Raw genomic sequence first — 67505 nt, 5'->3', positions numbered from 1 at the left:
TCCGCCGGGAGCCGCGGGAGTGCGGCAGAAGAAGCGCCGTGTCCCGCTGAAGGGAAGGCTTTTCTCTGACCTACAGAGCGCAGTGAAGGATGTGCCCGAGCGCACCCATCCGCGGAACACTCGCGCAGCAGCAGCTCCCCGCCCCGCTCGGCCGCAGGTGGCCGGGAGCAGCATCCGCTCTCTCGGTGCAGGGTGAGCAGCGCGGGAAGGGGCACGGTGGGGAAGGATGCTCCGGCAGCAGCCCTCTGGCTCTGCCTGGCGCAGACACAAGTTATTCCTGTGCACTATAAGGCGGGGGGGGGGGAGGGTATTTTTTTTTTCCACCAGCGTATCATTCTGGTAGATAACCTGCTCACTGCCTTCCACTTTTTCCCATCTTGGTGGGGCCATAAGGACTAATTACGAATAATTCTCTTCATTACTTGTTGGCAAAGACGTGGTTGCATCTACGAGTAAACACAACCTTGGAGGTCTGTATAGCAGCTAGTGCAAACGGTGGGACTGGAAAATGAAATCAGTATTATAAGGGTTTGAAGAGAAATGGACTCTACATCTGCCCCAGTATCTTTTGAGGGCGATTCCCAAGACGCAGGATACTTGTGAACGAAGGTAATAGTTAGCTCTGCTATCGATCAGGCTGCTCCAAGTGAAATTGTGATCCACGACAGAAAATCAGAATTAATAGTCAATAAAGAATGTCGCTTTCTGTAGCCACAGATTATTGCACATTGGCTTCACGATTTCATAAGCGGGTTATTTGTCCTGAAAAGCTGCAAATGTACAAAAATCAGACGACCGACACTATATAAACATATTACCTGCTAGGTAATATAAAGTTTTGTCTCATACCTTAAAGTTGTAATGCTGAAGGTACTTCAGCTGCCTTTCTAAAGTTTAGAAAAGTGAAGAAAAGTTTAGAAAAGAGAGACGTTTGAATTTTTTAAAACTCCTGTCTGTGTTTGCTCAGCTGAAAAAAGAGGGGCTAACTTACACAATATCATGGTCTAAAATGAGCTACGTGTTTCCAAGAGTATTTAGTGCGGGGAAAAAATATCTTTAAGCAAACAAATTAAACAGGTGGTGTGCTATTCTTTACAAATAAAGGAGACAAATAAAATCAGATTGGTGAGAAGGTCGTTTGCCACAGAAAATATTTTGGGAAATTATCACCATGTGTACTTGAGAAGGGAACAGCTGTTAAACACATTTCTTTATACTTATTTCTGTTCCTAAGTTAAATAAAAAATAAACAAATGGTGATTAATTACTTCCAGAGGTTTAAAAAAAAAAAAAAGCAGATGTGTCGATTACAGATAAATTGATTTATCTGTCTAATTAAGTCTAATGTTTGGATAAGGAACAACAAAACACACTCTGAGTGCCACCAAGACTTGCTGTTACACTTCGTTGCTTGATATTAAGTCTGTTCGCATGGTTAATAATAATAATGAGGAATAAACACCACGCAAATGCGGTCTACGGAAATGTCACCGGTTCTCGCAAAAGTACTGAAGACGGAAAATCATTTATGGAAATGACGTAGTTGTGAGACTTCATTGCCTACTGCTGGGGTGCTCATTAGGAGGAAACCTGTATCCTTCAGCGGGTGGTGTTAGTAATGACTGCGTTACCGCACACGTCAGCTTAAAAAATAAACCGGAGACCAGGGGAATAGGCAACAGTTACCTAAATGAATAATGTGCCTTCGCTTTCTGGTGGGTGTTCTTTAATCTCAGACTTTGATTCACTCGGAAATACGCCCGGAACGTGGCGGGGGAGCATCATTTTCCCCAAGACGGGGAAGGGCGAAGTTGCTCCTGGGATTTTTGGGGGATGAGGCGTGCCGAGGGCGTGGGTTTTCCCGGCTCGGTCTCGTCCCCGCGAGTGCGAGGCAACAGGTGACTCAGCTCCGGGAGCTGCCGAGTGACCCCCGCAGGACCCCCCAGCTGGAAGGGCGCTGGGTGGCCGATCCAGGATCGGGCTCTCTGCCCCTCGACGGCTCATGCCGCGCTGTGCCCCGGCTGGCCAAGCTGAGGATGTTCCGCTACGGCTTAAAACTGCCCGACGCCCATTCAAAGGTGAGATCTTCCCGTGCCTCGGCGCGGCGGCTTCCCCAGCGGTTCGGGAGGCCCCCGGGACAGCCCGCCGGGGATGCGGGTCACCCGGGCTGCAGCCGGACCGCCCCGAACGCCCCCCGCACCGGTCGGCGGGGCGCTGGGTCGCCCCATCTGCCTCTGGAGGGTCTGCTCCTCCTGCCACACGCCCGGCAAATTGTTCAAGGCGTTGAGGAGATATTCATAGGGTTACAGAAATTAGGGGTTTTAATCCCGTATTTGCACGACTCAGCTCATTTGGTGGGAAGAGCAACGCGCAAACTCTCCCACGGATCGGAGTTGGACGTGCTGCGTTTTTAAAAGCCAGGAGTTTGAACCTGGAAAGGTTAGTGGGAGTGAATGGGATGTAGGCAACTGAAGTGCTCTCTCGAAAAGAGTACACTGAGTGAAGATTCTCCAACTCCACGTATAGCCTCTACTAAGATTAATTTGGATCCTTGAATAGTTTATTTTTCAAATTTAAGTTGGGCTGTGCCATTACCTGATTTTAGCAAAAACTCTATCACAGAGACCGTAGGAATGGCGAGCTCTCTCTTTTTTCTCCCTGAGCTTAGGCTCGGGGCTGCAGGGACTCACGACGTTCTAGGGTCCCCTCTCCGGATTTTCGGTGGCGAGTTTAGTTTGCAAGACCTTACTATAGAGTAAATTATTTCTGTGAGGCGAAGACAGAAACGTCGAGGCACTTCAGACGCGCTAGAAAGAGGACTTCTCTTTTTTCTTCACCCAAGAGGACGACGCTGGCATTTGAACAGATATTTATAACAACTCTAATCGTGTAAACGGTACAGCTTTGGCTAGTGGGGATTGGTGCATCACCATTACAATCGGAAAGGCTGAATAAAAATTTTAAGAGATAAATAAACAGGAAAATGGCAAAACATGTCAGGCTGACTTGCAGGATGGGACCAGGAAATATTAGCTGGTAGGGCTGAGCCCTTTTCACCACGCGCATATGGTTACACCTCTGGTTTCCTGCGGAACCGTCAGCGCCTGTGCAGTGCCATTAAAAAAAAAATATTTTTGGGACGTTCCAAAACTGAAAGCCGGAGCTTAATTTATTCTGGGGACTTGAAAGGAGCGAGGTCTTCCTTTGTGTCTGATGCTCCGGGGGAGGGTGTGTGTTGGCTTGGCGCTGAACGCTGCCCGCATCTACATATGTAAACCCAGCAGCGCTTCTCCCCCCCGCGCCGGTCGGATTGCAGCTCTCAACAAAGCTACCACACAATGCGAAATGCGCGGAGCCTGCGCGGCTGCGGCTGAAAGCCAGTATTTAGGTCTTGATGTGGAAGGACCAAATCTGCGCGGAGCCCAGCGGAGCCCGCAGCGCGCCCCGAGGCCGTCCCGTCCTCCTGCACCGTTATTGTCCCTGGCTGCTGTGGTTAGAGGGGTGGGGACCGGCAGCAGCCAGACGACCGTATCCCGGTTTGCAGAAGAAGGTGTAACGAGAGGCGCTGGCAGCAGCAAAGGCTGCAAATCGCTGTCGTGTGGTTGCTATTAGCAACAAATCAGCTGAACAGCCTGCAAACCCCGAGCACCTAGGGCGGAGGTGGCAGGGAGAGCGCCGGGGCTGGGAAGGTTGGGGTTGATGGGCGCTTTCCCGAGGGGACCTCCGGTGCCGCCCCGGGCTGCCTCCCTGCAGGACGGCCGAGGAGGGGCAGGGCAAGGGGAGATGCTGCCACCGCCGCGCACTGAGCTCCAGGAGAGGGGAAAGCCAACCCTCTTAAAAGAGACAAAATGGCAGCCCATGGCTTGTAGGCATCCTTCCCGGCGCTGAGCCCCTGTCTCGCCTCCGCCGATCCGCCCTGCTGCCTGCTCCTCCGTGCCCGGGGGCTCTCCCCGCCTGCCCGGCAGCACAGCCCCAGCCCAGGGAGCAGCAGCGCGGTGTCCCGCGAGGCTCCAGCCGCAGCCCTTCGCAGCCAGCCTACCCAACCTAGAAATCGAAGTGCCATGCCTTCGGAAGGGACACGTCCCGACCGGCTCCATCGAAGCACCCGTCGGTCGGGCGGAGCTGCCGTTCCCCGCACGGCGCACCCCAGCTAGGCTCGAGAACCTGCGGAGTGTGTGCGCAAGCTCCGCAGCCCGCGCAGTGAGAGCTGCCTCGCAGAGGCATCGCTCACTTAGCATCCCTGCACCTTGGCCATGCCTTCCTTCCAAGCACCCTGTTAGCATAGCCTTTTGGTTATCTTGATTTCAGTCGTTTGGGCTTTCTTCTGGTTTTTATTTTGTTGTTTGTTTTGTTGGAGGGTTTTTCCCCTCATTTCCCCTTCAAAATTTTAGGATTGTGTATGTGGAGTTTTTCGGGGGTTCATTGGTGGAGTGTGGGGATTTTGTTATTTTGTTAGGGTTTTTTTTCTGATTTTTGTGTTTGAGTTTTGAGGGAACGTTTTTGTTTGGTTTGTTTTTGGTTAGGGTTTTGTGGTTTTTTTTTTTTTTTTTTTTTTTTGTAGACTCAGTCCACCTTGGAGGCCTCCATGAGCTGCACGATGTTGTCTCACAGATTAGAAAATGCCTTGTTGAGAAGGCAACTCTCGAGCATCCTCAGCACATGGAGAAGGAGGAGTAAGAAATGTCACCGCTGGCAGCAGTGCCTGGAATCTCTGCGCTCAGCGGAGGCCCCAGGATGCGAGGCGGCTCCTCCCGGCCTCGGCCTCGGCCTCCGCCACCGGGGATGCGGCGGCCGAGAGGCAGCGGGGCCGCGGAGCCCGGCGGCGGGCGCTGAGGGGGAAGGGCTGCTGGCTCCCTCTGCTATTGGAAAGTGCCTCCCTGCCACGGCGGAGTTCTCACCCGGCCGCTCCCGGAAAGTGTACCTTCTCCACACCGTTGAGAGCATCGGCGTTCGGAACGGGGAAGGCATCTGCCTGTCCCCGGCGATAGGAACATACAGCCCCCTTTGTCTCTCTAGCCGAGGTGCTATATTCAGCTGCGGGCCATGAAAATAGATACGCCAAATGGCTACGGCGACCCCCTCCTATCCCTCGGGGAGGTGGGCTCGCCCCGAGGCCCCACGGTGCCCCGGGAAGGGCTGGTGCCGGCCAGCCTCAGCGGGAGGCCGTGTGCTTGCGGCAGGGCGGATGGGGATACAGGACAGAGGCGCCCCGCAGCCAGAAAACCCGGAATGCTCCCGTCCCGCTGCGCACATTCCCGAATGCCCGGGCTGGCTGGAGCACCCTAAAGGCCAGGAGGCGGGGGAAGGCAGACCGGACGCAGGACGGTGCGGAGCCTGCGGCGGCACCGCTGCACCTCAGCGGAGGGCGGCTGCGGCCGGGGGTGTTGCCTGCCAGGCGTGCCCGCCGCACCCCGGTCGGACCCGGCACGGCCCGAGAGCTGCCAAAGGCGCGACGGTGCACCCGCAGCGGCCGTCGGCGGAGGCCGATGGGGCGGCGCTGGCGGGGCCCGGGCGCGGCGCGGAGCGGCCAGCGGGTCCCCCGCGGATCCCGCTCCGCGCAGCCCCGTTCGAATCTGGCGGCGCGGGGGAAGTTCCGCGGGCGCGAGAGGTGCGCAGGCGCAAGATGGCCTCTGCCGGGCGCGGGGGGCGCGGAGCGGGGCGGCCCGCCCGTGAGGGGCAGCCGGCGGGGGCCCGGCCGCGCCCGCGGTACCGGCGGCGCCGAGCGCCACGTTTCCAGGCCGGACCGAGAAGCCGCGTTCCCGCCGGCGGAGGCGACGCGGAGACAAACGCAGCCGAACCGCAGCTCCCGGCTGGGCTCCCGGGGCGAGCAGCGGCCGCCCGCCCGGCGGCGGAAAGGCCCGGGGGCTCCTCGCACCCCGGGGCAGCGCCCGCCTCCGGCACCGCCACTCGCGGCCTTTCCGTGACTGCCGCTGTCTTGCCCGTCGCGGCCGCGGCTTCGCGGCAGTAAGCGGGAATGGAAGTCCCTCTCCCTGCCCAGCCCCGGCAGGAAAACCTCCTTTGCCGTGGGTGTTACGTGTCCTTCGTGCTCTACCCGTTGCTGACATTAATTTTTTTTTTCTTTAACCCACATCATCACTGTTAAATAAATACAAATATCCCATCCCCAAAGACGGCGGGACCGAAAATTGCCTGGTCCACACCGGGCTTTACAAGTGTTTCTGTTCTCCTGGCGGGACTCCTCTGTCGGTCGCGGGGAAAGCAAGTGAAGGAGCCTGAGTTGGAAAAAATCCTCGCTGCCAGAATCCTTGCCATCCTCGAGTTAATAAAACACAAATCAACCGTGGGTCGGAGCTCCCGGAACGGGGCAACGACATTGAGCTGCAGAAAGCGGAGATCCGCAGCCCTTGGGAGGTGAGGGCAGGTTCTTCTCCAGGCGTCCTCCGGGTAAGAGACGGGCACAAAAGATGAAAAATAAACTGTTTATAGTAAAATAAAGGAAATCCGTTTCAAGTACCCAGAGTAGGAGCAAGAACGTTAAAAATTAACAGCGGAAACAGGAAACACTTATCTGAGTAAACACTGTCTCAGAATTTCACCGTTTTAAAATTGGGAGGGCGCGAGGTGCTCGGCGGGGCCGCCGCAACCCTGCTCCCGCTGCGGTGCCTGCGGCGGGGGCCGCCGCCGACCGCCCGTTCCGGGGCCAGAAATCGGAGCCCGGCACGACGAGACAGCCCGATCCTCGTCAGCCAGTTTGGTGGCAAAGATCGGAACTGCAGGAGTTCCTGCGTGGTAAGAGATGAACAGTCCAAAAGTGATGTTTGGAAGGCAGGAGCAGTCTGCCGCCGGGGCTGAGGAACCGGCGGTTCGGGGCCGCGGCGAAGGAAAAGAGGCGCAGGGTTCCGGCGGCGGAAGGAAGGAGAGTTCGCCTCGGTACTGGCCATGGGAAGACTTGCTTTGGGCGCGCTTTGAAAATCCCCAGCGACTCCTGGGGCAGCGGTGCGGCGGCGGAGGAGACGGCGGTAGCCCGGCGGCCCCGGCCAGAGGACCAAAGGTATCGCCTGGTCGGGAAGGGCGCCCGTCGCTGCCGCTGCCTCCGCCGTCGGGTTTCTATGCCCCCTCATCATTCAAAAATGGGGGAGCATCGCTTTCTCACGGCGTTTCCTGGAGCTCCCTCGGTGCTGCCCGGGTCACCGGCGCCGCGGCGGTGCCGCCCGCCGCTTCCCTCTCCTGCCCACGGGACGCTGCCGGTGTCGGAAATCTGTTAGCGGTACCCGCCCGCCAGCGTCGGTTTTCTGGAAGTCATGGGCACAGGTTGTTGACAGAAATGGTCAGTGCTGGGGGACAACCGTCTCGGCTCAGCAAGCTCGTCATGCTGCTCTTTCTCTCCCGGCACATTTCTGCATTCCGTCTCCCTGTTTCTGTCCGTCTTCTCCAGAAGCGTATGGAGCTTTTCATGCTTCCTCTCTGTTGCTTTCCCCGGGGCTGGATCCCATTCGTGCCGGACACAAAAGCGCTGCTTGGAGCTTCAGGCAGCTGAACCAGGGCGGAAAATTTGGTCGGATGAAGGCAGAAAAACATCCTTTTCCAGCCGGCACAGACCACTCCTGCCTCTGTCCTTGATCAGATTGCTTGTTGAACAAGCTCAGGAAAACGCAGTAGACTTCGCCTTTATCCCAACATCTGTACAAGCGCAACGCTGGATAATGAAAAGATTCCTCTTACATGCACCGAGCGGAGATTTCTTTCCTTTCAGGGAGAATTTAGGTACATGTGAAAGGAAAACCTGTCACTATGTATATGCAAAGGAAAATATTGTGAAACCGGGAAAGCTGACATAGCAGCTTCACAAGTAGAACACCAAGATGCTATCTTTGATCGTCCTCCCAGTTGTGCTTAGCAGTATATAAGCATCGCAGTGCCATCTGCGCAGGGCCAGCAGCAAAACAAAAGTTTCACATGGCAGCACAAACATCCTCGGCGGCTTTTGCAGCTCGGCAAGAGAGCTACTCGAGCGTTTGTTCTTGTTCAGACAGGAGATGTCAAATTGGGAGAGGTCGAAAATACTCTTAGAGCTTAGTAAACTTCGAAGGGAAATATCCAACTCCTGTTTCACTGCCGAGTGCTTCAAGGGCACTCCACAAAGACCGAGATTAGCTCCGTATTGATGCTAGAAGTAGTGATTAACTGCTTTTTCAAGTAAAATTAAGCACATTTTGATCAGTGTGCTAACGTACAAGCCTCTGCTGCAGGTTCAGTGCTGGGTTTTGGGCGAAATAATTCAACCAGTACAGTGTGATTCACTCATGTAGCTGAGGGAATTGTGCCAAGATAGACATTCGGTCACATTGAGAAGTATCTTTCTATTAAAACGTATTTAGTTCCACTGAGGCTTTAAAAGTAATCTAGGGTAGCACAGGCAGAACATTGCACTCGCCATCAGAAAAATCAAGTTCTTCCCTTCCCGGACAGTGCAGTTTAACAGGGGCTAAGTTTTAACAGAGAGGAGGTAAAACCTGTAGCTGACTGGCATGTGAGGATGAACCATTTGCTTATTTTCAATAATAAATCGGGGTCAAATAAAGAACAGCAAATGTTTTCAAGACAGGCAACCAAAACAAATCACAATTTCTAGGTGGTTTTTTTCCTCCCTTTGTTATTTCAGTGTGCTATACTGTCCTGTTCACTAAGATCTTTGGTACACCCAGAAATACTTCCCACGAGAACAAGATGTTTGTCCTTTAACACCACATTATCAACAGAGGTAATTTGCTACTTTTCAATGAATTATCCCTTTTATTTGTTTATTTCTTTGATCAGCTATAAATGAAAGTTATTCGTGTATATAAAACTGAAGTTTTTACTGTTGAAATTGAACTGTACATGTTTACTACAGGAAAAAATATCAACTCTTGTTTAACAAGACATATACATCAATAAGCAATAACCTTGTGGAGGATTTGCAATCACCTGGTCTATAAAAACAAGCAGGACAAGTAACAGCAATTTATATGCAAAAGTAATGATTTAATGACTATAAGCAAGACAAAGCAATAAGAATTGTGCTTCTTTTGCAGACTGGAGACAATGAAATGTTTAACTACAATTTTTCCGTACAAACATGAAACAATATCCATATAGAATAAACACCCTCACAAATGTATAACTGATGGGTGATGAACACACACAAAGTTCGACCAAAGCAAAGCACAAACTGAAAAGTGTTCCGGGCTGTTCATATTTTACGGTGGAAAAGTTCCTCCTATTGAAAAAACCCCACCCATAGAAGCCTCTAATAAAATGCACCTACTTGCAGGCCATTAAAGAGAAGGCATTCTCCACAATTTATTGGAAATATTAAAGTACCAGTTAAATTTTAATGAAGTTAGTACTGTACCATATACATATATATTAAAACAAATTTAGATAAAATGCCTTCATCCAGCCACTTGCTGGTTCCTTAAAATTTATATCAAACAGTTTATGGCTTCTATAATGATTCCGTGTGCTTTTAGAAACACAGTCCCACCACACCAAATAATAAAAAGGTAATCAAACAGGTCTAAAACTTCCACGTCCCTTGATTTCTTTTTTTCATTGTATCACTTCAACATTTGGTAAAGAAAAAATATTCCACTTGGAAGGAAAAAAAAAAAAAAAGAAAAGACAAAGCAAGTAAAATTCTTTTAAGATTGCCAATTGCCTCCAGGTTATCAGAGACTTGAATGTGCTTCCCCAATACTGTAGCTCTCACACACAACGTGTTTCTTGCAGTATGAGCAAAGCTCAAACAGGCGGCATCTGCAAGGGTCGAACCTGTTTAGAAATTTAACAACCATATCATGAGTGCATGAAACACAATATTTTCTTTATAGTATTTATAAATATATCATACAATACTGTTTCCTGTTATGTCATATACCAATATGGCATTGTACAATAAGCATAATGCCATCTGATTCTTACAAAAGCGAATCATTTAAACAAGTCAGTAAATAAAACGGTAATACCCGCTTTTAGGCATACAGATTGTAAAACTGAAGTTTTCTTTTGATCGGTTCTGCGCAGCAACAGAGAAGTAAAAGATGCAACATAAGAATCAAAATGGCTAATACGCAAAAATTGTTATTCACAGTGACATGGCTACATATATGCATTTTTCTATGCATATTCTTTCAATTTTGTTGGATTTCAAGATGAAAAAGCACTTGCTTTCTACAGGTTCACAAAACAGTATAAGAACAATAACAATCGAAGAGAACGCAATGGAGGAGTTAGTCTGGATTAACAAACTACTTCCCAGGATTTGTATTGACTTCTGGAGACTCCTGGCTCCAGATGATGGGGACAGAAACAACTCCACATCATTCAGAACAGGTGAAGGTGTAACTTTCGTTTGTTTCCCAGTCCTCTGAAAAATTTACATTTCAATCTTGCGTTTCCAATAACGTCCATCCTGAATGTCACCTAGTCCGCCTTTTATAGCCAAGTTCAGTGTTACTACAAAAGAAAGCAATTTGGATGATAGTCACATGGATTAGCATCTATAAAGCTGTAATGGCATGGAGAGATCTATATAAAGGAGGGGCGAGGGTGGTAGCCTGGTTGGCAAATCAACCAGATGAAGTGGCTGAGGAGCCGTTTATTGATGTTTTCCGAGCTCTGTTGGTAAAGGAGGACTGGTGGTTACTGCTGGGGCTGCTGCTGGTGCCATTCATGGTGCTGGAGATGTGGGGGAACTGGGGGTGAGGAGACTGGACTGGTGTGCTGGGGCTGGGCAAACAGGAGGAGGTGGAGGGGATGCCTCCTGCTGGGCTGCTTGCCTTGTCGCTCCCAGAGTCACTTTCCAGCTCCCCACTATTATTCAAGCCTTCCCTCTGGTGACTGATCTTCATCCTCTTGCAAGTAGGTCGGACCCGGTATTTCAAGGGCAGAGGCCCATTCTGCAAAGCAAAAGGGAGACCCTGGTAAGTGTCCTGCCCAGGCCATGACCCGCACCCTCCCGGGAGGCACACTGGAAATACTCACCCGCCTCCAGGTATAGATGTAGGCAATATCCATTAGGGTGTAGTAGTCCTTCAGAGGCTCCTCTTCATACATCACATCGATCTGTTCAAGACATGAACCCTTGCATTAAGGAACATCCAGGCACTTACCCCTAGCACATGACTGCTCTGAGGTAGAAGTAGCCCCACTGTCACAGATACCACAAATACATCAAGGAGCAATTTCTTGATACTTTGATATTTGCAGCACTAAAAAAATTACAACGTCACCAAACTCTACGGACAGATATTTTAAAAATAAACCAAATAATGCATGGCACACACCAGAAATACTTGGCTGTTTCCACTTGCTGGGACTGGCTGTAGTGAGAAAAATGAATCCTACCAAAAACAACCCCCAAAAACACCAAACAAACAAACAAACCACTCTTTCCCCATGCGTACCTGAAAAGTGTTAGGTATATCCATCTTGCTCCGCAGGAACTTTCTTAGATGCATCACTGTCATTGCTGCTGGGCAGCGCAAGTATCTTTTGTCATTCACCTAGTGGCATAGTAAAGAAAGTCAGTCTACTGAGAATGCGCAATTACCCCCACCAAGGTCGTATTCTAGCATTTCATGTTGAAAACAGTGCACCTTACTAGATTATCTACTGTAATACAACAATGCCTGCTGTCCTGGAGGGCACATCAGAAATAAGCAGCAAATTACAGTTCTAGAGAGAGTAATTTAAAATTGTAACTAAATTAATATGTAAAGATTTGTATTACATTTAATATCTTTTTAGAGTACATATGCAATACATATTATTTTTTAATAAATTACTAAATATCTTTTCCCAAACTTTGACAAAAAATCAGATTCTGCTTTAAAAATAATACTGTGGGTATTTTGAATTTTTAAAAGTTGCCTGCATATATAGCTATATGAAAATGTTTTACCTCTTCTGTACCTAGTGCCATGATAGGAGGTGTGTTTCCTTTATTCTAGACACACATACCTACATATTTTTCTCAGCTACAGATCTGCCCCGAAGTTGTGCGTGTGTGTGTGATATGTTTCCCCTGGAGTAAAGGAAAGTTATTTACCTCTTCCTTTGATTTTTCTTTCTCCTTATTTCCTTTTCGCTCCAGTCTGTGAGAAGAAATTACACAATTACAACAAATGATAAATACAGGTGCTATCAAATAGGTAAACATAAAATTTTGCTATTGCGGAACTTGCCTATTCTGGTCAAAGAATTCAATGGATAAGCTTATTATCTCATCGTCTGTTATAATTCTTTTGTCTTCATCAGCCACTTCTCCCCTGTCTTCATTAGAGCCATTGGCAGCTGCACAGAAATTTCCACAATAATTTACATTTTGAAATTCAAATCAGGAAGAATTGCAATTCTCAGTAACAAGAAAAAAATTCTTCACAGTAAGATAATGAATGAAAGCTACCTGACTGTTAAAACAATAAACTTTTATTATGCTGACTTTACTTCTTAAAATTCTGTGACGGTAATACATCACTTGTGAGTTAAAAAGGAAACAGTAAAACATCTAGCTCAATGCCACACATATTAAAGTTGCGAACGAGAAGCTTTTACCATCAGCCGACGGATGAGCAGCATAAAAATCCCTTCTTCTTTTCATTTCATCTAGATGGAAAAGCATATATTTTTCTTTTAGTAGTTACTCTGTAACTCACGGTATTGATAAAGGATAGCAGCTCTGGTTTTGTTTTTCTGCTCTTAATAAAATACCTGATTTAACTACTTACTTTTGAAAAGGCCTGGTACTAGCTTGTATACAATATCCTGGAGAGTTTTATCTGACCTGAAAAAAGAACAACCCCACAACATAAAATTAAGGAGATGAAGCAATATTTTAATCCAAATGGCAGCTCCTCACTTATAAACTTTCACAACAACGAGGCATCTTCTACAAAGTGGGCGGCCAGTCATAAAAAGTTAACTTAAAGGACCTTGTAATCAAACTAACCCTGCTCTAAATACCACTCTGAACCAAAACTCATCCATGTTACCACAACTGAAAAAGAAGTCGCTCAGACTGAAGGAAGGCCTTAAATCTTCTTGTCTTCCTAGAAAGTACAGAGAGCAAAATGCAGTGCTGACAACAAAAATGTTTCTGAAATGCAAATTATATTTTAAAGGCTTTTGCCTCTTAGTTTGGAAAGCTGCAGCAGGAGTTTTCATGACTAGGAGCTGTAGTTGGAGTGATGCAGGTCTTGGAGATACAGAAAGTAGAGGCAAGAACTATCGGGTGGTACAGCAGAATGTCAGAGAGGGAAGGGACATCAATGACTGGTCTATGCTAAAATAGGCCAACAAAAACATCTAGAGGCATCTTCAGTTTCAATCAGTGAAGAAACTCCAAAGAGACCACATACACACGAGGTAGCTTGTAAATTGACAAGCCCTTTCAGATTTAAATTGCAGACGAAGAGATAACATTGACACCGACTACCGCTGGTCTTCCCACATAAAGCAAAACCAGAGATGCAGTGCGCACTTCCCAACTTTCTCCTACCTTATATTCAAAAGCGGTCGAGTTTTGTGAACTTGGACATCACAGATAGGACAATACTTGCTGGTCTCCAAGTAACGCACGATACAGGTCTTACAAACTGTAAGTCAAACACCACAGGCTTTTAGTGATGCTCCTAGGTGCCGCTCAGATATGCATAGATAAAGGTGCGATTTTCTAAACTATGCAAGCTAGAGCAAATCGTCCATTGTCAGCAACACACTGCTTAAGCTAAACAACTACCCAAATAAGCTGCAATTACCATGAAAAGGAGACGCTTATAGCACATATATTATTACTTTAACAAAGACCGTAGGGCCGTCCTCAGAAAATCTGCACCGCGGCTGGAACACCTACTTCCCCTCCCGTCGGGAAGGAGGAGGGCGTCGGTCCCGAGCCCCTCGGGGCGTTTGGGCTGGGGAGGATTTTTTTTTTTTCGTGTGTGTTCCCGGGATGCCGGGAAAGGAGGGAAGCGGCGGGGGAAAAACGCGGAGCGCCCGGTCGTACTTACAGGAGTGGAGGCACTCTATGATGGTTGTTGCATCAATGAAGTACCCGCCGCAGAGCACGCACATGAGATGGGGGTTTAGCTCGGTTATTTTGATTCTGGTTGTTCGGTGCATTTTGGCGTGGCGAGGAGCGGCTCTGAAAGACACACACACACACAGAGGAGCGGTCAGCGGAGACAAGCGCGGCGGCGTCCCAGGTGCCGCGGTCCGGCGCATCCCCTTCCCCCGTGCATCGCATCGCATCCCCCGGCGCAGAGGAAGACCAAGCGCGGAAGACGAAGGCGGCGGCGGCGCAGGGCCGGGTGGCGGGCGAGGGCCGGTCCCGAGGCCGGCGGGGCGTCCCCGCACCGCACCGCCCCGGGCCGGCCTGGGCGCAGCCCCGCGGAGGGGCGGTCGTTCCGCGGCACCCACCGCGCCGTTCCCCGGCGGGCACGGGCGATTCCCGCGGCGCGGCGGCACCGGCCGGCTCGGGCTGCGCGGGCGGCTCGGCGGCGATGCGGCGGGGAGCTCCGGGGGCGACACGGCGGGCACCGGGCTGCCGGCGAGCAGCACAAAGGGGAACCAGCGCCTCCCGGTGCGGCTGCCCTGGCATTTCCGGAGCGCGGGGAGGGGCGGCGGGGGGAGGGACGGAGGGGGGGGACACACGCACCTCGGAGCTGGGCCGGGCACCGGGGCGGCGGGGCCGGCCCGCCGGGGGGGTCCGGGCGGCTGCCGCTGCGGCTCGGTGCCGATCCGGATCTGCTCCGCTCTCCGAGGGGGTTGCTATAGCAACTTACACTTACACTTGGCATCCTGCCACCGCTGGGAACACACGAGAGCCGGGCGGGGGGCGGCCGGGGGGGCGGGCCGGGCCGGGCCGGGCCGGGCCAGGGGGTGGGACGCGGGGCCCGGGGGCTGGCGGTGGGGGTGGAGGAGCCAAGGAGCCCGCGGGGGTCTGGGAGACCGACTGCGAAGGGAGGGGAGGGGGAGGGCGGGAGCGGCCCGGGCGGGGTCGGGTGGCACAGCCCGAAGGGTGCCCGGGCGCGGTGCGGGGCAGCCCGGCCGGCGGGGGCGGCCCCGGGCTTTGGGGTCTCAGCCTGGTGGAGGCGAGTGCCAGAGGCTCCTCCCGAGCCTCGGCCATTTCGGATCCTCTCAGGGGCCTCTCTCCACGTCGACTCGGTGCGAGGAGCTGGTCTGAGATAGCTCCTCTCCCCCTCCGCTCCCTTCCTCCGGCGAGCAGAACCGCGCCGCGCTCCCGGGACCGAGCCCCCTGCACCGCCAGTGGGGTGTCGAGCCCCAGCTCCCGCTACACCGCGCCGGCATACCCGCTCCCTCCTTCTCTGTTCTCCTCACTTTTCTCCTTCCTACCTCTCTTTCACCCCCAACTCTTTTTCTCTCTTTCTTTCCTTCTCCCACCTTTTGAAGCTTGTTTGAAAATCATCCCGCGGACGAGGCGAGCGCGGTGCAAAGTTTTGCAAAAGGTGTAAAAGAGATTTGCTTTACCAGAGCAAGGCGCTTGGACGGGAGAAAACAAGTCTCCGGATACTTAAGTAACCCCCCTTTTCAGCAATAAAGCACACCGAGAAGGGGGAAAAAGCCCAAACCGACTTTAAACGGTACATTAGTGACAACATGCGAAGGACCATGTGACCAGATCATTCCTAAAGCTAAATCAACACCTTGTCAACACAATGCAGAGACAAGAGTGAAAAACAAATGTCATTTTCATAGTCTGAAACCCATAAAACCCCATCGCAAGCACTGGCACCAACGCTAGATGCATACACGCTGTTTAAAATGAGAGGGAATAACAGATAAGGGGAAAAGCACACACAGGGAAAAATCCCTGTCAGCCACGTCAATTGTAGAGTAAATTATTTTCTGTCAACCAGATTCTGAAAAATGTAATGTAACAACGTTGCTCCACTCCAAGCTATTAATTTCCCCAGGTCAGTGCTCCCAGCACACCGACTCCTGTCCTTGGTCCCCTCTCATCCCGAGGCAGAGCTTGCGAGCCACCTCTCCCCGCAGCACCGAATGCTCAAGATGCGAGCAAACTTCAATGTTAGGCAGCGGGAGGAAAAAAAAAAGGGGAAAAAAAAGAAGTGGCAACACAGTAATGTTTCTAAAAGCTGTGAACTGACCAGGACAGGGGTACAATATTCATCAGAAGTGTGCACAGCGCCAACGAGCGACCCCGACCAGGAAACTTCTCTTGTTGCTGCAGGAGAACCCTTGAGTGAACAGCAGATAAAACTCCCCAACATCAAACCATAGCCGGCCAGCACAAAGAAAAGCAAAGTTCCAGAAGCACCAAGCCAGACCAGGTCCCCAAAGCTGTTCCCAGCACCGTGCGGGAAAGCAAGACCCCCACTGCATTGTACTGCGGTTTAAATGTCGCTTCCAGGGTCCCTGACCCTCCGCTTCTTCCTTTTAAACTGATACCGAGGTTTTGCTTTTCCCAGAAAAGGCAGAGACGGAGTTTCTGCACGCCTCTCTGAAGAACCCAGCGCCCTGAAGCCAGCGGCTCTGGAGTCCCTTTAGGTACTTACACATGGACAGCTTTCACGGTTCTGTGTTTTATTTGTTCAAGTCACTACCTTATAATTCATAAATATCTAAACCAAAAAAAAAAAAAACCCAGCAGTGACCGAGGTCACACAAGTCGGCTGACCGAGAATTCCTTCCCAGCCCTGACAGACTGGGACAAACCTTTCAAGACATTAACGCGTTTATTTCACGCAGGCGAAGCCCCTTCCTAAATGGAGAGGGATTAAATTCAACCGTGAAACCTGTTTTGTCGAAGCAACCCCTAAATGCGGATTATTTATTGCCCAAAGTTAGCACATTTCCAACGTGCTATGAGCTATCTTGAAAATCAGTGATTTTCCACAGCGAGCTGAACCAGGCACTTAATTTCTCCCCAAAAGCCACCCGCACAGGCACACGCGTGTCTGTGCCTGCGGGGATGTAACATGAACGCAGCACATTTTACTACATCAGCCTGAGTTTAATATCTTGGTACGAGGGAAACCCTTTCAGATGTTTCTCTCTGCTCCTGCTGATCGCACGGTGAATGCCAACACTTCACAGAAATACAAACAGCCTTTTAGCCAGGACAATATATATTTACACACTGACACATGGAACAACTAAACGTAAAATATATGTGGATAGTACCTGCTACAAGTAAACACTGCCAGCCAACCGATTATACAGAGGCCTTAAACAAGTTATGTCAAAATGAAGAAAAACAGAAGTGCATTCTCCTGCTAAGAATCAGCTACATTATTAAAAATCCATAAAGGCAATAAGCTATCAAACCTTGCTCGACAGGTCTCTAACAGAAAATACATACATAAAAAAATAGAAGCATCGCTCGGGTAGGTTTGTGTACTTTGTACCCATCTCCTCTCGGAAAACTCTCATCAGGAATAAAGCAGCCTTCATTCTACATCTTCACCCATTATCAGCCAGAGCCACTTGTACTATCGAGCCTGTTATTACTCTTTCGCTTAAGAATGGCCACATATGTTTTAAAGGAGAGGACAGTAGTTCTTTCAGAGGAGGCACACAAACCTCAAGTATCTCTGTGCAACTCGCTGCAGCGAGAAAAGACCTGAATATTGGCAACAGAGTGCAAAAGGACCCCAGTCTCTTAAATCGCCTCCCTGGGACTAGGCGTAAGACACAAACTATCTACTTTTAAAAATACACTAAAATATTAATTTTGTAATATCTAAGCGATCAGGTAGGTCAAGACTTCGTGTCTCTGGCAAAGTGCAACACAAGTCTGTTTCCAGGACGGGCTGCACAGAGACACTCAAAGTAGTTTTACTGGACTGTACTGAACGTCCCTGGTCTTAGGGACAGTCCTCCAACAGAAACTGCTCTCACCACTACAGACTACGCAAAAAAATTCTTTTAGCGACAAGCTTGCAAATGGACACACATGCCCAGGTTTTCTTCGACGTTCCTGGAGAGTGGAGGAGTGAATCAAAGTTTTTAGAGGCTGAAAAGTTACTGCCTCACTTTTATGAAAATGCGATTTTTTTCCTGCTTATTTTCACCTGATTATTTGCAAATGTTTACAGCAGACACACAGAAACATCCCGCTTTATATATTGCCAAGGCCATTCAATTATAAAAACATAATACCAGCAACTTTCAAGTGCTGCCCATAAGCAGCACGAGGAGCCCACTCGTGACATCTTTAAGATCTGACAAAGGATCTCATGTAAATTTACCCTTCCCGGGCTCAGGGTAAAAAAAATACCAACCAGAGAGAAGAAATTCACACACACCACCCCCCCTCCGCGTCCCGCAGACACATCACCTTTGCTCCAAAGGCTCCAGCAAACCGCTCGCCCCAGCTCCCCAAGACCGCATTAAAAGTGCTACCCTTACCCCCCCAAAAAGTTATTTCTCGGCGTTGACCACCCCTTGCCTCTCCCAGTAGGCACAAACCCCTAAAGTTCAGCATTTAGAGCAGAAATGTAAGAGGAGACATTGGAAACAACTGGGAACCGCCATCTTACAACCCATCCAATTTCACAGAAGTACTTGTCCAACTTAAGTTAATAACATTTTCTGCTGGGTGCCCCGGCGCCTAACAACCCCCCCAGGAGGATCGCTACCCCCCACTGGCTCCGTCTCTATAAAATGGGTGCATTATCTGACATTTTAACCCCCCCCAGACACATTTCTTTCGGGGAGGACTGAAATCACTTGACCCAGGCAGCTCCAGATTTCACGAACGTCCCTGTTTAATCAAAATCTGCCTTTAAACAAAGGGCGCTCGGGCCGGGCTGGCAGCAGGGTCGGGAAATATAAATATTCTCCTCGGGGGCCATGTGCACAGAAAGGTTTTAGGGGGCGTCTGGAGAAAGAAAGGAACTAAAATTTGCAAATGTGGGTGCGTAACGCGAGCGAGTGCACAGGCTGCTGCTGCTGCGTGTCTGTATGTGTGTGTGTGGCTAGAGCAGCCTGTCAGCGCTTTTCCCATACGGAGAGCTCGGGGGACACCTAGGCGCCCCTTTGCAGCCCCCAAACCGGCCGAAAACCGCCGCCGAGCCCCCTTCGCCCCCCGCCCTCGGTAAGGCGACACCTCGCTTCATACGTACCCGGAAAACGGAGCCGGTTGGTGATGATCGGAGCGGCCAAAAAAGACAATGAAAGTTAAAAGTCGTTCAGCAGAAAATGAATGTGAGCCAAGCGGCCATCTTGAAATGAACTGCAGACGCTGTCAATTGCAATAAGCTTATTGCCGCCGCCGCCGCTGCGCTCCGCTCATTTTAGTTACAGAACGCCCGGGTCTCCTCCGCTCCTCGCGGGCCCTTCTCGCTCGCTCCCTCGCTCTCTCGCTCCCTCCGAGTTGGCCGCCCGGGCGGCTCAGGCGCTGGGAGCGCACAGTCTCCCCGGTCCGGATGGGTCCTCTCTCCACCAGCCCATTGTCTCTCCCTCTGCCCCCCGCTCCGCCTCGCGGCCTCTCTCGCGTTCCTTCTTTTATTATTATTGTTATTATTACGAGTATTATTGTTGTTGTTATTTCATAGTTGGTGGCGGGGACCCGGGGAGGGAAGGAGGGCGGGCGGGCGGGCGGGCGGGAGGAGGGCGGAGGAGGGAAGAATGCAACGCTGAAGGCACACAGTGGAAACTGACACCGTCCCCAAAATGGCTCGGAGTTCGCCCGCCCCGCCAGCGTCACGTGGGGCGCCTCATTCCTTAAGGGCGGCCTGGGAATTAGCGGCGCTGCCGCCGGGGCCCGGCAGCCTCCCCGTGACCCAATCCCGCAACCCGGCCGCCTCCTCCCCCTCCGCCTCCCCCCCTCGCTCCCTCCCTCCCTCGCTCCCTCCCTCCCCTCCCCCGCCCGCCACCCCCTCCCTTCCCTCCCTCCTCCTTTCCTCCCTCCCTCCCCTCCCCCCGGCCCTGCACGCGCTCGCCCGCGCGCCGCCGATGCCTCCTTTTCCTCCTTTTCCTCACCGCCCGCCCCGACCCCCGGCCCCGCTCCGCGGCTCCCGCCCGCCGCAGCCCCAGTGCCTCCCGCCCTCCTTCTCCGCGCTCCCTCCGCCCGCGCCGCCGCTTCCCTTCAGCCGCCGCGCCCCCCGCCTTGGCCGGCGCTGCCCCTTCCATCCTCGCCGCGCCGCAGCCCCACAGCCCGCACGCCCTCGGGCCCCACACGCCGCCCGTCACCCTGCCCGCGGAGCCCTCGCCTCCCTCCGCGCACTTGTTGCGCGCTCCCACCCCCGCACGCCCCGTCCCGCCGCGGAGGGACCCCCGCGGGGACCCGCACCGCGGCCTCGCGCCTCCGCCACCGCGTGCGCGCAGCCGCGCGCCCTTCGCCCCGCCGCGCCCGCCCGGGGCCGCGCGGAGCCGCCGGCGTCGAGGCGACGCGTCCCCTCGAGGGCCGCGCGAACGCTTTTCCGCCCCGAGCGGCGGCGGGCGCGGGTATCGCGGGGACCCGCGGTGTCCCCACACTCCGCGGGCGGGACGGGCAGCCCCGGAGCGGGAGGGAGAGAACGGGGGAAACCCGCGCGGTGCTCACCTCCGGCGAGGATAAGACGCCGCCCGCCGCTCGGGCGCTGAGGAGCGGAGAGGGAAAAGCCCTGCTCCGCCGTGAGGGACCGGCCGCCGCCGCGCATCCTCCGCGGGGGCCGCTCTCCCTCGGCGGCAGGTGCGGACGGAGCGCGCCTCGGAGCCCCTCTGCACCTGCGGGCGGGAGCGAACGGCGACCAGCGGGGCTGGCGCGGCCCAAGGCGAGCGGGAGGTGCTGGGAGCAGCCGCGCCGTCGAGCCGGAGCCGCCGCCCGGCTCCGCTCCATTCCGCGGACTCTGCCGGCTTTCCGTGAGGCGCCCCGGCTCCACAAGATTAAACCGAATCCTTTCTCGCCCCTCCGCGCCGGGGTCCGACTTTTCCTCGTAGGAGAGATGTAAGATCGGCTGGAAATGACAAAGCGCGGCGGGCGATTTAGCAAACCCGCCGCAGCCGCGGCACGGGAAGAAGGCGCTTTTGCCTCACTGAGCTGATCTAACGTTTAGCATCTTACTTTTAGGCACAGCTAATTCATCCATAGCAATTGCACAACAGGCGCAAATAAACCTTTATTAGATCACAGAGAAAAATAAGCAGTGACAGTTGTAAAAATATACAAAATAAGATAGAAGGAATACTTTGATGACATGACAGTTCAGCAAATATTTAACAGGGGTTAATAAAAAAAAATTACATGAACAGGGAATACCAGTGCAGATGTAAAAAAAATCACTTAATTCATATCCAAGGACTTAAAAAAACCCCCAGTTTGCATCAAGAGATGAAAGACATTTGTCATTTAGGAGACACTTAGAAAGGAAAGTGCTTCAGCAGGCTGACACCTTCCTTCAATCACATCTGAGTCGCTCGTTCTAGACTTTTTGCAGCATCTTTTAGCTTTCCCAGTAAGTCCTAAGAGATGAAATAGAGTCTTAGAATAAGCATATTTTTTTAAGGTCAGCTAGAAGAACAGAGTATTTTTTTTAAACAGAGATTCAAGTGAAACCAGCACCTTGTAGTACAAAGAAGTGTTGCAACTGATGAACAATTCAAGCAAATAATTAAATAGCTCTGTATTTTACAATGTAGTCAGAAAAGTGGGAACTGAAGGAAAACACTCTTTAAAATTTATTTTCTCCTAAAATAGATCATTATTATTTACACATAGATTTTATTGGTATTGCTACAATGGCTAATGCTGACATTTGCTTCCGGCTTTGAAGTATTACATGGATTTCTAAACACTGAAAATATTTTGAGTGCAATTTGTACTAGGACCATTCTCCAGCCAAAGCACTGAATCAAATTTCACTATGCCAGCAAACCAACTAGAAACACTCATTGCTGACAAAAGGACAGCTTTTAAGACACACAGAAAGAGGAGGTGTAAACCTGAAGTTTTAATATCTTGCTTTTCCTCTCCCACCAAGCCCTCTTCCCGATCCTCCAGAGTTTGGTCACTTCCAAGCATTACAATACCTCTATTGTTCAGTTACACATTTAAATCGCTAAACAAAGATCAACGTTTGTTTCAGGACATTTCTTACATGTCATTAACACCACTGAAGAGCCTTCAGTTCCTTCTCTATTTTTAATCATGACACATTTAAATCACTGAACCAGCTTCTTTAATCATTTCTCTAAAGCACGGGAAATCAGAGTTTCAGAAAATGATGAGCTTCCTCCCACATATACATATGGATTACAGTTATGAAAACAGACAAAATATTTATGCACGTATGTAAAACGCTCCCCACGCAACTAAAATCAGTTACTTTCCAACTTTATTTGAAAAGACAGTAAAAATACACTTGCATAACTTTTATGGAAAATTCTCTTACCCCCCCCCCAGTATTGCCTTTTTTAAAAAAAGTAATAGTGTATATGATTATGAATATGAATTTGTTAAAAACATGTACATCCACAATTGGGGCTAAGCACAGAAAGATGAAGGAAACAAGTACCTGTAATTGCTCCATTGTACAACTAAAACTAACATCTGGGTGTGATCCTGAATCACTGTTCTGAAGGGAAAAAAAAAAGCAAAGAAACAGCAATGTCTATTGTATTTAAAAAATATCTTGAAATTGCATTTTTTTCCTTTGAGGGTGCTGGGAGTACAGTACCTCTACATTTAAGGTCACCAAATAGGAAGGCTGATAAGTTTTATGAAGTTGATTGTTCTAAATTAAAAACAAAGAACATATTAAAAAGTCAGGTCTCAGCATTAAAACAGACTAAAGAAACACCTTGATCTGTTAAAATTACCTTGATCTGATATTCCAAGCGCCAAGACACATCAGTTATATGGAGAGGAGATCTGCCTATGCTGGAAGACACAACAGTTACAAGTCCCCTATGCTAAAAGAAAAGGTCATTTTCTCAAGCTGTCCATCAATAAAGAACTTTTCATGATCCTGGTAATGCTTCTTGGAAAGTTCTAAAAGGTTATTTTAGAGTAGAATTCCAAATGAAGAAAAGTTTCAATAGCTGTTTTCTAGTGTTTGTTAAAAATGCACTTTATTTTTTAATGGAAAAATATTACTTACTTTAATCACCTAAAGTATGCAGAAGTGTTTTCCAGGACAGTTTCAAACTAACTGTAAGTGAAACCATGTCTCTGCTGAGTGATTGACCTACCTTCCCAATAGGATTTCCAATGCATCTTTGTTTTTCTGAAGCAAGAGAAAAAAAAATTACTAGGTTCAATAAATTCCTATGAAATAAGAAAAATTAATATGATAAAGTTGTTTTAAAAACCTGATATTCGGTGCAAAATTGTTCTATTCTCTCTTTATCCAGTTTGCAGTCTTCTAGGCACGAGCTACAGGGAAAAAGAATTTATTAGTTTTCTGTTAACATTAACTCAGCAGTACACTTCTAAGTAACAACTGCTAGAAAAATGGTGTAGCTCCCAAGTATGAGTACCTTATAGCAGATATGTCAGCATTCTGCTTCCCTGCCTCCAGAATACACGTTGCAGCCGCAGCATGGCAATGTTTTAATACTGTAGGGTCAATATCTTTCAGGTCTGGATCGTCTAAAATAAATGAATTACTGATGACACACTTATTTGCCAAACCCCAGCACACGGTACCAAAGGCTGCCTGCTCGCCCTTTGAACGCTATCTTTCCCACAAAAACGTCAAAATGAAACACGTTTGGTGTTTCAGAGCGCAAGTACAGAACAAGCAGGCAAGGTGTGAGGAGGCGCAGGAGAAGGTGAGGGGCTGAAGCACTGGCTGGGGCAAGCCGTACCAGGCGGGGCTGTGCGGCGCTGAGCGCCCCGCCGCCTCTACATCTCCTTCCCATTAGAAAGAAAAAAAAAAAAAAAAAAGAAGAAAGAAAAAAAAGAAAAAAAAAAAGAAAGAAAGAAAGAAAGAAAGAAAGAAGGAAAACCTCAATTTCCTCTCGAGCCCCGTCCGCGATCCTCAGCAGACTCTTAATGGCGAGAAGCGGGGCTGGGGCCACCGGCCAGGAGGGGCACCGGGACCGCCCGCCGCCCCGGCTGGCACCGGCAGCTCCCTCCGTCCGCGGAGCCGGCGGCGGAGTCATTAACACGGCAAAATTAATTGCACCCTCGTGCCGGGGTTGCCGCAGGACGCGTCCACGCGCGAAAACCCCCGCAGGGTCGCAGCGAGGGAACACCGCCCCCCTAGCCCAGCCCAGCCCAGCCCACCCCGCGGACACGAACGCGCGGGGCGACCCTTCCCGACCCGCCCCCCTTATTTCGGACAGCTCGGAGCTTCAATGAAGCGGGCGAGCATTAGCGATGACACCCCGCGCAGCGGCACCCTGGAGCCGCCCGCGGGCGGCAGCCGCCCCGCGTGTGTGCGTGGGCAGCGCCGCTGCAGCGCCTACATGCGCGGGGGCGCACGGAGCCCCGCGCCCGCCCGCGCGCTCCGCGGAGCGGCGCGGCCCGCACCCCCCACCGCGCCACGCCTTACCCAACCCGGCCTGCGGGTGATCCAGGAGGCTGCGGAAGGCGGCGCGGAGGAGGGCGGCGAACGGGCGGCGGGGGAAGCGGCGGGGGTCGCCCAGCAGCCGCCACCCGCCCTGCGCGTACGGCGACAGCTCCATTGTGGGCGCCGTGACCTTCGACACGCGCCCACGTGACGCGCGCGCAGCTGATCGCGGGCGCGAGGCGGGGCCGCCGCCGCGGGGCGGGCGCGGGCGGGGCGCGAGGCGCCGGTGCCGGTGCGCGGCCGCGGAGCCCCGCGCGGTGCGCGCCTCCTCCCGCGCGGTGCGCGCCTCCCCCGCTGCCCTGCCCCACCCAGCCCCGCCGCTGTTCTCTCCACGCGTGTCCAGAGTGTTGCCCCTCGCTCCTTGGAGTTCGGAGTGGGAGGTGATGCTGTTTCCGTGGGAGATGCGCCGCAAGGGCGTGTTTTGGGGTGTAATTAGCTCCTAATGAAGCTTAAAAGAGCTCGTATCTCATGAAGTCCCTAAAGCGCTTGTATCTCAATAGATGTCTAACGTGCATGTGTTGGTGTGAAGCTTTACAGCCCAAAAACGTCTTGCGGGCAATCTCAAATCCTCAGGAGCAGAGCCTTATCCCTTCCTTACAGGGTATCGTAGAACCACTGAGGCTGGAAAAGGCGTTCAAAATCGTCAAGTCCAGCCCTCGACTGGATAGCACCATGCCCACCCAAGCGTAGCAGAGCGCCACAATCTACTCGGGTTTTTTGACATTTCCTGGGATGGTGGCTCCATCACCTCCCTGGGGAGCCTGTTCCAATGCTTAACCACTCTTCCAGGAAAGAATGTTATTTTGCTTCTGAAACGTCTATGTGTGTCATCAGATATTCCCCCCTTCTCCCCACGGTTACAGATTTGTGTATCAAACCACGTTTTTACCTGTGGTTATGGCCAGCTGAAAGGTGAACTTACTACTAAACTAATACCTTTTTTCCTAAAGTAATTTTCTAGCCAGGGTTGCTGTTGTATTTTGGCAAAAGGCTCTGTACATTTTGATGTACAAAAAATAGTTACAGATAGCCAAACCAGCCTTTTGTGGTGATTTAGGAAAGGTGTACGACTGCTGTCTGAAAACATTTCCATGAAAATCTAATAAATTCTTCACGAGGTATTAACCTCTTATATTATGATTTTATTCTTCAAGTATTGAAACATTGCCATAATCCTCAAAAATACTAAAGTTTACTTAAGTAACTTAAAAATAAACAATGAAATACTGTGTGGTTATATCTCAGCTAAGGACCAAATTAGTACTGATGTAATCAAAAAAGGTAAAGGCCTTAGTGTGTTACATGAATCATTAATCATGATGTATATGACCTTTGGAGTTCACATACAGAAAATGTTTTAGATCTCATTTTTTTCTTTGTGTGCGTCTATTCTGCATGGTCAAGAATCTTACTGTGTTACTTGTCATTCTTTATTGAACAAACATTTCTGCTGGACATTTCTTAAAGGGAAATGCAATGCTGAAAGCTACTCAGCCTAAAAAAATATGAGTAGAAGCTAAAGGCCTTTGCCAGATTCATTATTCTAAAATAATATCTATACAATGTCAAAATGAACAAAAAATTTAATTTCTTCTGAACTGTCATGGTAATTGACTGGCAGCTAATTTAACCAAAAAGCTGTTTGGAATTTGTATCCATCACTCTCACTAATTACAACCCGCCATATAAATGCTTGGTCCAGCTTTGGAGGCCAGTTTCAGCTTTGTCCTAGCACAGATGGTAAGATTAGACTTTATCACATCTCACCACAACACCTTTTTGGGTTTATTTGAATCATGCTACATTTGAGATCATCCATCAACTTCTTTTCTTTTTCATATTTTTTTGTGATTTAAATAATTTTGTTATAGTACCTAATTAATATTTTTTGCAAACCCAGCCAGTGCATGCATCTCCTTCAGTATGGATGCAGGCTACCAAAAGATTCTGCCTCCAGTTTCCTGCCTCCTGTGAGTTGTCTGGCCACTATGTTATAAAAACACACATTTATATACCTAGGTCTTAATTGTGCCCAAATTAAGGTAAAGAGGAAAATCATACTGGCTGCAGGATCAGGCTCTCAGTTCTAACTCTCCTGTACAATATTAGGCCTCATGATACTGTGCAGAATGAACACGGAATGTTTTGGAATATGATCTGAAATACTATCTCTGGCCTGATACATAAAAATTAATACCACTGAACTGACAAACTGCAAGCTTCAGAGTCTGGCAGACAGAAGCCCCAGTCTTTTTTTATTTTCCCCAGAAACAAGAAAGTGGTAGTGACAGGCAGGTGGGCTGACAAAATAAGGCTTTCTCTCTTTTTTTTGGCAGGGTTGTCAAATATAGACATGATACCTAAGAAAAGCCAGCATAAAATGGAGGAGAAAAAAAACCATAACATGGAGGAGAGGACAGAGTTCTGAGCTGTAGAATTAGAAAGGTAAAGAGACTAGGGCTTTAAAAAAGGGTTGTCACCTAAAATGTATTAAAATGAACACACCGTGTATGATTGCACATTACAGCAATTTCTTCTTCAACATCCCATTATCATTTATAGCATATTGAAATCTATAAATTAACATCTCGCTTTAAAGGTGAAACAACTGCTCAAGAGTCATTGTAAGATTATGTAGTACATGTAACTCTCATCACAATTTCATCACAAAATTTATATTATCAAGTCCTCTACCCAGTCTCTCAGCTTGACATTTTTTCTTTCTTTTTCCCTCCAAGAAAGTTGTGAGATAGATTTGACGGGAAGATTGCTCTGAGATTTTACTAATTGTTTAGAGCATATACCTATTTTAAAGAGCTGTTCTTTAAATTTTCCTAGAGAAATCTAACCTGTATATTGAATAAATAAATTATTTTAAAAATGCATAAATATTGGATAATACTTAATCAGGGAAACTGATAACTCAGCCCATGCCAGATAGTAATTTTTACAACTTGAGCTTTGTTAGAACGAAATAGTTCAGCCATTCAAAATGAAGGGAAATCATTAGCATCTGCAAAGGACTAATTCATAAAATTCAAACAGTGGCATAAGTATTTCCGAAAAGTCTCAGATTAACATTTTTTAATCTGTGTATTGCTCTTCATCGAGTTAAGAGACAGTAACATAAGATGATATTCTAACACCAGTTTTCTGCCAAATTATTACTGAATTCCAAGAGTTTCTTCCACACATTAATGGAATGCCCCTTGAATTTTCTTTTAAGTCAGTATCAAGCCTTCTTTATTATAAAATATATTTTTCTGAATAAAATATTTTAAGCAGATCAAAACAGTAAAAATGTCAGTATTTTCCACAAAAATTATTTCTTGCTGGATTAATATATTTACAGACAGCATGATATCCATACATCAGTAACTGGCATGATCACAGAAACAAAGAAAAGGAGTCAGCATATGCCAGAAAGTCCAGGAAAATTTCTCTCATAATCACAGGTACAAAAGTGCAGTAAATTAAATAAAGTACTGCCTTGAACCAGGCAATTATGTGAATTATTTAATTGGTATGATTATTGTAGGCAGTCCTCATATCTGCTGAAAATGCAGTACTTGTCACATATTAAAAAGAAAATATTTGCTTTCAGAAATTTTTGGTATGTATTAATTTCAATAAATGCATTGTTTGTCTAGACACAAGGACTATTCAATAAAACATGCTTTGTTTGCTTACAAATAGTTCAGATTAACAGTTAAGGAATTTAGCTTTTTATTTAAATATGTGAAAACACTAGATTTATTTTGGTAGGGTAAAACCTGTAGTAGTTGAATGTATTTTTTACCAAGTATTTAATCTTTTTTGGTCTATTTAACATGAAAACCATTTTTTCTACTAGGTAGTATTTTTGGAGTTGAATGAGATTAATTTATTAAAAAATAAGTAGTTCTTATCTATTTACCTTTTGATTAGCTTTATTCAACTTGCTTTTATCTTATATTTGTCAAAACTTAAATCTTCTGATTTTCCCTTCATACATGAAAAAAACCAGTTATTCCTAGGCTGTGGGAAAAAAAAAGGAAAAAATCTAGAGTTTTCACATTTTAATTTTACTTTTAAACTATTGATATTTCAGTCCTTATTTAAATACTCGGGAATAGAGGCAACCAGAGAAGTACCACTGCTTAAAACATTAGAGTTCCTCTGATTTCTTACAATTCAGAAAAATCTTACATATTGTAAAAGTTCCATTACCGCCTTATTTTATCAAAACACAAATCGAAACTCTAAAAATTTATTTGAATCTATATTTTATAATTTCTTGCCAAATTTAAAAAAAAAATCACAGGGATAATTTGCATACTTTATGTCCAAGATCATGCAAAAAACTGGGTAATAAATGAATGTAAAAATCTGTGGATGTGAGCCAGAGTCACTGTGATGTACTAGTACATCCTCCAGGACAGAAGCTTTGTTGTTTTATGTGTTTTGACTTATTTTGAAGTCCTTCTAATTAAATGAAAGTCCTGCATTTACTGAATTTTCCCTTGTTCTCTTTCTTTTTCTTTCACAGAGAAATAAAGCTATGTAGCTCATAATGTGTTTGGTCTTTCTTTGGATAAAACTCTGATTTTAAATTCTCTTTGTTTAAATTTGTGGAGTTTTACAAATGAGGCCTACATAGAGCATGCTGCTTTTAATGTCAGATGGAGAAATGCAAACATTCCTGATGCTTTACTGGAATTACTGTTGTAATTCCACCTCTGGTCCTGTGTCACCGGTGAACAGTTTGTCATATTCACAAAAATACTAGGAACTGCTTTTTAGTTATTATATCGGTATTCTGTCATTGTAAGCTACACCTATTGGAAGCAGGTCTTAAATGGAAATTTTTGCTCCTTTTCAAATGATCTGACATAATTTACAGATGCTTCAAAGTTGAGGCAGCTCTCAGATACAGATGTCACACATTGTACCCAAAGTTCTTTATTTCTAGCTTTATTTTGTAGATTTATTGAGAAAAGTCTAACCTGTATGTGAATTTTAACAGTAAGCCAAATATAATTGAGAATTGTTAATGTTTAAAGTAAGGCTTTTTACATGTTTATACACGTGATGGTAAGATTGTAGCCTTGCTGGTGGAAACCTGTAAGGAGGATATTATGCTCTATTGTCAAGAAGCATTCACAGTCTGTCACATTAGTGCTAGAGATGTGTGTAGAAGAGTAATTACTATAAGCTGACATCCAGGAAATGTAAGTAAAAATAGATAAACCTCAAAGGAAAATTAAGCTGTGGAGCTCAGGTACTATTTGTCTCCAGATGTTTAATGTCATGGCACTAAAATGTTATTTAGCATAGCACCTAATTTTGGTATGTAAAATAATTTTGTATTTCTATAACAAACAGAAATGTGATTTTTCTTAGCTCTGCACTTAGTTTCTTATCAAATTAGATAAAAGCAGAAATACAGACAGTGAGTTATTATTAATCCACTATTTAGAGGTATGTGATACAACATTTTTAATTCTCTTTATATTCCACAGTATGAAACAGCAAAAGTATCTAATTCTGCTAATGTAATAAACAGTTTTCATTAAAAAAACCCTTGTTGAAACAGATGTTGTAATACTGCAGCAAGAACGAGCACTACGTGGCATTTTTAGCTAGAATTAGACCTGCTGCTTCATGAAAGTGTTTGATTCTGGTCATAAAGCAAGGCATGCATGCCAAAATGATAGATGCCTTAAAAGAAGCTTTGATAAATAAAGTCCTGCAGACCTTGGCATTCACAGTTTCCTTTTGGCAACAGTGAGGAACGGCTGAGTAATAGCTAGGAAACGGACTTACTTAAAATGGTTTATTACATCTAAATATATTAGGGCTAGATCTGCAGCTAGTGTGAATCAGCATATCTGCCTTCAAATTACTTATATTGCATTGTGTCAGCAGAGAATCTGGCCCATATCCATTATCTAGAGGGAATATCAACTACTACAAAGCATACTTATCTAACCAAAAGCAAACGTAGTGTACGTAGCTCATTGATGTTTCTTGTAACACTTATGTTAACCTTTATAGTGTGATAAAAATCTGGCACAGTTATGTAGGTTGCAAAGGATCTTGCTTTGATAATATCAACAATTATAAATTAGCACTATTGCTTTTAATGCTGCTTCAAATTACATTGATAAAAGCTTAACTTGGTATTGATGAGAGGACTAGTAATTTAGGATCTTGCTATTGCTCTAATTAACTTTACTGGGAGCAGAATGAGGCCTCTCCTCTGAAACAGATCTGCCTATCAAAGTAGTATGATGTGGTTTGGGTTTTTTCCTTTTTAAATTTTTTTTTAATATTTGTTGAGTATTTTTTGCTGCACTTATTTTGTATCTTGCAACAGCTGCAATTTACAGAACTGCTAAGTTTAGAATCCCAGCTTTTATGTATAAACAAATGTGTTATTCAACTCAGTAAAATCACCAAGAGTGAATTCAGATACAGAGGCATCTGCAGAGTTCCAAGATAAAAGTTCTAGTTGAAATGATGACCCTGTGAAACCCAGAGTAACATAACAAACCCTGGTTCGTTCCTCATTTCTTTGGCTCAGTTAATGAAAATTTAGAGTTATCAGAATTTTGAGCAGTAAATACTGGGACTAAGAAGTATCTCAATCAGTGGATGTGATACTACAACCATTAAACCTGTTCAGCAGATGCTCCAGCAATAACTTGTGGGCTGTTTGAGGCATTGAAGTACGTGGAATTTTACACATGCTGAATTGTCTGCATCATTTACGCGACATCAAGTCTACTTCAGGCTGTGGAAATAGTTTTGCTCTTAAAAATACAGTTGTGGTTTCTGCTTGTTTTAAATAGCAAATGACATTATGATCACTGTGAGAAAACAAAGGTGAATGCTTTGGTGACTTTAAATTTATTGTACTGGCAACACCACTGAAAACTATGAGTGTCCATGTACTCTCTGTTTCATGCAAGATTTATTTGTTGTGAGAGAAAACCCTGATGGTTGGTTACTGAATTAGGTCAATAAGCAGTAGGATAGTGATAGGGGAGATTCTATTGCTCTTGGGGATTTAGGCTTCCTAGCACGACATTTAAATCAATAGGAATCATCAGCTACCCTAATCTGCCCATACCAAATAGCACTGGGCCTAAGGTGGTGGAGAAAAATTGGAAGAGACCCTGAAAAATTGCTTTCTTTTCCTTGAAAAAATTAATGAAATGTATTGTGTAGGTTCTTATAAAGATTTTTATCATCTTTTCTGTTCTGCAATTTTATTAAAAATACAATTTTATTCAAAATACATTGTAATTTCTAAAGATAACACTAATTATAATAATAATCACTTGTTATTAATGCAGTCATAAAATTCAACTACTTTTGCAAATCCATCAGTAACCTGTCAAAATGTAGAGAAGAAAGCGGCACAAGGCAAGAAATTCCAATTACAGCATAAACAAAATGTTAAGATCCTGTCTTGCAGCTGCTGGTAGTAGTTAATACAGTGCTGATACAGTTAAAATGACAACAGAAAGACAGAGTTAAAATTACACAGCTATGTACAATCAATACGAAGAAATTTAAGAAGCCTCTATTTCATAGGTTAAATAACACTTAATCAGTAATACTTCAAATTACTGATGATAAAAACCAGAGCTATGTAAGTCCATCAATGGCATCAATGATAAATCTGTGTTGTTTTCATATCCTATGCTTTCGCTGAGTACACAGGAATTTAAGGTGAATGTATGCTGCCATAGCTGCTCTTAGAAATCTGGGAAACAATGTTTTTCCAAAGGCAAATTTATTTTCTTAATTTCTTAGTAGCAGTCAAATATAATTTAATTTTGGTCAATTTTCTATATAAGATAACAATTACATTTGTTATCCAGGTGATAACAATTTTAGATAACGTATTATCAACAGTGCATCACTGAAAAAAACCCTTCCCTCCTGTTGCTTTATGCTTATAATAAAATATAAGTAAATTTGTTTGTTTATATGGTTATGTTTATTAAAAGGATCTTTGCAGACAAAAGACTGTGTCTTAGACCAGCTTTCAAAATAAGCATTAGAAGCTGCCTTGAGTTGCACTGTGTGCTCACCCAGGAACACGTTAACCTTGGAGAGCTACGTCAGCTTGTGGCAGATATTCACTGCCGGCGTCATTCTGACTCTGTCAGCCAGGAAGTCTGCTTGCAGCACCTACATGGGATGTGTGTTTGTTCAGGCAAATGTTGTTGCCATTATACCATTTTTACAGCAATAAAGTTCCATTGAGGCCAATTAGGAACTACTAGAGTGGAGACGGAGCAACAAATTTCAAAATTTGATCCATCATTTCTTGGCTGTCAAACCCTGTGCCCATCTGCTCACATGGCAAGCAGCCCACTTGCAAGTGAGCTGGACCTTCCCTCTAAGAAATGAGTGACAGGGAAGAACAGTTTAGTTGGTCTCTAACAATGCAAACCATTTTTTTTCCTGCAGGAAGTGGGGTCCAGTATCTATGAGAGCCGGACAGCATTTGCCTCCTTTCCCTTAATTATAATTTTTTGACATGTATGTTGTTAGAAGTGGTTAGGCAACAGAGGAAAGAAAATCAGGGGTTTACTGGTACTGCTTGCTGCCAAAAAGACAGGTTGTATTGGAACAGGTGCTTTGAAAATCTGTGAAAGCCAGCTGAAAGGTGTCAAAATGTGCATAACATGAACCAACGGTTCACAGACATTTTGTGTGAATTTGGTGTTGTATCAGGAAAGTTTAGAAGGAACCCTCAGCAGAGATTATCTGCCTTAGGAACAGCCAGCCAGCTTAACAGGCAGACCCTTGTCTGCTCCATCACAGCGTGCGTGATGCTCTCATGCAGGAGGGAGACAAAGGAAAGAAAAAAGATTTCCTTCTGTTACATGTATATACTTCATTATCTTGGAATCATCAAATCAGGAAAAAAGAGATAATAATCTCTTCCTAAAATACGTTAAGATGATTATCTAGCCTAAAAATAAAAGTAGATCAATTGAGACTCCGTAAGCTGTATTTGGGTGAGTGATTAACTGCAGAGTGTGTGCAGGTAAAAGAAAGTAGAATGTGTGATCCTTTTTTATCCTACTGGTCAAACTAATGCCTGTGAGCCACACTTGTCCCTTGACCTTGTTAAATGTGGCCCACGTGTTGGAGGGAGTACAAGAAACTTTTCTGACACATTCCCTTCCCACATGTTTTTCCTGCAGTGTGCTACTGTAGATAGTTCTAAAACACATGGGACTACAAGTGGGTTCCCCATGTGCAATTTAAAACCTAACAGAGCTACAACAGTCAAAACCACATGGGGATAGAAAAGGAGCATCAGGGAAAAAAAAGCTTTTTAACTATTTGTGTTCATGTTCTTCATGTGCTCGGGGAACACATGGGAGAGTGAGAGCAAGAGCAAGACAAAAAAGACAAGGGGGAGCAAGAGAAGAAAGGAAGAGGAAGAAAGAGGCAGACAGAAGCAAATAAAAAGGAACAAAGCAAGATGGCATTGGAAAGGAAAAGGAGAAAAGACAAGTGAGAAAGGAGAAGGCATTGCAAGGAAATGACAGGAACTGACAGGGAAAAAAATCGTAGAGAAAATAATTTCACTGCTTGAAAGGATTAAACCAAATAATGCCTGTGCTTTTCATTTCAGCTTTATAGTTTGTGTGCATGTTTAATTTTAACAAATGTAAGAAGAGGCATCCTGTGCACATTCCCCCATGTCATTCCTCCGTTCATTTTTCCTCCCAATGCTGAATCTTTGTTTCTGCTTTTGCTTTCTGTCTCGTTCCGTCTCTTGCTTACCCCTCCCCTTTTCTCTGCCTCTCACAGGCAATGAATGAGTTGTAGCATATCATTGTATTAGCAGGGCCAGGTTTCTCCTGAACCTGCCTTAAAAATGGAATGCCAGTATGTTGTTATTCTTTCAGCCTCCCCCCTCCCCAGACTCAGTGGAGACAGCCTGAAATCCTCCACAGAAACCTAAGTGAGCATATGAGTGAAATGTGACTTTTGCTCCCTGTCAGTTATGGGATATGGTCATATTCTTGATTTCAAGGAGCTTTACAAGAAGTCAGTGCTGAGAAATTTTTCGCTTTCTTGGTGAAGCCAAAGAGGAACAAATAAACTGTCTCCCATCTTCCTCTCTCATGCTTGTGGACGCACATCTGCATGTGCAGCCTCTCTGGACATCTCGACGTGTACTACTCTCTGTGTGCTCCCCTTACCCTCTAAGCTGTCATTGGAAAAGACAGTTTTGTGTATTACACAGCAAATCTAAGTACTCTCACAGAAATATATAAATATTATGTTATCTAATAGGATACATTTGGTTTAATTTGAATTGGAATGAAAATTAAATAGCTTTGCATCAATGTTTTATTATATTTATTATATTGGTTAGCCTTTTGTGTCATCTCAGAATTTTTTCTTTGTTTTGGGGAAGAAGATGATGCTGACATTTGGCATTGCATTTAGATTTATGATTTTTATCTTTATAAGGAAAGAAAGAGTCTTTAAATATACCCGTCCTCTGGTTTTGTCCCCACTTTCTTTGGATCTTACACTCTATTTTTCTGTTCCTGGTTGTTGACCCTTTTTAGCTATATGCCAGGATCTCAAGGTTTCCAAACGAAAACCAGGAGTTCAGGAGGATGAACAGCTTTCAGGAAACGGTCAACAGCTCTCAGGGTGCAATTCTAAAGGTCATTTGTTATCACATCTGTTCCTGTCAAGGCTCCTCTCTGAGGCAAAGCCCATCTGAGAGGCTGGAAACCCTGGGAGGTTCTGTGGTAGGATTTTCTCTCTCGTGCTGTATGATGAGGCTGAAAAGAGTGCATTCATCTGTGGAGTTCTCCCAGTGTCAGGGAAAGCTGTCAGAAACCTTTTCCCCCTGCCCTGTATCACTGTGACCTTAATTTCCCAGCCAGTGGCCTGAGCCTAAGTGCAAAACCCTCCCAGTCAATATTAGGATTTGTCTGATTTCCCCTGGTTCTCTTAAGGCAGAGTAAAACTGGAAACCACCAATTGGCAGGAAGTCCAAGATTTTTTGGATGTGGCTGTGAGGAATGAGAGTCAGAGGAGAAGGGGAGAATGCTGGCATTGAATGAGTGGCCCAGGATGAGTGCTGGGGATAGCTTTGCTAGCCTTGGAACTTCTCAGTGCTGGAAGTTGTTCACTGCATGGAAGTTACAGAGCTGGTCAGGCTGGGCAAGTGATGCTGCTCAGGCTTGGAGGTAGAGTCCTGCTCTGTGCTTCCCACCATTCACTCACATCACTAGGATCACTGTGCCACATCGTACTGGAAAAATGCCAGAAATATTTTGTATATAGAAGTGGGGATCAGCATGCATTTTATGGCAGCAACCCCATTATTGAGGCTGAGATATTTTTGTGATATTGTACCACTCAAAAAAAAAAAAAAAAAAAGAGGCAGAATTTAGAATATCCTGTATTATCTAGTGGCATTCCTGTATTATTCTAGTAGAATATCCTGTATTATCTGGGCTGCTATCTAGTCCAGTTTTTAAACAATATGTGAATATAGTAAAATACCTGATTAACTGAAGCAGTGTTCTTATATCGGGTAGGTAATATCAGGTAGGTTTTAAAATGTAAGCACATTCCAGAGTACTCGTTCACTTATTCTGTTATTTACAGGACTGTATTAGACTAATATTATCAGCGAAAGCATCTCCTAGCACAATCTGATAATGGATCCATGTAGGTGTTCCATTTATTGGCTAGACTGCTTTAAATAACTGAACTATTATATGCTTCTGTTCATATTTTGGAGAACAAATTGTTTCTGCAAATTCAAGGAAGTGAAGATATAGTAGCTTAGAGCATAACCCATTTTTAAGCATAAATAAATTCAGACAGATTCTTTACACATTCTGAAATGTCAGGAAATTTTTAATGTCTCTATTTCTCTATTGAGGTAAGCAAGTTAGGTAGCACTGGTACTTTGTGGAAGAGGCTTTTGTCCTTGTTTACAATGAGGAGGTATTCCAGAACTGTTCCACATTGTATCTAACGTAGCAGACAGAGGATAAAAAATGGTTCCTTCTGCGTCTGTCACTATTCTGCATCTGTCACTCAAAGAAAATTCCCCTTTCCCTTTTTGGGAAAATTGCCTAAGGATGATGAGATAAGACTGATAGCAATTACCCATATTTAGGCAACTAGAAGATTGTGACAACATTAGCAAGAGTAAGGGAATGCAGACAAAGTCAAAACATCTGTTATGGTAACTTTAACTTACCCTATTATTTCTAGTTGTTGTGGTGTCATAGCTTACCTTCCTACATCATCTTGCCCTAAAAGTATACATCTACCTTTGAAATTCAGCTCTAACTTTAAAATTTGCTTTACACTTCATAGAATACAATAAATAGTCTGAAACACAGCAGTTGATCTTTGGGTTGGGTTTGCTTGGACTGGTTTTTGTAGTGAGAGGGCTATGGGGGATTTCTTTGAGAAGATGCCAGAAGCTTTCTCCGTGTCCAATGCCAATGCCAGCCCCGAGGCAGACTTGCCACTGGCCAGGGCCAAGCCCATGGGTGATGGTGGCCGAGCCTCTGGGATAGCATACTTAAGAAGGGGGAAGAAATCCTGTGCAACTTCACATGGAGAGAGGAGTGGGATATGTGAGAGAAACAGCTCTGCAGACAGCAAGGTCAGTGAAGAAAGAAGGTGGAGAAGGAGCTCCAGGTGTGGGAGCAGAGATTCCCTTGGAGTCTGTGGTGAAGGCTGCAGTGGTCCAAGGTGGAGCAGAGATCCACATGCAGCCCACAGAGGTCCCCATGCCGGAGCAGGTGAGTGCCCAAAGGAGGCTGTGACCTTCTCAGATGCCCAGCCTGGAGCAGGCTCCTGGCAGGACCTGTGAGCCTGTGAGAGAGAACTCCACACTGGAGCAGGCTCCTGGCAGGACCTGTGAGCCTGTGAGAGAGAACTCCACACTGGAGCAGGTTTGCTGGCAGGACTTGTGAGCCCACAGGGATCCACACTGAAGCAGCTGGTTCCTGAAGGACTGTGCCTTGTGGAAAGGACCCCTGCTCTAGATGCTTGGGAAGAACTGCAGCCCATGAGAAAGACTTAAGCTGGAGAATGTTAAGGACTGTCTCCCACAGGAGGAACCCCGTGCTGGAGCAGGGGAGGAGTGTGTGTTCTCCTCCTGAGGAGAAAGGACCAGCAAAGAAAATGTGATGAATTGACCACAGCCTCCATTCTCTACGCCCCTGTGCAGGGGGAGGAGGTAGAGAAAACGAGGAGTGAAGCTGAGCCTGGGAAGAAGGGAAGGGTGGGGAGAAGGTATTTCAAGATTTAGCATTTATTTTCTCATTACCCTGCTCTGACTTCCTTGGTAATAAATTAAACTAATTTCCCCAAGTCAAGTCAGTTTTGCCCATGATGGTAACTGGTGACTGGTCTCTCCATGTCCTTATCTCAATCCATGAACTTTTTTGTTATATTCCCCTCCCCTGTCCAGCTGAGGAGGAGTGATAGAGTGGGTGGGCACCTGGCATCCAGCCAGGGTCAACCCACTACAATCTTTAAACACTAATTGTACAAGTAAGAGATCTTCTACTTGATAGATTGCAAAGTGTGTTGGATTTTATCCCTGATTATGATAATAATTTGATTTGCCTCAACATAGCTATTAAATAGTTACTGAGAGATTGATTGTAGTGTTATGAAGGATTTCACATTTAATGGTTTTATGAGAGAGATTCAGAATATAAACAGGTTTTATGACTGTTCTTAACTGGAATATCTGAATATATACCCTTCCATCTCTACAACCCTCAGCTTGCCTGGCAGAATAGCGATTTCTTTGATTTTCCAGCCCTTCTTATCACAACACATTGCTGTATTGCTAGGACTATAACAATGAGGACATGGTTATATAAACCACAGGAGACAAATGCCCAGAATAAAGCACTGTAATAAATGAAAAAAGGTGTAATGTGTTATGAGCCTGATCCTGCTGCATGATAGATCTCAGCCAGAAGATTTCATTCTGTAAAGTTCAGAGAGGATCAGTCCCATGATGTCTGCTAGGAAATGTGGGTATTAATTCTGATTCTGCCTCTCTTACCAGTCACTCCACTAATTAGCAGCAAGACATGGTGCTGGTAACTTATAGCTGCTGTGTAGCTTGAACATGGGAGCATCTGCAGTGTCTGTGCGTGGGCTGCCAAGTCCCGTTGCACATCCTCTGTTCATTCGCTGTGCCTGCTAGAATAACATGTTATGATACTGGACTTCCAAAGAATATATTAACTTCCTGACTCTCTATAGTAATACCCTACAGCTGGTTCAAATAAACATTCCGAGCCAGTGCATTTTTCATCTCGAAAAAAACAGCAATCCCAAAGAAGTTTTGTATTTATTCAATGCTTACTGTCATTGCCTTTGACACCGAGAACAAAATTAATAGTTAAAAAAAATTGGAGTTACTCTCTAGGCCTTTGCATTGATTCTCTTTTGTTGTTCTTCATTTATTTTGTTGACCATTGCCATCAAAAAGAGAGGAAAAACTGCTCATGGCATTAATTTTCTTGAGTTATTGCGCTGTTCTGTCTCACTAAAACTTTATTCTGTTTTTTTTATACTTTGAATAAAGTGTAACTATTTTTATCTGAACCAGAATCCATTTCAAGATTTCAGATTGCTCTTGACTTTACCTACCTTTTGTGAAATTTCACTGACATTGGTACAGAAACCAGATAATTAATATGTCTAATTAAACTTTTGTATATACTATTAAAAATATATTCATCTGTTTCTTTAATGATTCCATTGTCAGTTCATCTATTAAGGCTTTTATTAAAAAAGCTGTTGAAACATGACTGAGACCCGTAGGCAAAGTCATCATGTCAATAAAGGATATTTTGGCTGGATAAGGACTGTGAGTTTGGTCATATTTGATTACACGATTTTTTGCAGTTAAATTGTTGTAGATGCACTGGCTTTTGGCTTCAGAAAGAGTAGACATGATTAAATAAGGAAAGATTTTGCTCCAAATATTGTTCATCCACAACATACTAATTCCCACCAGAGAAAATGAAATATATCACAGCCTACAGATCTCCTATTTCTATTTCATACTGCCATTTATTAAGTAATTTCCTCAAGAAAATGCTTCGATGAGCCAAGGCTTCTGAGTTGGTTTCTTGTAATCAAAGCTGTAATTATAGAGAAATGTATGGATAGAATTATGGAAAATACTGTGCATGTCCATCCTTTTCTGAATTTTGTTTAAATTCTTTGGGCTAATTATGAAGAAAAAAATTTATATTTCCAGTAAGTTGTGGAACAATCAGAGTTATTCAAATACATGTGATACCCAGTCTTAAGAAGTTTTCAAAAGCTGGACATTAGTGTTGATCTCTCATCCAAATGGCAGCAATGTAAGTGGGAATGTGTCCCTGATTTCAATGGGAGCAGGACTGGGTGTTAGTTTTTCATTGTTATACAACACACGAAGAAGGAAATTGTGTATGCAAGACTTACAGTGATGTCAGATCTACATTTTTATATGGTTTGTTACAGTCTGTGAATAACTGGACTGTATGGATATAAATCTGTCTTTGATTAAGATAGATTATTCTGGTGTCCTGTTATAAGATTATTTTACATTAAAGGAGTTATCATTGACAAGGACAGAACCATTCTGATTTATAGTACTTTCTGAAAAATGTACACATCTGTGAAAAACGCCAGCTTACGTCTGGAATTAAGGGTTAGATGCATGTTCTTTTTATTCTGCCTTTGCAGAAAGAAAAACTATTTGCCTGTTACTGGTTCACATAGTCAATGTAAATTTGCTTTTCTCAGACATCTTTACAGAATTTACAGATAAGGTTTTACGACTGGAAGCAAGGGAGTATTGTAAAACTGCAGTATTAGACAAAGTACGTAAGAACATTCTGAACCCCCAAATGCTATATTAAGGTCACACACGTTTTAAATTAGGATCCTCTGTTCTAACTCATAAATGTCTCAAAGTTTCAACTTCTGATCCGAAACTTTTGGTGGCTGAATATTGTAACAGTAGCCACTGGAATTAGTAGATACTGACCCTTGTGCCATATGACAGGCTGTATGTAATTGTTCATGACCCTGGCCAGGTTCGTGTGACTGAAGCGAAGAAATTAAGAGTTAGCTTGTCACTGGAGCTCCTGCGGGCTGGAACTTTATAATGCAGGTAAAGGTGACTGGGTTTTGAGTTGGTCTGCCAATATAAAACACACTTACATCAGGAATATTATTAGATTTAAACAAACATCTTCCCATTCACATGAGATCAGTCATATTCATAAGCATGAGGAAAGCAAAACACAGCTCAGTCACACTGGCTTCAAATGTGTGGTTGTTACCAGTGAATGCCTGAGCATTTCTCTTTAATGTTTTCAGCTCGAATTTTTTAAAATTATTTTTGGTATTGTTTCTTTGTTGTTTTTCTTTTGTTCTTACTATTTGCAAGACATGTTACATGACAAGCACTGAGCATCTATTTATGTGGAGCATTCTAGGAAATGGAGAGTTATAAATATGTATGTCTGATGATAATATGAAACTCTGACAAAGATACTCCTGCCTGTGTTTTTTCAGAATTGACAATACAAAGCTATGGTTTATTGAAATAATGATAAAAATAACATTCTAAAAATGAACTAGTTACTGAAATAGTCAAAAATACAAAAATGTTTTTAGTCGCAGGTAGAAAAGCTCCTCTTTGAAATATTTGCAGAAAAATATTTCTGCATCTCCCTATCCCTCAAGATCTGTTTTCTGCAAGGCTCTTTAAGTGTGAGAGAGGATAGAGTTTCCCAACAGTTTATTGCTAGATTTACAGTGCTGGCGACAAAGCCATTCTTAAAAAATGGGATAGACTTCTCCCAGGAATTGATCTCTGGTTGGGTTAATGGATTATATGGGCCAGTCTATGCCTGTGACAACTCCTTACCCAGTAACACTGCTGAAACAGCATGTGAGATCCAGTCTGGTGAGAGAGAGCTTCTGGGAGCCCAGCACCCTGACCCTCTGGATAACCTCTGCAAGGGAGCAAGAGCACATCAGGGTCGTGCTTATGCTTCTCCAGTGACACAGCAGCAGCAAGAACAGCCTTCCTAAAGCCAACCATGTCCCTGCATTGGTCTGATGATAGAAAGATTGACCCTCTTGCAATTACCCCTAACTTGTGCAGTTTGAAACAGCCATCGTCAAGACGCTCGTGGAAGGCTAATTGTTCAGCTGCATGCTTTGATTTTATTGATTAGATTTTATGAGGTTATCCATTGTCCTTTACATGGCATGTTAGATGAAATTGGCAGGATGTAAAACTGACATTTTCGGACTCATATTTATATATTATTTTAAATAATTCTCGGAAGACCTCTGCCATGGCAAAAGGCAAAAATTGGCTGAAATGATTTGGCACATTAAATTGGGTGGGATTTTTTTATCCCGACTGACTACAATAAGATCATTGTGTCCCAGAGTCTTTATCATACCACATAACTGATTTATGGAACCTTGCTGCTGTGGGCAGCTGGATCTCACTGCCATTGATCCTGGTGGCAAAAATCCCCTTTTTGTTGTCTTTGTCAGAATTGGGATTGGGCTTCCCAGTGCCTGCAGCATAGAAATTGGGTGGCTCCTCAGAGTAGCTGTGGGTGTACAGTGATTTCTTACTCTTCTTTGTCTCAAAGAGCTTCATTGAGGGCTGCTGCATGGCAGTGAAACAAGCACAGCTCAGTGTGTGAGGAAAGCACACCAAAACTGCATAGATTCACTTCTGAAATTTAAATCCCTTATATAAGGTGGCAGGATTACAGCTGTCAATTCTGGCATGTCCCTTGGGTTGGTCATTGCCTTTGAAGTGACCCTGGCCTTAGATCAGGGGAACTTGCTTTGATTACTCAGTGGTGGCCAGGTGAGATGGTTGGTGCCAGATGGAGAAGAATGGGAAGAAGGATGCTGTGGCCTCCGTGGGGATGTCCGGGGTGTGCTCTGGAGCTGGCTGAAGGCCAAGCTCTCAGGATGGCCATTTTGGCCTGGTGGGTGGGTGCTGGTGGCACTGCAGGCTGGCTGGGGTGTGGCTCACCCAGGGGAGTCCCAGGGCGGTGACTGTCAGGGTGTTCCCAGCAGGGACCAGCAGCTCCGCGTGCGGGGCTCGGCCGTGCGGGCAGCTCATCTGCAGCTTTTGTATAAGCAAAACACAAAAGTGTGTGAAATCCAAACTCTTTGCTGTCCCTCCAGCTTAGTGGTTCTATTTGAAAAACAATTACACAAAATGCCACCTAAGGCAAATTGTATAAAATTTAAATAGAGGGTACAGTGATATAGCCTCAAATTTCATGTCGGTAGGAAGTTTTAAAATCCTCAGCCTTCCAGAATTCCTGTGGTTCAGTGCTTGGTCACTAGGGGAGAAAGTACAGTAATCCTGCACAGAAATAAATGTGACTGATTCCTGTTTGCTTTCAAATAATTGCATTTATTTACATCAGTTTAACCTCCATTTAAAATGTCATGTATATCTCAGCTAGATTAGTGCATGTGAAAAAAATAGCTTCTGTGGGAAGTGTTTTGAGTAAGCAATTTGTTTTGCTTGTAATTAATGAATTCTTACCTAAAGTACAAGTTATAAATAAAAATAAACTAACAGTGAGTGGTAGTTTGCTGCTGTCATTCAAATAGTGGACAGTTGGGTAATTACAGACCATCAAAGAACTGCTGCACTGCTGATTATTATCTTTTAAGAATTTGCCAGCCTTTCATCGTTCAAAAGAAACTTGCATTGAAGTCTTTAAATATATGCTATTAATAAAATAAACCTATTAAGTGGTGTGATGGTTGGTATTTACAGCTCACACAGGGGAACGAGTCACCTTTCCTTTGTTGCTTTGTCTGATACAGAATACCACATTGTGAAATTGGCAGCCAAATCTCATTTAGCCACGTGTATCCGTGTCAATACTGGGGGCTTCATCCGGCAGACGTGTAAGCAGCTTGGCCCAGATGAGAAGCTTTGGAGCAGAGTTGGACTGTACCTCTGGAGAAGTTACTTGAGTGTTTGTAAGGTCAGATCCTGAAAATGTCAGAAAATCCATGTGCATGAAACTCATGTGCAGACCTTTGAACTGAAACCAAAAATCGTCAGAGAGGAGCATGTAGCCATAGTTGCATCTGCTCCGAACAAGAAATGCATATCACTGCTATCACATTTCATACATACACTTATGCCATGTGTTGCTAAGATTTGTTATTTAAAAATCCTTATGAGTAATATCTTATTATGTATTCACAGAATTTAATTTTCAAAACTAAGCTGGATGCTAGACACAGAATTATTTTTCACAGTTGTGACTCTCCACTTACCTAATATCAAAATGATCCAAACACACTTTTCCATGGTAATTTTAGTTAAAAGCTGAACTTAGGACGGAAATGATGTTATAGATATCCCTTTTCCTCATCCAAGACTATGATCCTTGTATTGGCTAGAAGTAACATTTGAAGCACGATATTGAAAGACATGTTGATGCACACCGTGGAGCTGGAGACAGTGAACTTTCTGGCTTGGGGAGGAGGGGACAGCAGGGCAGGCTGTGATAGGTCTCCATCAGAAGTGCTGCAGAGCTCTCAGAGCATGTCAGCATCCAGCACTGCTGCGCTCATCTGCCTAGGAGCCCTGTGCAGGCAGCAGACTCCTTGTCTCCAGCAAGGAGGCACCCCCCCCCAAGCTGATCTATGTGGTGTGTCTGCCTGTTTATCTCGTGTTTATATCAGAATAAAAGAGTCACTCCTGCATCTTCCATTCAGAATACTTGAGTGCTTCCATTCAGTAATAGAATCAAGAGATTGGATTACTCATCTCAGTAACATTGCCAGGATGGGGATTGTAAACATCTGTAAACAGAACACTGAAATTATAAGTAATATAAAACAAATGCCAAATATTGTACTCTTTCATTGCTTTCATTGAGCCAGACTCTAATAATCGTTAAGGCATGTAAAAAAATATAGAGATATATGGCTCATATGAAAGGTCAGTTGCAGTCCACAGTTATTTTGAATTCATTGAATTGTTTTTAGCAGGCACATCTCTATGCAGCATAATCTCTTGCCCATTTTCAGTAAAACATGCCTAAATCCATCATACATGAAAACAGAGCTGGAGGAAGAGGAAATGAGCAATTTTCTAATTTATGCAATTTAAGAGAAATATGGGGGGGTCTTTAATGACCATTAGCTGATGAAATACAAATTATCTGTACCTACTAAGCTGCAAAAGCCTGTTGAAGATGGCAGAAATGCTGCTTTTAAAGGCTACTGTAGTCTTGAGAGATTAGTTTTGTTATAAATATGCTTGTGTGTCACTGAACTGGATACTGTGATTTGTAAAAGAGCATAAATACAATTTTTTTCATCAATATCATAATTCTTTTCGATATGGTTTTGCTTGATGGTTTGGCATAATATTTTAACATGCTCTAAAAAATCCTGAGTTTAAAAATGAAAGAATTTCAGAAAATAATCTGTCTTAAGTTAACTTGAGAATTTATTTGAGAGTGATTTTAACATTACAATTTTGTTGCTTATCTTAGTTTAAAAAAAAGATTGGAAATTTCCAGGCGTACTGACAGACTCAAGTACACCTGTGGGAGTTTTTTGAGGGGTGAGTTTGGGGTGGATATTTTTTTTTTTTAATAAACTACAAGAGAGAAAAAAGGTTCAACCTCTGAGAATCTGGAAGCACCAATCACATGAATACATAAGGAAAGCAACTGTTAAAGTGCTCTGAGTGTTAGCAGAATTTTCTGAAGCTAGTTAATGTGGTAATGACAGGAGTAGGAGAGCTGTAAGACAGAAATATGCTGTGCACCGTCAGGCATCCTTTCTATTCTGTATTTACACTTAGGTAGTTAGTTGTGGAAGCTGAACCAAAGCCAGGGAATTAGCAGAGAGTGTGGATATACAGCAAAAGCTAATGGTCCTACAGTTACAGCTTGGCTGTGTGGAAAATGGAAAATGCTGGATTGTGTTCCTTTGAAAAACTGTAACAAGTTGTAAAGCTGGGTCATTAGAAGTCTCCTCAGCAGCAACTGGGATGTGTTGCAGTGGATGTTTATTACTGCGCCATTTCTTCATGAGGTAGAATTAAAAATATTTGAAATAATGATTTGGAGACAGTAAATAATTGCAAAACAAACCTGTGGAAATTTAGAAAGGCTTTTATGTAAGGAAAGAAAAGTGAGAAAGGAGAAGGGGAAAGGAATTGTTTTAGACCTTTCAGGCCTAGATGGTTCCTGGGCGGGTGAAATGACGAGGTTTAACACGTTCTCTGACTATTCTTGGGCTTATTATTAGGGCCTTACACCACAGCCTCGAGGAGGAGGAGGAACTTTGGTGCTGTCAGAATGTGCTGCTGTGCACAGCTTGTACTTCCTTTTCCTGGGAGGGTTTATGCTGTGTGTGAGGGACAGTGTTCTCCATGGCAGGAGAGATGTCTGAATGGAAGAGCCCTTCCCCCAGGGGTGGCACATCTCACTAAATGTTCTGGTCACTTGAGCCAGGGGCATTTTGACCAAAATGCATTAAACTTTGGAGATGTGACCTCTTCTGTTCTTTTTTTATTAAATAGCACATGTGTTTTTGTTTTTAGGGGCAATTTTTGATCTTATTCACACTTAGTGAATTGTATGCATGTGGAAAAAGAGAGAGAATTATCTTGTGTATGCTTCTGAAATAATTGTTAGTCTAGTCTAATTTTACTTATAATAAAGTCCTTCTGAAGTTGCTCATGGCAAAGACAATGGCAAAAAAGCAAAGCTGTTCCCCATAACGCTCTTGCTCTGTCTTACCTTCTATGGACCACCTTAGCTGTATTAAATGTCTAAACAACAATCTTTGTACACTGTATTCATACTTTTAGACATCCATCATGCTTTTATTTTACCTTTCATTTTCTTGGCAGATGATGCTATAGGGAATTAAGATAAAGTGCAGTCATCTGTCCAGCTTCTTTCCTATAGCCATATTGTATATTATATTCTCAGACCCCACAGTGTTCTGCAGGAGATTATCCGAGCAATGATAAATCCTCAGTAGGAGCCATCAAAGCATCATTGCCAGTTTGTAGCCACCCAGAAGACCCTCACATCTCTTTCACACTCACTGCATTATTGATTAGCCTGTGAAATACTGAAGCTCTATTGATTGCAAATATTTAGGGATGAAAAGGGAAACATTGTCCTCAAAGATACTTGCAGTCTTCTCTCCTCTGTTAGAGATCTTTCTCGCCTTGTATTTCTCTGTCTGTCTTCTTACCTTTGTGTACAGGAGGCTGATGTGCTCACCCAGGGCACTGGGCAGGTGGGCAAACCCTGCTGGGGCCAGCAGCCACCAAAAACCTGAAAGAGGAAAACAAAGGACAATGCCTATGGAAAGGCTGCTTGATTGCTTTTGCACACACACACATGCATTTTGACAGAAATTATAGGAGGCAAAACCCATTTCCTGTTTGTCTATCTTTTCATTCATTTGTTGTGGTGGGTCTAGCAAAACAAGCACATTTGCATTTAAAAATTACCTTGATGATCCAGGCCATGAGGTCTGAAGCAGTCTTGCCTAAGATAGCACATATTCTGATATTCTAGTCCCACCAGACAGCAGAGCTGCTGAAATCCCAGTGCATTCTGTCTGGAGTCTCAGGGGTTCTCCTAATCCAGTTACAGGAACCCTCTGCAGACAAGCTAAAATACAAGACCTGAGAAAAATCTGAGCTTGTCGATCCATTTGGGTGAGAGCTCAAAAGGGACTTTGCAAAGGCAGAGCAGTAAAATACACAACAAAGCAATTGCCTGCAAATTCAGCAAGTTAGTTCTTGCTGTCCCTTCTCCAGAAAGCCCCTGCTTAGGAGGGATGTTGGCACATGCAGGTGGTTTCTGCCTGGTCACTGTACAGTTAGTTCTCTGCCTGGTACTCAAGCTGAAATCATTAACATGTGTCTTGTGTGTTACCTGAATGAAAGGCGAGTTCATGGCTTATTACTGCCCAGTTTTTCTCTTTGCTCCTGCACTTCCCTGTTTCGATTACAAATCCCCCTCCAGGCACAAAGCAAGCTGGACACCTACAGTGCAGCTAAAGAGTTATTTGCTCCCTAGGTGGACACTAATGAATGACTGCAGTGCTGCCCTGAGTGAGGGGGTCCCCACTATTAAAGTTTAATAGAAAGATCTGAGAAACTGGGGGCCAAGAAGAGGAGGAGGGGACAGGAGGCTGTGAGTAACTCTCCAAGTGCCTTCTCTCTTCCTTTGCTGTAGTGGAGATTATATCATCTTTTAGGACAGGAGTAACAGGAGACAGGTCAGTTCCCTCTCTGTTCTCCTTTTGCCTTCAGTTTCACTGCAAGCTATTGAAGCTGCAAAAACATGGTGGTTCCTTTCCACTGTAAAATTTCTGAAAGCAGCAGGAATATGGCCTGACTCAAAAATTATCTAATTCAGACTTACTTTGGTTTTTCTGGTTTTTTTACTCTTTCATTTCCTTCATGCTTCACATTGTCCTCTTTTGTTTCTCCCTAATCTGTCTCTTTTTTCTTTTACTCTCCCTACTCCAATCTTCCTCAATCTCATACTTTCGAGGATTTGGGATTAGGATAGGTATATTTAATTTGAAGGCTTAAAAGTGATTGACAAATTATTCTTTAAATATTCCAGCACCCCTGAATTCCTGTCCATGCTAAGTGATGATAAAATATCACAGAACAGTAGAAGTACGTCGTCCCTTATTTCAATGTAAGCCAATGTAAGTGTAAATCTCCTCAGTTTTTCTCTCTCCCACTGAATTGGAGGAGACTAATGTCTAGTTTTAGTTTTGCTTTTAGTTTTTGAGGCCCCATTATTGTGAAACTTGTCCATGTCTGAGATCATATAAAGAAAAGGGATTTGTTATAATATATAGAGAGAGATGTATCCTTTAGTTTCTCTCTGCTGTGGATTACTAAGAATATTCTGAGTATCTCTCTCATAGTATTTATAAGGAACAAGACAAATCTCTTGTATTCCATTCTTACTACAACTTCAGGAAGGAGGGTTTTTTACTGCAGGTTCAAACCACCCACAGATTTGGTATCCTGAGGTCCTACAGGATGTTGCTCACATTAGAAGGGAAAGCTAGGGGACAGCAATGGAAGAAACTTCCTTGCATCAGACGTGTTTGAGAGAGCTAGAATTCTTCTGGAGATAACGATAACCATAGGAATTCAAGTTTGGTTTCAGGATGGGGTATCATAACCTCCCTCCCTTTTGGCAATAGTTACAGGATTAGAAACCTTTGTTGATATTTTGCTAGCTGAAAATAAATGCAGCTGGAGAAACTAAAATATATTTGCTTTTCCATGGTTTTTTGAACCTTCTGTGCCATCTGTCAGACAGAGCTCTTCTAGAAGTCAATGCAAGAGCACTTTGAGCCTGTAAATGCAACCTGAAAAGAGCACTGATACAGGAATTTGGTTTATTATTTGCCTTTTGAAAAGTGGTGTTGCCAACACAACCTGTCGGCACAGGTTTCTTAAGTCTGCAGCCTGGCCAAACGTGTTGGATTCCTGTTTGGAAATATCTGGACTGGATCCACAAAGCTTACCCATGTAATCCTTTCTCATTGCCTTTCCTTCAGACATTCTGGCTGAATTGTAGCACTTCAGCAGATGTAAACCTGACTCGTGTGATGACCTGCAAAATATCTTTGAACTGGTGAGACTATCAAGGAGATGTGTTTTCCTCAGCATGGCAAGGATACAAAATTTGTGCTCTTCTCATTTCTTAACAAACTATGGGTTTGGGTCTACTCTAAAATTTGCCCCTTATTTTTCTCTCTGAAATCTAACCTGCTTAGGAAAGCACTTTTATACCATGCTATAATCTTATTTACTTGAAGGAAACCTGTGCTTTCAGATTACTCTGAATACAGCTGCTTTCCTGAACTGAGGCCTGTGCTGAGAACTTAAATGTGAATTCTGGACTTCAGGAAATGGTAAAACAGGTTGGTGCTTCTGAAAACACCGGCTGGAAATTCCTGTGCTTTCATGTGTGTTATGTAGAGACAACATTAAAGTTCAGTTGCATAAGACTCATTCTTATTTTCACAATATTCACTATTATTTTAAGAACTCTTAGGCATTCCTAGTATGAGCAGTTCTAAAAACGTGCAAAGACAGGAAAGTTGTCCCTTTCTTACCATGATAATAAGAAGAGCTTGAGATAAATAAGTACGATGTGGGAAGCGTCATTATTACTCTTCCTATTTCTAATACCAGTAAAATTTTCTTCTTTTCACTTTACATCAAATATGGGGGTTTTTGTTTGCTTTTTTTTTTTTTTTTTTTGTTTTGGTTGTGTTTGTGTGTGTGTGTATGTATGTAAACTATTGAACTGACTGCCACAATGATTGCGCTCTTTTCAGTAGTCACCCAGAGCAGATAGATTGCAGGGAATGGCAAAATGAAATTCCCCTTACAGTATGTCAGTTGAGATCTGAAGATCAATTCTGAATGCAGCCCTCTCTGTTTGGTTTGGGGTTTGTTTTTGGTTTGTTTCTTTTTGTTGTTGTTGTGGGCTTTTGGGTTTTGGTGGCTTTTTTCCACAATTGCACACTATATTTCAAATTACTGATAAGAGCAATGGCTGTTCTAATTTTGTCACAAGTCACACTGAAACAACCTTTTGTCTCTCCTGAACATAAGTGCAACTACATATGTTGTGATCTAGAACCAGGCAGCCTGTGCCATTTCCTTTTGGTAAACATGGAGGTTTGGAGTATGGTTGCCTTAGTTTGCTCTCAACAGTCTGCAGCTGACAATAACCCAAGATTTCTGGATTTTCTCAGCTAGTCATCATCTTTTGTGTGACTTGTATCAGAAGAGAAGCCAGGGCTAAGTGAACTAGATAGCTCAGAAAAATACTATTGTTTGGTCTTGTTCTTTGCTTTTAGGGTAAGTTGATCAGATTTGGAGGCACGTTGTCTCAGTTGTAACACTTCTCTGATTTTATTAACAGACCCAAGAATAGAAGTGTTCAGCTGACAAAGTTTGTAAGAAATATAAGCCATCTTTGTATCTGGAAAGCAGCAAATTTGTATACAAACAACTGAAAAAAAAAATGCATTTTATTGGAAGAATAAAAGAACAGAAGTCTTGCAATTGGTCAAGAAAAACTGTCAATATCTGCTTCTTCCAACCTTTTGAATCCTTCTTCAGGAATAATGTTTTCCATGGTTTGATGCTTGCAGCTCCATAAAGAAAAATCTTTTGTCATGGAAATCTTATTCTCTGCCCATAATAACTCTAATAGCAATGTTGAATCGCATTATCTCTCCATTTATCTTAATGTCCCAGTTCTTGTAAGGATTAGAATCGTATGTTTCTGAGGAAAACACAAGAAATCTTTGCATGGTAACCTAGAGATTTCTGTTACAAAGTGAGGAATTAGAAATGCATTTGGGCAGAAACTGAGAAGCTGTTACACAATTTTTTTGTGACTATAAATTTTTGTAGTTTGGGCAGAGTTGTTACTGGAGAACTGACAAATAGCTGACCAAAACTGACATGGGATAATAAATAAAGTAGGCGCATGTGCTTGTTGGGGGAAAATGGTCCTTTCCCATGCAGAGATTGTAGAAATAGAGTAATTCTCTGATACAAGTGGAAAGATTCTTTTGTTTCTGCTGTATCCTGTGGAATTGATTTTAGGAATTGTTCTGGGTGAAAAACTAGACTTATTTTTTCTGAACAGCAGATAAATATACGGTATATTTATAAATCTTGTAAACAGTACCAGTTTCACCCTCTGTCCTGCAGTAACTTTCTCTGACATTTAAGAACCAAAGACTATATCTGAAGAAGGTCACAGATGTCATGGCAATGAACATTTAAGCACACAGATTTAGGAATAGAAAAAATGTTATTATATAAAATATAAGTTACTTCACATTATATACTATTCTATTTTAATATATTAAAATGCAATATATTGATATAAATTTATGTTTTTATAAAATTCTAAACCATAATATGAATCATAGGTAGTGAATGCAATAATAGTATTTAAATTATATGCACGAGATATTGCAAAGAACTAAGCACCTCCTGGTGTAATCCACAGGAAAGAGCACATCAAGAAACAGAGCTGTCCAGAAATAAAGAACAAAACCCTGATGGGAAGGGTGATTATTCTGAAGCAGCAGCCCTGTCTGGTTTCTGAATGCCTTTAGCAGTACTTGGGCTCTTCCTTTCTACTAAAGATACAGTCAGACCCTTCTCCCAATGGTAGGTAGTGCATCTTTTCCATGTGCAGAGCTGTGATGGATAATGTTGCCCTCTGGTACGATGTCTCACTGGTTAGTGCTTCCACAGCCAGCCAAGCCATCCATGTTCAGATCTTTTGCTGATCTGTTTCAAGCCTTAAGGGGTAATACTCACAGCTGTGTATGTTCTTTTTGTTTTCTTTTTTACTTTGGAAGACTTTAAATGAGAGATTCTGAGATTCAGTGAGGAAGACTGCTGAGAAGAAAGGTGCCTAGTGACTGTGTAGCCTCAGCTACAGCCCTCCTCTCACTGTAGCAGTGCATTGAGTAGGCAGCCTTGGATGTCTTACACCAGGTTAGACAGCTCAGAGTTAGAGCTTGTGTTCAATATCAGCATAGCAAAGATCCTTTGTAGATCTGGCCTCTAGACACAGAGTTTGAAAATAGCCTACTTTTGTTAAAACTCATGTGAATATTCATGTGCATAAAGTAAAATATTTCAGGGCCCAAAATCCACACCCAATCTACAGGTCTGTGGATCTATGGGTTAGGCCTTTAGTCAGACTGAAATCTTGGTCATTCCACTAAATACCCAATGGCTTGTGCATAAAATCACAGGACCATTTGCTTGTCCTCCTACACAGAGCAGACAGAAGTGGTCCAGCCTGTGAACTGATTCTTCTGACCCCGAGGATAGCAGATATCTGGGTAGGAAAATATGCAACAGCAGGCATGGTCTCCCAAAAAGCAACCTTCAAAATAATTATTTCAATTACTCTTCAGGACTTTCATATCTTGTATTTCTCTTCCAGGTTTTAAAATGTGTCAGTCAGTAAGGTACCAAAAATACACAAGAAAATTGAGCCATCCTGTGATAATGCCGGCATTTATGTTGGTCTTTTCAAAGTATTGGAAAAACTGGAAAGGTTGAGCTGTGATCAGTAAATGATCAGCATAAAGTTACTCACAGGGATGAGGAATGAAGTCAAACAGTGTTGATGAGCAGCATTGTGCAAAATATGAGAGTGTCAGGTTTCAGGAGCGAGCTGGGACTTCTTGCTCGTGGATGGTGGATACCAGGAGATAACCAGCTCTGCTTGGAAAGCAGTTGGTGCCTGCGCTGGTGTTGTGGGTGCCATGTGCCTGCTCGACTCCAAGGGCTTTTAAAAGAGCCATCAGGCAGAGCTTCAGGGGGACATAGGGACAACATGAAGCCAACAATACTGTAAGAGTTCAAAGAGATTCAAACAGTATCAGTCCGTAAAAGCAAAGGGGAAACAATTGCTCAGGTTCAGATGTGAAACTTTGTAGAGTTATAGAGATTTACTGTAAGGTACTCTGGGAAGAAGATTTTAATAAAATAATAAATAGGAATGTTAGCTTTTCTTTATGACTGTTTCCAGTACTTAGAACTGTAAATACATTTAACCTACACACACAGAGAACTGCTGCCTATTTTCGAGAGTCTAACTGTTCCCTCCAGTCACTTAAAACTACCTTCTAAATATATTAATAGAGCAATTTTGCCCTGATATTTGGAAATTATATTTTGGTTTGCATAAGTAACTCATCAGTTAGCAGCATCCAAGAAGAAGCAGTTTTAAGTCCGATTCATTAATTTACTCCCTAAAATAAAGAGCATTGCTGCGAACAATGATTTTGAGAATGAGGGTTTCTCATTGGGTAGGGGAAGAGAAGCCGTGTTTTCGCTGTTTCCCCAGTGTTTCTTTGGCGTGTCGCGAGTCTCGCTGTTTAGGATCCCGGGTTCGGTGGGTCCGCGGTGGCAGCCAGAGCAAGGACGAGGAGGCGGTGGGGACACGGCAGCGGCGGTGCCGAAGAACTTGCTTAGCAGGGCGAAGGCGAAAGCAGCGGAGTCTCTGTGGCGCAATCGGTTAGCGCGTTCGGCTGTTAACCGAAAGGTTGGTGGTTCGAGCCCACCCAGGGACGGGTTCCCCTTTTGGGCTCGGCGCCGCCCCCGCCGCCGGCCGTCGTTTTGTGCGTGTGCGCCGGGGGAGGATGTGAGATTAGCGCCGGCGGCCCTGCAGGCGCCGCGTGTTGCCGGGCAGGGGGGCCCCCGGCGGGGAGCGCAGCGCGGCGGCCCCAGCTGCGGCGGGGCCCGCGCCGAGCCCTGAGCGCGCCGCAGAGCGCTCTCTGCCCACGGCGCCCCCGCTCCTGCGGGGCCACACGGCCGTGGACCGCCGGTGGGGCGAGGGTCACGGACACCCGAGACCCGCTCCTGCTTTCGTGCGTGCGGCGATGCGGTTGCTGGAGCGGCCCCCGAGCGCCGTCGGCTGCAGCGGCGGGCTCTGTCCTGAGACTGGCGGGGACCCGAGTGCCCGGGATTTTCTGCACCGCCTGCTCCCGCGGTGGGAGGTGCGAAGGAAAATACGATCTTCGAGCTGCTCCGGGATAACGAGCGATGCTGCCGGGCGATTGGGGTTTGCTCCGGGAGGCGCTCACGGCTCTCCAGCACTCGAGCGATCGCCGGCGGACAGCCCGGGTGGGAGCCGAGACTGGGGGACAAGCGCCGCTTGCGAGGAGGATTATTGAGATCACTGCCGAGCGCGACTGTGGCCGGCGCTCCGCGGCGCGCTGTTAACGCGCAGACCGGCGGCCCCTTCTCTCCGCGGCGGAGGGAGCCCGCGCAGCCGGGTGAAGCGAGCCGGAGCACGGGAGCCTGGCGGCACAGCCGGCTGCGGGGCTCCCGCCGCGTCCCGGGGCCCGGCGGGCAGGACCGGGACAGCGCGGTGCCCTGCGGTCCCTCCCCGCCCGGGGCGGGACGCGCTCCAGGCCCGTTCCCTGCTGGCAGGCGGCGCGGCCGCTCCGGGCTCGCCCTGCCCGCGCGAAGCCGCTTTGCATAAATGAATGTTAAAAGCAATTACTCTGGGAGCTTCGCCTAAACGTGTCAATTAGAAGTTGGCACCTTCGCCGTATCCGAGCCCGAGAGCCGATTCCAACGAGCGCTCTGGTCGCGTGAAATCCGGCTGCCTTCCAGCCCGACCTCTGCCAGCTCTGAGAGGATCTGTGTACAGTTTAGAGAAAACAGGATCCGTATTAAAAATGCCCCTTCCCCAGCGAAGCCGTATTTCACAAATCTTTCTGTTCAACCCGCCTGGTTTGAATAAGGGATACAACCCCCTTAAAGGTCAGGCTGTGCCATTGATTTACCATCGATGACAAGATACGGCCCTCGCTAGCCAAGATAGCAGAGAAAAGACATGTATTTAGAAACACCGAAAAATCTTTTGAAAGTCGTAAACCTTAAATCGTCTTAAATCGTTGATGTGATGGTTTGGTTTTGGTTTGGGTTTGTTTTTGGTTTTGGTTTTTTTTTTTTGGTGGTTTTTTTTTCTATCATCCACATAGTTTTCATTTCGGTAAAACATTTGAAAAACTGGCAGCCGTGTGCTGAGCATCAGGGGAGGTGTAGCTCTCTGCAGGACCCCCCTATCACCGTTAGCCACGCTTAACCCGTAAATATTTCCTGCTGTTAGGGAGAATTTTATTTTCACTAAAGTGGTTCAGGTGAATTCCCTCCTCGATATTTCCACGCTGTTTGCAGTGCAGGATGTATTCAGCCCGGTAGCACTGCATCCACTGCAGCCAGCTAAGCCTCGCAGGGGATGAAATCTAAAAATCTGCATTTGCCAGTTCTTGGACCGCCGCGCTAGCAGGCAGGCATCAAGAGCTTACAGGAACCACCACCAACAAAAAATTGATCATGTCAGTGTGAAGCAGCAGTGTCTGGAAAACCAGTAACAATTTAGAAATTAAAATTAGCTGATAGTTCATGAGGAAGGACAGGCGTTTCTGCTCCCATAAAGCCAGTGTTGCTCTCCTTAGCAAGTCACAGATGCGTTTTACACGAGTGGTTATTGCTGACCACGGGGTTTGTTTAGGCTCATTCCAGTTGCTACACGTCGCTGTGCGAGCGTGCACCGTCAAACCTGTTAAAAGAGGTGCGGGGTGCGAGCACCCACACCGCGATCCTGCGACACGTGTACAGGAGGGGCTCATTATGGGCTCGGTAATATAAAGCGACATTTAGGCAGTGCTTGATAAACTAATTTTGTGGAAGTGGAAAGCTCGTGCATGGGAAATGCCTCATCCCATCTGCTCACCAACTAATTACAATTAAGGTTGTAGAGAACGGGAAACCTGATACATTTTTGGGACTAGACAGGGAATCGAAGCTTCCTTTGTATGAAGTAAAATTTTTTCAGAGGTCAGTGAAGCTTTCTGTTCTCAGCCATGGAAGAAGCTTCTCGTAGCTGTGTAATGTACCCAGACAAACCAGCCGGTTCTTGCCTTAATCCATTTATCTATATGCAGTCTCGGATAAACGCTGCTCTAAATGTAATGGGGGACCGCACCGTCTGATGCTTTTAGGAAAAAAGATTTGACATATTCAAAGTGACCTCTTAACTAACACCGAGATAAATTCCAAAGTATTCCCAACCGATATTCCAAGCAATTTCTGAGGCAGCTGGAGAAGACTCGCCGTCGAGACGTTCGGGAGAACCCAGAAGCAGCGGACCGCCGGTTGTCTCACCCTGGCATCACCAGCGCCTGGATAAACCGCAGCAACCCGCAACGCGCCGCGGCTCTTTGTTCGCGCGGCGATGGGACGGGGGAGCGGGGCTGGGGACGGCCGGTGCCTCGGGCTGGGGACAGAGGGGACAGCTCTGCCGCGGTCCCCCGCCTCGGGCAGCGCTCGGGGGCTCCGCACTCCGCGGAGGGGGAGCCGCCGCCGGCCGCCCGTGCCCTGGCGCTGCGGGATGGAGGGCGCGGGGAGCCGGCGTTCCCTGCGGGTGCGGGTCCCGCTCCCCTCCCCGCCGCGTCCAGCGGAGCCCTGGGGGATGGGGAGGACACGGCTGCCCCCGCCGCCGCAGCCCCCGGCCCGAGCCGACCCCGCCGCTGCTCGGGACACTTACAAACGCGGGGACACGCGGGGACAAAAGAATACTCTTCCCCCGCCGCGGGAAGCCCCAGGGGAGAGGTGGGCTCTGCGTGGGAGCCGGGGGGATCCGCGCCGCCCCCGCCCCTCGCCGGGGCTTCCCGCTGCCTCCTGCCAGCGGGCGGGGCCGCTCGGAGCCGGGACCCCCCCGCAGCCGCCCCCGGGCCCCGCGGCCGCCCCGCCCCGCCCCGCAGCTGCTCGGCCGCCGCCCGGGAGGGGCCGCGGGCCCGCGCGGAAGTCCAGGTGCGGGGCCGGGCCCGCCGCCCCCGCGGAGCCGCCGCGCTCCGGGCGCTGCCCCGGGCCTGCCTCCCGGCCGCGGGGGCTCGGGCGGCGGCGCCGCGAGGCGGGGGCGCATCCTCGGCGGCGAGCGGCGGTGCGGGAGCGGCGTCCGGCGGAGCGGCGGCCGGAGGGCTGCGCGGGGTCCGGGCTGGGAGCGAGGCCGTGGTGAAGCAACTCCCTTTGAACTTTGGCCAATATTTAATGACTCGGGAGGCAGATAAGATGGGGAATAAAATATTCATGGTCTCGATAAAGACGGGGACCCGGAGTATTGGAAAGATGAAAAACTGTACAGCTCGCAGAAAGGGTGCAGAAAACAGCCATCTTGAATATTTTAATCTCTGGCAAGTGTTTCTTTGGAACAAAATGGATGTTGGAGGGAAACAGCATAGTTAACATTACTGTAGCCTTCCATTCCTAACACCATCCCTCTCGCAGAATTCAGCTGGCACGGAACGGGGAGACTGGAAGGAACGCCACAGCCTTTCATCTACCTACAATGGCAATAAATAATCATAATCTGAATACTGTGGTCTGGAAATTTAGTACCTCTCTAAGTGATGGTGCTTTTTTTACCCACGATTTATATCGATTTGTTTTCATCGACATAAGTCACATGTAATGCTGCAAAAACACTCTCAGAGCTCATGCAACATAAAGAAACAATTGCTCTGTGTTCAGCCAGAACACATCGGTAAAGATTTTTTATTTTTTATGATATTGTACGTCTTTACCATCACCAAAATCAAAGGAGGTATTCCTACAAATTACCCTGGAAATTGAATCAAGGCCTGGGTTCAGAGTTTGTTGTGTATTCATGATATGAACCAATTATTTTAAGGATTCATTGTTTGGCCATAAAAATCACTCTAGGCTGAAATTAGGCTCAAGAAGTCCCCAGGATTTTTCCCACTTCTACTAAAATGGGTTAACAGCTGTCATTATTTTTTCTTTCTTTTCCCCCCACCTCAAATTGATGGTGAAAACAAATACAACATGCTGATTTCAGATGCTTTTTGTTTTCATACAACAAATAGCTTTTCCATGGCTTTTTTTTTTTTTTTTTTTTTTTTTTTTGTGGTGGTTTTTTTTCCCCTCCTAAGGATTGCAAGGCTGTTAGTATGGTAGGCCCCCATAAATTTTAATTTTTTCGGGGTTTTTTTTGTTTGTTTTCTGTGTTTTTTGTGCCTTTTTTTTTTCTTTACAGAGGAACAACCGACTGAAGTGGGGGGTGTGGTGAGAGCAGAGACAATAAGTCAGTGGTTCAGCTACACAGGCTCAGAAAGGCTCCTTCCCCGGGATTATTTATTTATCTCTTTTCTCGTTGCTGTTTGCTTACTTTGGACCTACTCCTTCAAAGATAAGCACAGCAGAAACAACACACTTTAAAAAAAACCACCAAAAAACCCCAAAGACAGATAAAAAATATAATGCAGGGATGGCTGGAGACCATTGTCTAAAGATTAAAGAATAGGATTTTGAGACAGAACTGCTTGATTTTATTCTCTTACTGCTTTCTTTAAAGTAAATTTGGGCAGCAGTTCTAATCCTAATTGTTAAGGATAATGTTCCTGTTGAGAACCGTGCTGTTCTTATTCAAGTTTTTAATTTTTCAAGGAAATTCTGAGATACTCCACACGCAATTCCTGTTTATTTCAGCATCTTGGTACAGCTTACTTTCTGTATCTAAACATTTTTGCTTTAATTTCTCAGTTCCATGCTCTCCCCCATGGATTGATACATGAAAATATATCTAGCACCTCTTTCCTACATATCCTGATGTTGGTACAGCATTTCTTGAGACTATTTGAATCAATGGCACTAAGAAACCAAGCAGCTTCCTGGGTTGTTTTTTTTTTAATTGTAGCACACAGGAATCTCCAAAGAATAGCATTTGTGAAAAGCAGAGTGAGCAAAATTACTAAAATGCAAATTACAAGCTCCATCAAAGGCTAAAATTACAAACTTGTGCTTGGGAGGGAAAAAAATGCATAGTCTAGAAACAATAACCTAGAAAAAACAGGCACTGACTTTTTAATGGGCAAGTCTTTTTCTGAAAATGAAAGTGACACTCAGCTCAAATTTTTTAATATTATCTAAGAAACACGAAGATTACAACCAGATTGAGTAATACTGGGGACTGCTGTAGGGCCCAGAGAGGAAAGCTGTGTCACATTTGCTGAAAGCTTAAGGAACTGCATTTAAATGTCATGGAAATCCTATTTATGTGTGAAAGGTATGTAGGGTTCCAGGGAGGAAACAGGGTGTGAAGAAAGACCAAGGAGATACAACACTGTATTTTGTCCCACAGATATGAAGCACAGATAAATTTTGTAGAAAAAAATAGAAGAAATAAATTTATGTCTAAATAATAAATCAATAAAATATAAATTACCTTTAAAACTATTTTTATGATTACTCAATACGTATATTTTGCCACAAAGAAATGCATTCACAAGAAGAGAAATGCCATTATAATGTTTTTCCTGTAAAGAATATGGCTTTGATTCATGAAGTACCTTTGCCCTAATGTATTTAAAGTATTGTTGCATAAGATAGGCTTAGATTATTTTTTCCTGTTAAGTATTATGTTCCTTTGTCACCATCATAGCTTTGTTGGCAAAACCTGAGAGCAAAATTGCACCTTCATAGTTAAACAGACAGGGAGATGTGGGAATGCTTCTATCTGCACCTTCCAGAAGAGCAATGAGTATCTGGGAACTTCCAAATAACTGAGGCCAAAGGACTGGTGATGTTATATTATATTCTGAATGGACAGGGTATTCTGGTTATTTTATTTTCTTGTTGTGTCATTGGCATATCAGGCTCTGCAAGCAACTGTCAAGTGCTTGCTAGAATAGTGCCTATATCGATAAGGAATAATTGGTTTAACAAACTGAGAGTTGTTTGTAAATATTCTGCTTAAAAGTTGGTGCTGCTAAATCCCTTGTACTGTTTAAAACATGACTATAAAGCAGTGAAGCAAAATGGCAGGATTAGAATGTTAATTTTGGTCTCCTTTTCACTTCACAGATTCCCTGCAAACATTTCTGGTAGTGTAAGACAGATGTGCTCTTCAGATCATGTCTCTAAATATTTCCTCTTCTATGGTTCAATTGAAATAGGCAGTGATAAGTGGTTACTACTCAAAATTAAGATCTTCAGCTTAACGTGAGGACATACTTTATCTGATTTTTTCCTTGGGTGACATAAATATTCTGAAACTCAAAAGTTAGCCTTGCAGATGCCCTCCATAATTTGCTTCTCCTGGGCAGAAAGAAAGTGATGCAAAGAAGGTCTGTGCAATAAAGAAAGTGATACAGAGAAGGTCTGTGCCCTGACACACCCTGTGCTCGCAGCTCCTGGGCCTCAAGGGGTGGCCAGCCCTGAAGTACTCCCAGTATAATGAGAGATAAAACTTGTAATTAATGATGTGCAAAGTTTTCACTTTAGACAAATATTTGAAAAAAGGTTTTGTTCGTTTTCCCTTAATATTTAGCGATGGATTCTGGGTTTGACCGGGTCTAATTCAAAAAGAAAAAAAAAGGAAGGATTTTCCTCTTTTGCTTTTCTTTGGGCAGCACAGGTCTGGACAAACTGAAGGTGGAGTTTCCCCACAGCTGGTGGAGCTGTGGCCGTCCTTGACTTCTGTCCTGTGAGTAGTTCACTCCCAGCCTGTAACTTGTTCTGTAATATCATGTTGTCCAGATCTTGAAAAACAAGGATCTTCTGTATTGCTAACCTAACTATTCCCTTTTTTTCAGTCCTAAAATCCAGTCCTTGCTTTTCCCGCTGTCACATACTTTTAAAATCCCAGATATGCTGGCTGGAAAGGTAATAATGAGGAGTTTATTGTGGAAGGAAGATAAGATTATCTGTAGTAAAGATTTATTATTAGAAAATGAATAGCCTCATTTTCAAGATTTAAGAGACTTGTACAAATTACCATTGCTGGACGGTTTTTTTAGTTTCCAGTTCACATTAGTACTGAAAGAACTGTTTGGGGCCTATTACCCAGCTTTTGGAAAGTATTCTTGTGGTGGAAAAATTTGTAAGGGATTTGGAAATGAGGACTCATCTGGCTAGTAGATGTTCATAAAAATCTTAATGACTTCAGCAGCCTGAGGCTGTTGAGGCTGGGCTGGGCTTGGCTGGAAACTATGGGGCTTACTGGAGGATCCTCTCCCTACATGTGTGGTGGTGATAAGGGAAGAGCTGAAAAAAGGCTTTGAAATCTTGGAGTATATCTGTGGCTGCACTGACACCATCTCTTTTAAAAATGATTCTGTATTATAAATCACATTAAAAAAGATGCATTCATATGAATGAATAGAATGAATCTAATGCATAGGACAGTTTGGAAACTTGTGCATAAAACTATTCAGGTTTTCCTACAAAGGCACTTTGCAGTTTTATACATGCCATTTTCTTGCTTTACTTTGCAGCTTTATAAAGAGCAAATTCCTCTGTAAAGAGTATATTCCTCTGAATGGAAAGTGTTTTCAATTTCGTTTGTGTTGCTTTGGAGGGCTTTTCAAGCTAAAATCACAATGTATTTGACTTAAATGGTGACACTGTTATATATGGAAAAGCTGCTTTCCAACATTTCCAGAGGCTTTTACATACTTCAGTAATTTTACTGTTACTCAGACATCTGTGTGCTTTTAACTCAAAGGCAATGCTGTTGATCTTAGGGGTGACTTGACGTTGGTGTTAATATGCAAGGGAGAAACCTGCATTATGGTCACTTTGGCAGCTGGCTTGAAAAGTGAAATGATACAAACCTAGTACTGGTTCATTAAAAAGAAAAATTACACCTTCACATTCACTTCTAGGCTGGTCTGTGTGTACTGAGCCCACGATACAGATGGGCCAATTGATGCTATTGACAGCTGGGGGTTGTCTCTGAAATCCATGCTAAACTTTCACTGAACATATTTAAATCTGCTTCTCTGTAAGAAAATGTAGGGGACGTTGTCTTGTTCCCACAGGGCTGAATAGGATGGCCCTCAAGGTGAGGAGCACTGTGGTGCTGCTGCTAAGAGAAAAAAAGGTGTACTTGAGGAAAAACTCAGCAGATGGTCATTTTCCCCAGGAAAAATTCTCCTGTCTCTCAGCCATGGGGCTGCAGTACCCTGCAGCTGTCTGCTGCCCTGCCAACCTCTGGGACATTCCTTTGGCAGCAAACTGAAATCCCAGCTGAGTACCAGCTCGGGGCTGTGAAGTGTCCTGGGAACTGCAAGGTGAGTCGCTGCAGCATGATGGCATTAATGAGGCCACCAAAGCAAGACATTTTTTGTTACTCCTACCTTCTGGGAGGTGCAGGGCTGAGGAACATCATCAAATAAGGTGTTTTTCCTTAACTGTTACTGATTATCTATTAAATCTCTCTCTGTCTCTGACTTTGCTAAGATTCCTCTTGGCGGACAAGCAGACTTGCCTGTGACATTACTAACCTGCAGAGGAACAACAGACTTTTGTAACAACACAGTCCTCTTATTACAGTGGTCACTGTCATCCCTAAGAGATTTTCCCCCAAATTTGGTGTTTGGGAGACTCTGCTGATTTAGTTAGTGATTCAAATTGCTCTTCTTGGCCTTTCTGGAGTAGGGATTTAGGTGTTGTCTGCAGGAGGCAGCTGGGAATGTGGAGGCTGCTGTGGTCCCCAAGGGACCCCAGAGCATTTGCTGAAGCTGCAGCCCCACCAGACTAGGCAGTCATAGCTTTGAGAGGCAGGAGCTGTCCTGCCCTGGCCCTCAATGCCCTTCACTGAGGAGCACAAAGAAGAAAGAAACAAACTTGTTTGCTTTTGTGGTGCTGGTGCAGTTGGCAAGAGCTTCAGAAGGTTCACATGTGGGCATATAGAAAAAAAATCTCCTCTCCTCTCCTCTCCTCTCCTCTCCTCTCCTCTCCTCTCCTCTCCTCTCCTCTCCTCTCCTCTCCTCTCCTCTCCTCTCCTCTCCTCTCCTCTCCTCTCCTCTCCTCTCCTCTCCTCTCCTCTCCTCTCCTCTCCTCTCCTCTCCTCTCCTCTCCTCTCCTCTCCTCTCCTCTCCTCTCCTCTCCTCTCCTCTCCTCTCCTCTCCTCTCCTCTCCTCTCCAATTCAGGCTCCTTCCTCTGTGCTGTGTTTGGAGCAGTTTTGCTGGTGTAGGTCAGGAGCTGCAAGCATCCATCCATCCATCCATCCATCCATCCATCCATCCATCCATCCATCCATCCATCCATCCATCCATCCATCCCTGCTGCTCCTTCAGCTGCCCACACTACTGGCTTGGCTCCTCCGGAGCAGCAGTTCCTGTCAGGCAGCAACACGAGTGCTGTCTGCACAAGATGAATTTTCTCACTCATGCTTTCTCTCCTTCTCTCTCCATTTTCCCTTGGTCTTTCCGCTGGATTTTTTCCTTCTGAGAACCCTCACTCCCTTTGGTCGCTTTCCCATCTCCCCCTGCCCCCTTTTCCTTTCTTTCTTTCATTTTTCTCATTTCTTGTATTCTCCCTTCACTCCTTTTTCTCTCTATTATCTCTCCTGTCCTCCTCTGCATTCTTTCAATCCCAGCAGGGCTCGCGCATACAAATTGCCCCCTCCCAGCCGGGAAGGAAGGCGATCGAAGCTCTTTGTGGCTCCTGCTATCTCTATGGTAACTATCAGGGGGGTCTGCCACTGCTGGTACACCCAAGGCATCGGCCCACGTCCTCCTCTCGTGCTGCTGTTCTTGCCAGTGCTCTGTGCTCACCACGAGGGCCTGGCTGCTCATTTACAACTACTTCTTATTTAAAAAAAAATATATTGGTACCCCAAAGTGCTGAAATGGGGGAAACAGACCGCACGCTTGAGCACAAATTGGTGTTGGGTTCTCAGGGGTTTGGGTTGTGGTTTCTGCTTCCAGAGTTGCTTTACTTGGTGGAGCTGTTGTTTTATAATTGTGTGGAAGTGTCACATGGCTGTTTAGTGGAGTCTGGAAGCGATGGTTATGCTGCAAAAATGAGAATCTGCACTGCATGGGAGGCCAGTGGTGCTGCAGCAGTGGTGGCTGTACCTGCCAGTGCAGACTGAGGAAATACTGACAAGGGGTTTGCATGTTAGGAATAGCGAGCTCTTGCTTTTCCCCATGCCAACCAGCTTAGCACATACACCCAGTTTCTGGGATTTGTGCAAGCATGGAGCAACCATAGGATTTGATGGAAGGAATGACTGAGAATCCTATGCTGTGACAGAAGAAATGGACAGGGTTCCTTTTGGCGCTCAGATGTTCCTCAAATAGCCAGGGATACCGGTGGAGAACCAGGGAGACAAGGAAACCTAAGGCTTTGGTAATTATTACTTTTGCTGTACACACAATATTAAAAATACAATTCCTGTCATGACTGTACTCCAAATATTGTTCTGTTAAATTCTTCAAAACCACTGTGACTTTTGTGCCCCCCTCCCAATGTGTATATATTTGTGCCCAAAATTTTATTCCATTTTTCATACCTGCTAATTCCATCAACTTTATGGGCAGCAATATATAAAATCCATTACTTTTTCTTCCCAAGATTTTCCTGGCTTTTTAAAATAAATAATTTCATATTTTATGTAGCTCTATGAAAATTTCTGAAATTAAAGTCAACTAGCCTTATTACATCCTGACATTACATATTGCTGCATCACTTTAGGATGTGCAAAGTCAATCAGTTAACTACACCTTACCAGCCCTTGAAAATTCACCACGTGAAAATTCACTACAAACCCAACACCATCCTGTTTGAAACCCTTCAACCCTCAAACAATTAGCCAGCAGTGCTGACTCTGAAAGCAGCACCTTGCTCTAATCTTTGAAAGGAATAAACTTCAGAATACAATTATTAGATTTTCCAACTGGTTTCATAATCCATATTCATAACTTTATTAATCGTTTAGTTCACATAAAAGTGCATTGATGGAGAGTTTTACATCTACTTGTTTGTGTATAAATCAACATCTATAAACTGCCTTTTTGGGTGAAATGCAGCCAGCGGTGACAGGGTTAACACTGTGGGCATTTAAGTGGTCATAATTAACAGTCCATTAAGATGAATGGAGTAAGTCCGCACTCAGTAATGCTGTTGTTTAATTCTGCCTGTTTACAGACTCAAGAGGACAACAGCAAGGGGCTTGAGATTGCCCAGGGTTTGCAGTAGGAAAGCCAGGAATCACATTTTTAAATAAATTTTAACTAGATTAAAAAAAAATCATTTGGGAAACACATTTCCTGGTGTGGGGGATTTCTGCTGTCCCAGTTCACTTTCTCAAGTAAATGGGTTGATACTAACTACGATTTTGCTTTCCACTGAACAAGTCCACCAAAACAAAGCCCTTACTATGCTTAATCCCCCCCCAATTATTTATTTAAGCAATGGATTTTGTTATTAACAGGGATGCAGGAGGAACTTGGCTGTTCTAACCTGAAAATGTCCTTCTGGCTCTGATGGGTGGATGCTCTTCTGCAGTTTTTAACATTTGATATAAAACCTTGCTATTAATGTTGTCAATCTCGAGCATTAAAAATATGGAATAGAACATAAACCCAACATGCCAGCCTAGGAAGTCTCCACTGTATAAAAACCCCTTGGTCTCATTTGCCTTCCACATCCCCAAGTTTTTAGATAACGATTTTCAATTTATTCTCCAGTGAAGTTGAAAATTAGTTTTGTTTAAAGGAAGCTGAATTTTTCATGTAATCTCTTAATTCCAAGATGTGAAGCTTAAAAAAAATTGAATTAAAAAAAAAAAAAATCACAAGACCAGGCCATACCAAGGCTTGCAATAGAATCCTGGGGGCTGCTAACTTTGCTGCTTTAGAATGCAGCTTTTGCTGCCAGTCTGGAGTCAGAGCTCTTGAGAGAGCTGGGCCAGGCCCAGGTGGACAATTCAGCATTTGAACAAGAACGATTTTAGCCAAAAAGCAGGAGTGGAACTGCTAGAGAAGCCTGTCATTTCAAAGTAATACACAGTTCTTTTTATAAGGTCTCCACTTTATTGGTACAATTTTTTCCTTGTAAAGGATTGTGGGTGTAATTAATTATGGGCAATAAATGGTAAGTGTATTTCATAGCTCCTGTATGTCTGGCTGTATGACAGCGCCCAGAAATGTGCTTGTTAAACACACTGAAGAGCCACAGAGTAAGCAGGCATTTTCTCCATTTTCTCTAGATTTTTGTTGGGGTTCTTTTTGGGTATCAGGGTGTCTGAGAACAGTATGGTAAAAATTAAAAATTAACAACCCCATGAAATATTTGAACTACTAATGTCAACATAAATTACTGATACGTTTTGCCAGACACAGTTTTGATTCTAAGGGCAGGGATGCTGCTAAAAGATAACCTTAAAATACAATCATGTAATTATATTACCCATTCTTGTTAGTAATAATATATTAATGAATATCTACAGTTTTGCTTTTGTTTGCAGTTTGGAATTCTTGTGCTTTTAAATGTAACTTTGAAATTTAAAATTATAATGCTCTTTAAAAAATTAATTTTGAAGTTTTGATGACAAATCTCAATGTTAATTTTAGCAAGCATGTGTTTGGTAAAATTAAAATTAGGCCATGGCACCTTAAACTTATTAAAGAGGAAAATGTACCTGAATGAGCCAGAGTGATTCCAGGTAATCCTTTGGAGAAAATCTCCTTTTATCAGGCTTTCCTGGGAAATCATGTTTATGGAAATGTAAATTGATTTGTTTTAAAATCAATTATTTAAAATTAGCTTGGGAACTTGAATTTTGCACATCTCTGATTGATAAAAATTGTTACTATTTTAAAAACAATGAAATGGAAAAAACCAGTCTGAATTAAAAAGAAACAGTACTTCTTGCAGTATGCCCCATAAAACTGTTCATTATTTTTCAAAATTTAATAAGTTTTTCATTGATTAAAAATAGAATCCAAAATAGAGGGGAAAGACACATTTGAAAAATAATAGAATTCTTATTAATTAAGCAGGAATTAAAACAGGTTACAGTAATATATAATCCATTGTAAACTGGAATCTTGGTCAGCAGCTTGAAGGCAATATGAATACCTCTTTTTTTTAAAAAACACACATTTTACCTCTTCATTTACCTGATACTCCATTCTTTGGTGATTCTCAATCTGCGTCCTTCCTGAAATTCACCTTTAATTGCAATCACTGACAATTTCAGCAACAAGCTCTATATGTTTTTTCCTTCTGATTTGCGCAGTAACTAGCCACAAATCCTTTGATTTCCCCAGAACATGAGCCATTGGTTTCCACGGATTAGGAGTAGACTGGTTGCAGGAAGTTCAGTAAATGCTCTTCCCAAGAAGTCAAACCATACTGTTCCTTTGTTCCAGCTGTAAAGAACCTGCCAGGGTAACAACAGCCTTTAAATGATGATGTCAAAATGTCAGAGAGGAGAGTGGCCGTGTGTGAGGTCAGGAGTCTCACTGATGCAGAAAGCAACTGCAGAAAAAACTGGCATGAGTTCTGCTGAATTTTG

General features: G+C 44.6%; 1 protein-coding gene across 1 annotated transcript; it reads right to left on the bottom strand.

Moving 5' to 3' along the window:
* Positions 1-8860: 8860 nt before the first annotated feature.
* On the bottom strand, positions 8861-24616 carry LOC311156380 (uncharacterized protein). The gene is made up of 19 exons (XM_084210252.1): positions 24465-24616; positions 23446-23557; positions 23278-23341; positions 23158-23192; positions 22786-22846; positions 22644-22700; positions 22482-22541; positions 21374-21429; positions 20230-20991; positions 19514-19622; positions 14010-14769; positions 13502-13598; positions 12732-12787; positions 12559-12609; positions 12189-12297; positions 12053-12098; positions 11409-11507; positions 10987-11067; positions 8861-10901 (listed from the first exon to the last, which is right to left on the bottom strand). The coding sequence occupies exons 1-19, from the start codon at positions 24595-24597 to the stop codon at positions 10572-10574; spliced, it is 3078 nt and encodes a 1025-aa protein (XP_084066378.1). The 5' UTR covers positions 24598-24616; the 3' UTR covers positions 8861-10571.
* Positions 24617-67505: the final 42889 nt, after the last annotated feature.

Source organism: Fringilla coelebs (genome assembly GCF_963513975.1).
Source record: "Fringilla coelebs genome assembly, chromosome: 1".
NCBI classification, from domain to species: domain Eukaryota; kingdom Metazoa; phylum Chordata; class Aves; order Passeriformes; family Fringillidae; genus Fringilla; species Fringilla coelebs.
Note: the sequence above shows the minus strand (reverse complement) of the source record. Positions and strands in the feature narration are given on the sequence as shown.

Bases quoted from the DNA above. Each gene is read 5' to 3' on its own strand.
- LOC311156380 (XM_084210252.1), bottom strand. From the start codon at position 24,597: ATGGAGCTGTCGCCGTACGCGCAGGGCGGGTGGCGGCTGCTGGGCGAC. The intron at 22,701-22,785 runs GTAATTTTAACA...TTTTTAATTTAG, and splicing joins GCTTGGAATATCAGATCAAG to AACAATCAACTTCATAAAAC. The intron at 12,610-12,731 runs GTAAGTAGTTAA...TTTTCCATCTAG, and splicing joins AGTACCAGGCCTTTTCAAAA to ATGAAATGAAAAGAAGAAGG.